The sequence below is a fragment of the Stomoxys calcitrans genome, chromosome 2, assembly GCF_963082655.1.
Source record: "Stomoxys calcitrans chromosome 2, idStoCalc2.1, whole genome shotgun sequence".
In the NCBI taxonomy this organism is placed as follows: Eukaryota; Metazoa; Arthropoda; class Insecta; order Diptera; family Muscidae; genus Stomoxys; species Stomoxys calcitrans.
Window position 1 is genome coordinate 193,314,448 of NC_081553.1, and position 61,537 is coordinate 193,375,984.

At 36.8% G+C, this 61,537-nt stretch overlaps 3 protein-coding genes and 1 long non-coding RNA gene across 4 annotated transcripts; 2 read left to right on the forward strand and 2 right to left on the reverse strand.

Moving 5' to 3' along the window:
- Nucleotides 1–21,196: 21,196 nt before the first annotated feature.
- LOC106088980 (protein tramtrack, alpha isoform) lies at nucleotides 21,197–46,362 on the forward strand. Its single transcript, XM_059361727.1, has 8 exons — nucleotides 21,197–22,059; nucleotides 32,595–32,939; nucleotides 33,006–33,725; nucleotides 34,599–34,680; nucleotides 35,841–36,241; nucleotides 37,407–38,080; nucleotides 38,208–38,326; nucleotides 43,314–46,362. The coding sequence occupies exons 2-8, from the start codon at nucleotides 32,796–32,798 to the stop codon at nucleotides 45,140–45,142; spliced, it is 3,969 nt and encodes a 1,322-aa protein (XP_059217710.1). The 5' UTR covers nucleotides 21,197–22,059; nucleotides 32,595–32,795; the 3' UTR covers nucleotides 45,143–46,362.
- Nucleotides 46,363–49,130: 2,768 nt separating this feature from the next.
- Nucleotides 49,131–49,900, reverse strand: LOC106088981 (uncharacterized). Its single transcript, XR_001221535.2, has 2 exons — nucleotides 49,465–49,900; nucleotides 49,131–49,382 (listed from the first exon to the last, which is right to left on the reverse strand). It is a non-coding gene; the product is annotated as an uncharacterized LOC106088981 (long non-coding RNA).
- A 6,465-nt stretch (nucleotides 49,901–56,365) lies between these two features.
- LOC106088971 (cleavage stimulation factor subunit 1) lies at nucleotides 56,366–57,924 on the reverse strand. Its single transcript, XM_013254690.2, has 3 exons — nucleotides 57,800–57,924; nucleotides 56,862–57,726; nucleotides 56,366–56,795 (listed from the first exon to the last, which is right to left on the reverse strand). Exons 1-3 carry the CDS (start codon nucleotides 57,871–57,873, stop codon nucleotides 56,457–56,459), a joined length of 1,278 nt encoding a protein of 425 aa, XP_013110144.1. The 5' UTR covers nucleotides 57,874–57,924; the 3' UTR covers nucleotides 56,366–56,456.
- A 357-nt stretch (nucleotides 57,925–58,281) lies between these two features.
- LOC106088972 (nucleolar protein 16) lies at nucleotides 58,282–59,214 on the forward strand. The gene is made up of 3 exons (XM_013254691.2): nucleotides 58,282–58,492; nucleotides 58,546–58,800; nucleotides 58,873–59,214. The coding sequence occupies exons 1-3, from the start codon at nucleotides 58,395–58,397 to the stop codon at nucleotides 59,111–59,113; spliced, it is 594 nt and encodes a 197-aa protein (XP_013110145.1). The 5' UTR covers nucleotides 58,282–58,394; the 3' UTR covers nucleotides 59,114–59,214.
- The last annotated feature ends 2,323 nt before the right edge of the window (nucleotides 59,215–61,537 follow it).

The following is a 61,537-nucleotide window of genomic DNA, read 5'->3' on the forward strand; positions in this document are numbered from 1 at the left end:
CTAACATTGGAGCGGATTCTTGGGCTCTACTAAAGAAGTATTTCCAACATTTGAGCGAATTTTTTGGCTTTGAAAATAATTACTCAACTATATGGTATCAAATGCAGTATGCCCCTGTTCCTTAATGGAATGTTCATGGGAAAATTTGCATTCGCATATAGTATCAAATGTTTACTCAAGAGTTGCCTATTACGCTCTAAAAACATTTATCCAGTTTTGGAGTTAATTATTCTACTTCGAAAATGATTTTCGAAAGATTGCGTCAAACATGAAGTTTACATTTGGGGTGTTCTCTCTCGAATACCGTGAGCATTCGACTGTCCAAACCACCAGAGATTCTAACAATCTCGACCAATTTGCATACCTACCCAAATGGCTTAATTCAGAGAATTCGACACTTACAGGCAAGAGCGCTTCACCGACTGACACTAACCAACACCTACCAATTGAGAGCTTAGAGCAACATCTTGAATTGTAGTAACGAAAGTACATTGACAATAAAACTAGACTGCTTACACTGGGAAGGGCGCGTTTGTATTTCTTTTAAGTTAAATCCTAGGCGACTACTGGTCTCAACCAACTATTAAAAGATCAAGTTACAAGTGGCGCCCGAGCAGGGACCCCATATTTAAATGTCATCTTTGTATTCCACTCCCAAATATAGTTCTATTTAGTTCTAGCTAGCGAATCCGACACTTACAGGCAAGGGTGTCTCACTAACTGACACTAACCAACACCTAACAACTGAGAGCTTAGAGCAACGCCTTGAATTGTAGTAACGAAAGTACATTGACAATAAAACTAGACTGTTTACACTTGGAAGGGTGTGTTTGTGGGTTCTTGAAGTTAAATCCTAGGCGACTACTGGTCTCAACCAACTATTTAAAGATCAACTTACAAGTGGCGCCCGAGCAGGGACCCCATATTTAAATATCATCTTTGTATTACACTTCCAAATATAGTTGTATTTAGTTCTAGCTATCGAATCCGACACTTACAGGCAAGGGTGTCTCACTAACTGACACTAACCAACACCTAACAACTGAGAGCTTAGAGCAACGCCTTGAATTGTAGTAACAAAAGTACATTGACAATTAAACTAGACTGCTAACACTGGGAAGGGTGCGTTTGTGGGTTATTGAAGTTAAATCCTAGGCGACTACTGGTCTCAACCAACTATAAAAAGATCAAGTTACAAGTGGCGCCCGATCAGGGACCCATATTTAAATATCATCTTAATATTCCATTCCCAAATATAGTTCTATTTAGTTCTAGCTAGCCAATCCGACCCATACAGGTAAGGGTGTCTCACTGACTGACACTAACCAACACCTACCAATTGAGAGCTTAGAGCAACATCTTGAATTTTAGTAACGAAAGTACATTGGCAATAAAACTTGACTGCTTACACTGGGAAGGGTGCGTTTGTGTTTCTTTTAAGTTAAATCCTAGGCGACTACTGGTCTCAACCAACTATTAAAAGATCAAGTTACAAGTGGCGCCGAGCAGGGACATATTTAAATGTCATCTTTGTATTCCACTCCCAAAAATAGTTCTATTTAGTTCCAGCTAGCGAATCCGACCCATACAGGTAAGGGTGTCTCACTGACTGACACTAACCAACACCAACCACTGAGAGCTTAGGCCAACACCTTGAATTTTAGTAACGAAAGATCATTGACAATAAAACTTGACTGCTTACATTGGGAAGGGCGCGTTTGTGTTTCTTTGAAGTTAAATCCTAGACGACTGCTGGTCTCAACCAACTATAAAAAATCAAGTTACAAGTGGCGCCCGAGCACGGACCCCATATTTAAATATCATCTTTGTATTACACTTCCAAATATAGTTGTATTTAGTTCTAGCTAGCGAATCCGACACTTACTGGCAAGGGTGTCTCACCAACTGACACTAACCAGCACCTAACAACTGAGAGCTTAAAGCGAAACCTTAAATTTTAGTCACGAAAGTACATTAACAATAAAACTAGACTGCTAACACTGGGAAGGGTGCGTTTGTGGGTATTTTAAGTTAAATCTTAGACGACTGCTGGTCTCAACCAACGATAAAAAAACCATCGTTACATGTGGCGCCCGAGCAGGGACCCTATATTTAAATATCATCTTTGTGTTGCACTCCCTAATATATTTCTAATATGTTCGTTCTGTTGTCCTGTCGAAAGCACGATAGGAGTCGAATGTATAAAGCTATCCACTTGAAATTTTGCACAGATACTTCGTATTAATGTAGATCGGGACGATTGCAAACAAGCCATACAGGTTCAGATTTGGATATAGCTCTCATATAAAGTGGTTCTTCAACCCGTAAAAGCCTCAACTTGTATCCAAAAATGAAAACAGGCTCCCGATCCCCCCGATATGACAACTGACCGGTCCCGAACGTGATATAAAATGTTCACCGAACTCGTCTTTCAATAAGTCAATTGTTACGCGTGCTGTGTGGCACCGTCTTGTTAAAACCACATGCCAGGCAAGTCAAGCTATTTTATTTTGGGCAAAAAAAGTTAGATATCATCTCACGGTAACGGTCACCACTCACAGTGGCGTTTCAATAAGCTTCATCTTTGAAGAAGTACGGTCCCATGATGCCTACAGCTCATAAACCGCAGCAAACTGTGACTTTTTCTTGATGCATTGGTAGCTCTTGCAATTATTCTGTCTTATCTTCACTCCAAAATCGACAATTCTGCTTATTTACGTACTCATTGAGCCAAAAATGAGCCTCGACTTTTATCAATTTTGCTGGCATTGAGTTTGGATTGCTGACTGCGCCCGAATACTCTCTGCTAATACGGACCTCGTTCAGAGGTCCGTATAGGACTACGAGCTCACTTTTGAAAAATCGGTGCGGCAAGTGATGACATGTGTAGGGCATGTGGGGAAGATGATGAGACGTTGGAGCATTTCCTATGTCATTGCACGGCTAACAGACACCGGCTCTTAGACTTGGGGACTCCGGTTAGGTTGAGTGGGATGCCCACCATAGGTGAGTTCACTTGGAGGCCACTTTGGCCCATTGAGGTAATGTAAGGGAAGAAGATGTGAGATCTCAAACCAGAGGTTAAACACGAGTAAAAGAACAAAAGAAGGAATGGAGAACCCGAGCGGTGGGGTGAAGAACGCCTATCCTCACTCAAACACTGATGTACCTACGCCAGAGCTTATGGGACCCCCCGTCGGAACCATTCTGTTCCGTCGACACATCTCAGGAGGCCTACCAGAGGTACGTTGCCACCCAAATCGCAGAAGAAATGGGTCCCCAGAACGGAGAACTTATGTCCCTGCAGACCCGAACATGAATATAGCAGGGCTCGTTGGTCTCCTCCTCATCGATGCAATTCCTGCAGAAGACATTATGCGGTATTCCCATGCACTCCGCCTTACGGCCAATGGCACATTGCCCGGTTAGACCCCTGTTAATTTACTGATCGACTTCTTATCGAACGCCAGCAACTCCCTCGTCCTCCTCTGGTCAATGTCTGACCAGAGCGCCTTTGCTGACCCACAACCATTCACCGAGTCCCATCTTTCCACCGACGCCGTAGGTGGAGAGATGGGACCGGTAGCTGATCAGCCCGACGAAGACGAAGCCCTCCAGGCGCACTCGTCCGCCCTCTCATTTCCTGGAATCCCCTCATATCCAGACACCCATGTCAGCGTCACATCGTGGGCCGGGAGCATATCTAGGGATTCCAAACAATCCGCCATTTCGACATCACGAATCTCAACCTCACCATCCTCGACCGCAAGGCCTTGAGCGCCGCCGTAAAGTCCACATACATCCTGAGTTTTGAGGGCGGTTTCGACCTCACCATCCTAGACCCCAAGGCCTTGAACGCCGACATAATGTCCACATAAATCCTGGGTTATGAGAGTGGTACATCCCTTACCAGAATTTCTCTTGCGGCTACTGTAATGGCACAGATCTCTGCCTGAAACACCGTCCACTCGTCCGGCAGTCTTAGAGACATACCTTTATTTAGTGCGTCAGAGTGGACCCCCAATCCAGTACCTGACTTCATCTTGGAACCATCTGTATAGATCAAGGTCTCATTCTCCTCAAGTATAGCATTCGCTCTCCATTAATCCCCCGCAGGAAAACGAATCGCTAATGCCCTCACCCCAGTCGATACTGGTGCCATATAGTCGGAGATCCTCCTCGGTCCACCCTCTCCGTCCATAACACCCAGAATCGAACTGTGGCCGTAACCGTCCTCCTTTGGAATGCCGAGCTCCCTCAGCCTAAGCGGGTCCTTGGCGACGCAGATCCAAATATAGGCCTCAATGGGCATAGCTTACAGTCCTGCCTGCGGTGCAGATTTCAGTGCCCTATGACCCCGACGCAGGCCAGTCTCTGGATCGTCTCGAACTCTCTCGTATGTGTTGTCTAGTCCACGGCCTTCCACCATACCAGTGCTCCATAGGGTAGTACTGTTCTCACGATGGCCGTATACATCCAATAAGTCATCTTGTGGATTACCCCCACATCCTGTGTGGAGACACATGAACCAATTGAGAGGCGTGGTATGGCAAACAATTAGGTTTGGGAAAACGGGAAATCGGTATACCTTGGGAGATTAGTATACATGGCAGCATTATAGGATGTATGTCGAAGGGCCAAACACAGCTCACTGCACCAAATTTTAGCGAAATCTGGCAATAATTGTGCCATTTATAGAGCCAAGAACATAAATCGGAAGATTTGTAGCTAGATCCAAATGTAGACCAATCTGGACCACATTGAGCACGGATGTCGTAGAGCCAAGCACAGTACAATGTGGCAACCCGAAATCGGGTAATAAATTTTGCACATAGTGTTTTTTTATGACTTTCAGCAACTGTGCCAAGTACGGTTCAAATCGGTCTTTAACCTGATATAGCTCCCAAATAAAGCGATCTCCCGATTCGACTTCTTGAACCCTTACAAGCCGCAATTTTTGTCCGATTTGGCTGAAATTTTGCATGTGGCAACCCGAAATCGGGTAATAAATTTTGCACATAGTGTTCTGTTATGATTTCCAACAATTGTGCCAAGTACGGTTCAAATCGGTCTTTAACCTGATATAGCTCCCATATAAAGCGATCTCCCGATTCGACTTCTTGAACCCTTGCAAGCCGCAATTTTTGTCCGATTTGGCTGAAATTTTGCATGATGTGTTCTAGTATGACTTCCAACAACTGTGCCGAGTATGGTCCAAATCGGTCTTTAAGCTTATATAGCTCCCATGTAAACCGATCTCCCGGTTTGACTTCTTGAGTCCTTACAAGCCCCAATTTTTGTCCAATTCGGCTGAAAATTTGCATGCGGTGTTCTGTTACGACGTGCAACAACTGTGTCAAGTATGGTCCAAATCGGTCTTTAAGCTGATATAGCTCCCATGTAAACCGATCTCCCGGTTTGACTTCTTGAGTCCTTACAAGGTGCAATTTTTGTCCGATTTGGCTGAAAATTTGCATGCGGTGTTCTGTTACGACTTGCAACAAACATGCCAAATACGGTCCAAATCAGTCTATAACCTGATATAGTAAAATGCAAATTTTGCCCATGAACATTCCACTAAGGAACAGGGGCAAACTTCTCACATATCAACGAGTGCAGTCCGATTCAAGTTTAAACTCAATGATAAGGGGCCTCCTTTTTATAGCCGAGTCCGAATGGCGTACCGCAGTGCGACACCTCTTTGGAGAGAATTTTTACATGGCATAGTACCTCACAAATGTTGCCAGCATTAGGAGGGGAAAAACACCGCTGAAAAATTTTTTCTGATGGTCCCGCCAGGATTCGAACCCAGGCGTTTAGCGTCATAGGCGGAAATATACCCGCCGTGACAATCTCCCCCCCTTTAATATAGCATTCATGTTATGCCCTGCTCCATACATTATTGTCAAACTTTTTATGATGTTGGCTTCACATATTTGTCATGGTTCAGTGATTCCTCAATGACTATGCAATTTTAGTTAGTTACTCATATTGTCAGCGCTGCAAGCCACACCACCTTAGACTAAACGGACATTGTGCCCCTTTACTGAATGCTGCCTATGATGTGGTACTCGTGCATAGGCCATCCATCCATGGATGAATGAATGCTTAGATAGATGGATGGATGTGTATGATGACGACCATGGTGATGATGGTGATGATGATGATGATATTTCACTTACATTTGGTACGTTTCGGTTCGTTCGTTGCTGTGGCAGATTTGTAAGGGTGCCTAAAGTCTCTGGGCTGCCGCTACACTTTGGAAGCCTGCATGCATACAATGCTCTCAGTGCATTGTCAGCTAGTCCCTTATATATTTAGTGTCCCCATTGTCCACTAGGCTTTTCTGCTGATAAAGCCTTTTTTAGCTTTCGCCTTGGTGTATAAGGCATAAGGGGCCTAAGTGAGTGGTGCCATTGCATTACATGGACTTGTAGTTGGCTGTATGTGTGTGTGTGCGTGTCGCTGCTGCTGCTGCTGTTGCTGCCTGTAGTGCTTTACCCTGATTCCATTTTAAATAGGAAATGTATCATCCATCCATTGGTTTGAATGTATGCATGCATGCTTGTGTGTGTTGGTGAGTATTTGGTTGTTGCCTTTAACTGTATGCCTGCCTGCCTGCCTGCCTGCTGTTCACTTTTTAGGGGACATTGAGCTTTGACTTTTGCTCGATTTGCATGCCTGTCTGCCTGGCTGTCGTTGTATGTTGAGCCGTCGAGCCTCGCATAGGTTTCCCTTTTGCCTTGTTGTGGCAGAGGTGTTGTGTGTTGATGCCTGCCTCCATGTCTGTCCTAGTGGTCAGTCGGTCGCTAATTCAATTAACGGATGTAGTATGTTGGTTGTGGAAAAAGGCTTAAGTGGCAAAAAAAAAAATATAACACAAAAATTATATGTTGGCATGTACGTACATACATACACACATCTTCTATTATGGTCCCCGTAATGCCTGTCGCCTTCTCGCTGAGAGCAACCTTTTCCGGTCGATGCCATATTTTTGTAGGCACCTCGACACAAGTGGGCTTGTTCATTTAAATCCTGTTAGTGACAAGGGTGTTTGAAATTCTCATGCTTAGCAGCATGTTCTTCAATAATTCTTCTGATGGGATTTTGTTATGGTTTTTTGTTTTTCGTTAGCCTTCTAGCAAGCAAGGAGAATGCCTAAGGAAGGACGGAATGCGAAGCAAAGTCAGATGGTGTAATCAAAAATTCTAGAAGGACGTCTTTTGTATCTATCATTGAAGACTGAATATGGAGATTTGTATCCTTGTCTAGGGACATCCCTACATGCCTGTCTGTCCGTCTGTCTTTCTGGTTTGTTTGGTTTAAGTTAAAGTGAAAGAAGGGACCCTCCCCTTATGAAGCCTGACTATTTGTATTGTTTCAGTGTCTCGACATCTAGCACCTCGGTAGCGTGCCGCTTTGAGGTCTAAACAGAAAGAGCTCGTTGGGGAGCGTCGCGTTAAAAAATGTAACTTAGCGCATGGAGTGCACCTATGTTTGCGGATAAGGAAGCACCGCTTACGCTAGATACTTGAGAAAGACCAAATTTCAGCACTAAAATGTTTATACCCTACGTGGTGTAGGGTGGTACAGGGAATTATAACTTAGTGAATTAGTTTGTAAAAAGGAAGAGGGATAGACCCATTGATAAGTATACCGATCGACTCAGAATCACTTTCTGATTCGATTTAGCTATGTCCGTCTGTCTGTCCATGTTAATTTGTGTACAAACTACAGGTCGCAATTATCAACCGATCGTCTTAAAATTTGGTATGGGCATGTTTTTCGGCCTAGAGACGAAGTCTATTGAAATTGGAAAAAATCGGTTCAGATTTGGACATAGCCCCCTATATATGTTCGTCCGATTTGCAGTAATACTGCAATAAAATGGTCATTTATAAACCAATTCTCTCGAAATTTGGCAGGCAGAATTTTTTCATGACTCCCGACATTACGAGTGAATTTCATCCAAATCGGTTCAGATTTGGATATAGCTCCCATATATATGTACGTCCGATTTGCAGTAACAATGCAATAAAATGGTCATTTGTTAACCGATGCTCTTGAAATTTGTTAGGAAGGATTTTCTCTTGACTCTCGACATTACTGGTGAATTTCATGGAAATCGGTTCATATTTAGATATAGCTCTCATATGTATATATCGCCCGATTTTCACTCCTAGAGCCACTGTAAGCGCAATTATTGACCAATCCCCTGAAAATTTAGTTAGAAGCCGCATTTGTTGCCCGATTTCGCTGAAATGTGCCACAATAAGTTGTCTATGAACTCTCGATATGCGCATCGATATGGTTTAGATCCGACAATATCTTGATATAACCCCCATATAGACCGATCTCCCGATTTAAGGTCTAAGGCCTATAGAAGCCGCATTTGTTGCCCGATTTCGCTGAAATGTGCCACAATAAGTTGTCTACGAACTCTCGATATGCGCATCGATATGGTTTAGATCCGACAATATCTTGATATAACCCCCATATAGACCGATCTCCCGATTTAAGGTCTAAGGCCTATAGAAGCCGCATTTGTTGCCCGATTTCGCTGAAATTAGGCAGAAGGAGTTGTCTTCGAGTTCTCGACATCCGCATCGAATATGGTTTAGATCGGACAATATCTTGATATAGCCCCCATATAGGCCGATCTCCCGATTTAAGGTCTTAGGCCCATAGAAGCCTCATATATTGCCCGATTGCCCTAAAATTTGCCACAGTGAATTGTCTTAAAACTGTTCATATTCACATCCAATAATGATTAAGATCAGATAATATCTTGATATAGCCCTCATAAAGACCGATCTCCCGATTTAAGGTCGGAGGCTCATAGAAGCCTCATTTTTTGTCTATCGGTTTGCATTCTAATCGGATTTTGTGGAAATGTGGTTAATAGATATACCTGAGGTGGAGGGTATACAAAGTAAAGCCCAGGCTTACTTAATGCCTTTAAAATTGTGTGTTTTTTTTTAAGAAATACTCCGATTTACAGACTACCGCTTAGTTTGAGCACATGTAGAGTGTAAGAAATACAAAATGGTATTTCTTATAGTTTTGTTCAAAAAAATCCCTTGTAATAAGGCCTCTTAAGGATTTCTAAAATCAAATGCTGCGCATAGGAAACTGCCTACATTTAATTGTAAAAGTTTTTGAAATACCCCGATATGAGGCACACCGCTTAGTTTGGGGACATGCATGCATAGTAAAGAAATTTTAAAATGTTGTTGGCACTTTTTCGTTGAAAAAATCTCTCATAACTAGGGCTCCTTAAAGGATCTGCAGATCATGGATGTGGGTAGATAACTGAGTTTTATTTGTAAAATACTCCAATATATGGCATACCGCTTACTTTGGGGACATGCATAGTTTAGGGAAAAAAATTATAATGACAGCTCCGCAATTCAGGTTTGTTCAAGATGTTTCCCTACATGCAGGGCTTGAATATGCACATGGAGGCCATCGAAAGCAGAGAAAACCTTTTTTAGTTATAAAATATTCTTGTATAAAGAAAACCGCTTACTTTGAGGACATGCATAGTGTAAGGAATCGAAAATGATAACAAATTTTTCAGGTTTATTAAAAAAAAAAACGACTTCTAAAAATAAACGCCTTAATATTTTTTATTTACAAAATATTCCCCTCTCTGGTGTACTGCTTATTTTGGGGACATGTGTGATTTGGGGATCTTGTCCTCGAATCGCATCATTTAAACAGTTGTTCCTACAGTTTTTTTTTTCTTCTTGATACCACCTAGCCCAGTCCAACTAACTCTACTTTTCCTTTTTTCTCTAATTTCAGGTAAATATTAAATCTCCCATTGAAGAAAATAAGCGTAACCCCAAACCCCCTATCATACAAGTAAGTCTATCACAATTTCGTTTATTAGACACCATCTGACGGCAGACGAAACAGGCGACACTTAGTGTAGACGAATAATAAGAAGGAAGCTTGTTAGGCGTTTCACTATGAACGTTTTAAAGTTTCATGTGTTTTCGCTAGAGGCACTAAAAAGGGAGGAAGAAGAAGAAAACCTTGCGTGTCATCATCATTATCATCATCATCATGATCATCAGCAAAGCACAAACGCATTTTCCAAATTGAGGCCAACGATTGATTAGTGGCTGTAGATTAGCGGACAAGGGAATTGATCTCGCCCCCATCATTATTATTGTCCGTGATAGCAATGGCAGGCTTATTATTTCCCCCTATATAAGCAAAGGCCTCAAAATGACCACCATGTATTTACAATGTTGACTTTTTCAACTCCTCCGCTTTGACAATGATGATGACCTAGCTATGACAACATTCGTTGACTTTCCCCTACCGTTTGAGACCAAAACAGATCACTCTAACAGCTCCAAACCACACTTGCCGCTGGGCTATTTGTATGGACAGTACAAAGCCAGCAATCAAACGGTTGTTGTAAATGCACACCAGCCAGTGTTGGGGTTTTGATATCTGGTCTCTGCTGGTATTTATTGTTCAGTTGATTTAAGATCTTCGCCAGCTTTGACGTCGGGGGTAATAGATACCCTATTTTACCAAGAACGCATAAAATTGAAAACAGGCTGTTTGTGGTGCGTCTGATTAGACGAATAGATGGCTATGGCTGTGGCCAATGGTGTTTGGTAACTGGTACTCATGGCTCGCGCGATACGCTGCTTGAGTTTATCGTATGAAGAACAACAAACTACCTTAACGTGTCTATAAAAAACAAAACAAACAGAATCTAAGTAACAATCAACCAACCAAGCAGTCAACCATTCTTAGCAATCTCCCCTTACAACTCTCCTTCGTTCACGTTTCAAGCTTTCATTGACTTCTCCAGTCTCACTGGCAGTCAGTCCAATGTCCACAGTTAGTTTAAGCAGCAAAGAAGGAGACGATTATTAAATAGAACCATGCCATGAGGGTCTTTAATTCTACCCATCAACAAAACATACCCATAGCCATGGCCAAATCATTTCACTTCTCCTCGCCAACCTACCCCATTACCACCTGCTTGACGATCTATAACTTTCTAATGCCTTTTCAAATGCCAAGATAGGAATCTTCCACTAAGACTTATGGCTTTGTAAAAGAATATAAGAATAAAAGAAGAAGAAACGAAGAACATTTTAAAGTGATTTCAATATTGCTTTTCTGCCAAGGGAAAAATGCTTTAATCATTCTAAGCTTTCTCTTAAGCAATTTGTTTGTTGCAAACCAAAACGTATAGACAAGTGCCAAAAACAAAACTCCTGTAAACAGTAGAAACCAAAACGAAAGTCTGGAAAGTTCCGAACTCTTTCAGCATTAAACACATTTCAAGCAAATAACCAAAAGAACTATGAAAACATATAAAAAAAACCTTATTCAGCCAGGCTGAATTGAAGATTTTCTATAGAAAACCTTATTCAGCCAGGCTGAATTGAAGATTTTCTATAGAAAACCTTATTCAGCCAGGCTGAATTGAAGATTTTCTATAGAAAACCTTATTCAGCCAGGCTGAATTGAAGATTTTCTATAGAAAACCTTATTCAGCCAGGCTGAATTGAAGATTTTCTATAGAAAACCTTATTCAGCCAGGCTGAATTGAAGATTTTCTATAGAAAACCTTATTCAGCCAGGCTGAATTGAAGATTTTCTATAGAAAACCTTATTCAGCCAGGCTGAATTGAAAATTTTCTATAGAAAACCTTATTCAGCCAGGCTGAATTGAAGATTTTCTATAGAAAACCTTATTCAGCCAGGCTGAATTGAAGATTTTCTATAGAAAACCTTATTCAGCCAGGCTGAATTGAAGATTTTCTATAGAAAACCTTATTCAGCCAGGCTGAATTGCAGATTTTCTATAGAAAACCAGGCTGAATTGAAGATTTTCTATAGAAAACCTTATTCAGCCAGGCTGAATTGAAGATTTTCTATAGAAAACCTTATTCAGTCAGGCTGAATTGAAGATTTTCTATAGAAAACCTTATTCAGCCAGGCTGAATTGAAGATTTTCTATAGAAAACCTTATTCAGCCAGGCTGAATTGAAGATTTTCTATAGAAAACTCTATTCAGCCAGGCTGAATTGAAGATTTTCTATAGAAAACCTTATTCAGCCAGGCTGAATTGAAGATTTTCTATAGAAAACCTTATTCAGCCAGGCTGAATTGAAGATTTTCTATAGAAAACCTTATTCAGCCAGGCTGAATTGAAGATTTTCTATAGAAAACCTTATTCAGCCAGGCTGAATTGAAGATTTTCTATAGAAAACCTTATTCAGCCAGGCTGAATTGAAGATTTTCTATAGAAAACCTTATTCAGCCAGGCTGAATTGAAGATTTTCTATAGAAAACCTTATTCAGCCAGGCTGAATTGAAGATTTTCTATAGAAAACCTTATTCAGCCAGGCTGAATTGAAGATTTTCTATAGAAAACCTTATTCAGCCAGGCTGAATTGAAGATTTTCTATAGAAAACCTTATTCAGCCAGGCTGAATTGAAGATTTTCTATAGAAAACCTTATTCAGCCAGGCTGAATTGAAGATTTTCTATAGAAAACCTTATTCAGCCAGGCTGAATTGAAGATTTTCTATAGAAAACCTTATTCAGCCAGGCTGAATTGAAGATTTTCTATAGAAAACCTTATTCAGCCAGGCTGAATTGAAAATTTTCTATAGAAAACCTTATTCAGCCAGGCTGAATTGAAGATTTTCTATAGAAAACCTTATTCAGCCAGGCTGAATTGAAGATTTTCTATAGAAAACCTTATTCAGCCAGGCTGAATTGAAGATTTTCTATAGAAAACCTTATTCAGCCAGGCTGAATTGCAGATTTTCTATAGAAAACCAGGCTGAATTGAAGATTTTCTATAGAAAACCTTATTCAGCCAGGCTGAATTGAAGATTTTCTATAGAAAACCTTATTCAGTCAGGCTGAATTGAAGATTTTCTATAGAAAACCTTATTCAGCCAGGCTGAATTGAAGATTTTCTATAGAAAACCTTATTCAGCCAGGCTGAATTGAAGATTTTCTATAGAAAACTCTATTCAGCCAGGCTGAATTGAAGATTTTCTATAGAAAACCTTATTCAGCCAGGCTGAATTGAAGATTTTCTATAGAAAACCTTATTCAGCCAGGCTGAATTGAAGATTTTCTATAGAAAACCTTATTCAGCCAGGCTGAATTGAAGATTTTCTATAGAAAACCTTATTCAGCCAGGCTGAATTGAAGATTTTCTATAGAAAACCTTATTCAGCCAGGCTGAATTGAAGATTTTCTATAGAAAACCTTATTCAGCCAGGCTGAATTGAAGATTTTCTATAGAAAACCTTATTCAGCCAGGCTGAATTGAAGATTTTCTATAGAAAACCTTATTCAGCCAGGCTGAATTGAAGATTTTCTATAGAAAACCTTATTCAGCCAGGCTGAATTGAAGATTTTCTATAGAAAACCTTATTCAGCCAGGCTGAATTGAAGATTTTCTATAGAAAACCTTATTCAGCCAGGCTGAATTGAAGATTTTCTATAGAAAACCTTATTCAGCCAGGCTGAATTGAAGATTTTCTATAGAAAACCTTATTCAGCCAGGCTGAATTGAAGATTTTCTATAGAAAACCTTATTCAGCCAGGCTGAATTGAAGATTTTCTATAGAAAACCTTATTCAGCCAGGCTGAATTGAAGATTTTCTATAGAAAACCTTATTCAGCCAGGCTGAATTGAAGATTTTCTATAGAAAACCTTATTCAGCCAGGCTGAATTGAAGATTTTCTATAGAAAACCTTATTCAGCCAGGCTGAATTGAAGATTTTCTATAGAAAACCTTATTCAGCCAGGCTGAATTGAAGATTTTCTATAGAAAACCTTATTCAGCCAGGCTGAATTGAACATTTTCTATAGAAAACCTTATTCAGCCAGGCTGAATTGAAGATTTTCTATAGAAAACCTTATTCAGCCAGGCTGAATTGAAGATTTTCTATAGAAAACCTTATTCAGCCAGGCTGAATTGAAGATTTTCTATAGAAAACCTTATTCAGCCAGGCTGAATTGAAGTTTTCCAAATATTCATATATTTTATGCGGAGCATGGCTTGATCTTTAGATCTCTCATTCTCCTTGCATGCCGTAATTCGTTTGGAAGAAAGTTAAGGGACTTTACTTGAAATTCCTTCATTCTCCTTGCTTCCGTATTTGTTCAACCACATACACCAATTGGATATTACAGCGTCATATCATGATGAACATACCATCATCATCGTTCATATTTACAAAATTACATACAAATGAACATACATATTTTCATTTACATATCTATATCTCCATGTGTAGGTACATATTTATGAAAAATGAAAATGATGTAATTTCTTCCAACAATCTATCCATTCCGGCTGGCAGGCGGGCGGACGGACAACAAAGCTACCATCAGCAACCAATAACAACAACGCCATACATACGTACATACACTTGGTCGACATAGAAACCACCAACTCAAATCAACAACATCAGAAAAAGAAGATCTGTTGTAATGGAAGATGATCATCAGCAACGGCAGCTATAAAGTCTATGATGATCATAATGAGATTCCCTCCTTTGGCACGTAGGCTGTTTTTAAGTAGGTTTCTTTCAAGGCGCACACACAACAGCTTTAGCTTTCCCTCCTCTCGCCCCCTTGCCGGCCCGCTCCTTCCATTGTACGCTCCCCAGTCTAACACACTGGCATACGTTGTTTGGGTGTACGTACACATGGCTAACTTCTGTTGTTGAAGTAAATGATTTGTTGTTGTCGTTGTTGCTGTTGTTGGTAGATTTCTAAATAATTCTAACGACAACAACAAGATCTCCACCAACAACAACAATAACGAACGACCGAATCCAGTATTTACAACCTCAACTAAGGCATCCAACGATCTATGGTGGTGACTAAAGTTAAAACCTTAAACAGAAAAAAAGTTAAAATGTCATTGGAAATGATTTGCCTTCTTCTGTCTCTCACATCTCACCCCTTCTCTAATATGCCGACAAACAAACGGTTCTCCTTTGAGAATGAGAACTTTTCACGTAAATGAAATTGCCAGAGTTGGGAAGTATGAATTTTACAATAAATGAGTCAAATGAAAGCAAACAGATTTCGAAGATTTTTTTCTTAGATAAATAAAATTAAAAAAATAAATTTAACGTAATTTATCAAGAAAATATTTTGTTAAGAATTTTACTTTTATTTGACAAAATGTGTAAAATAAATTGACGATTTTGTTAAGAAAAAAACAAAAACAAAAAAAAACACCAATTCTTGTAAAAAAATAAATAAATTCTCAACAATTAAGTTGTTTGTCGAAGTTAATTTTTTTGGGTTTATAAACCCAAGAAGTGCTTGCCTCCAGTAGCCGAGTTTGAAGCAAGTTCGAATTGTCAGTGCGGGAACCTTGGGTTCGATTTCCGCTAGTGGCCTGGCCTGTCGCTACTGTGGTATCAGAATGCAAGAATGCACTAAAATAGACTAATTGAGTCAATATAGAAAATCGAGGTTGATCCAGCTTTATAAGAATACTATTAGAAAGATCATAACATTTTAGATATTCAAAGTTGAACATAATTTAAAAAGAAAATACATTCTATGAATATGAAATTATTAAAAAGACTCGAACACAGAGATTTACCCAAAAACATTAGTTTGCTTAAATTGTATGGGGTTATATCTAGTGTGGCTACTAAACGTCATTAGTCTACTTTGCATCCCTGCATTCAGCCCTGTCGGCCAAACACTAAAACTTTCAGTTGCTTAAGACTTAAAATCGGGGAATTGGTTTAAATATCAGCCTAATCAGGTCAAAATTAAAAGTTATAGAGTCTCAATAAGTTATATCGGAGTATCTGTTTGTATGGAAGCTATATAGCCCCAACGCTCTACGAAAAGTAGACGGACGTATAGACATGGCTAATCGACTTGAAATTTCAAGACGTTCAAGAATATATGATTTATAGAAGTACAGATTGAGATTAAAATCAAATTGTGTTTGTTCATAAAAATCTGTTCCATGGAGGTTAGGTAGCAATTTGGCTCATTAGGACTTTATAGCCCTTTGTGAGTGATACCACAATAACAACCGAATAAAGATCCTTCTATTATCCACCGTTGACCCATCTAAATAGCTTCAAAAAGCCTAATAACTTGCAAATTTCTACAAACTTTAATTCAGACAAATCTTAAAAAAATTACAACCTAAAGTAGAATCTTTTCTGCTTGTCAGTGCGGATCAAACATACAGTTGATATTACTTGCTACCTTGAATTTATCAGCATGTTTTCTATTCTGTTCTGGTCAACGTCTCGTAAGCGGTTAACTTCTTCAAGTTTAGATTGGGCGACATACTGCTGGAGCTTTCACAGATCCCAAGCTGTGACCATCTTTTGGCTTTTGGGCCTATTCTCGAAGAATTTTAACAGTTTCCCTGGAATCTTTAAGGTTCTAGTATGGCAATTCCTTGGTATATATCTGGACACAGAACGGGTGGCAGAACAGTTTGCCATCTCATTGAGAAATCTGTGACAGTTAAAAACGCCTTTTAAATTCAGTAATACGTTCTCGAAAGATTAGATGGCTGCCTAACAATCAACATATAGTTGTATATCCTTTATAATAAAAAAACAAAGTGTAAACAATAGGTAAAGTTACTTGGAGGACCTAGCCTAAGCCTCAAAACAAACCCGATTGGGACAATACAGCTTTTAAGTGAAAAATATAAAGTGTCTGGGGGAGATGACAATGCCCCCATTTTCAAAGAAGACACATCTCGTTTTTGTAGTAAACCAAAATACCGGTTTCTTTTGTTAAAGTTTTAAGACAAGTGTCTGGAGAAATTATTCCAACTTGTAAACTGCCAGCACTTAGGCTGGGACTCAAAAGAAATGAATAGGGTAGTAGAGTGCAAGTCTTATATAAATATATGGAGTCTTTTTTCTGAGCAGACCTCTAATGGGTGTTTATGGAAAACAACAGAATGCTAAAATCCACATTCATTTATCCCTTCTTTTCCATCCAATTTTTTACCATATTTACTTGTTTGAGCCTATAGATATTCTGATGATGATTCATACGTCCAAGGCAAATACCAAAAGGCAATCCCCCATTATGACATCAGCTCGTCTATTTACAGCAATTAACACTTTCCCATCTCTGGCAGTTATAAAGCTATGAGAATACTCTCAGGCTTTTTGCAATCTCCCACTTTGCCTCTCTCTCTCTCACATTCACAAAGTCTCTGCAATACAAATTGTGGGGCTATTTTGCTGAATCTCTCTCGATCGCTGTCATCATTCATTCAGTGTGGTGTGAACACATGTGTGCAGGTGTGCGTGTGTATTTGTGTTAGTTGAAAATGAACAAGAATCACGCAATAGGGCAAGGCAAACAACAAGGCACAAACGGAATTTTTTTGTCTTCGTTTTGTTGTTGTCGTCGTCGTTGGCTAGTTCCATTCGTTGTTTTCATCCATCCATCTATCTATCCACATTATGTGATCGTAGACGGACTCACTCTCCTCGCATCCATTTGAAATCACTTGAAATACCCATACAAATTCATACATATGGTATGTACGTAAATATGTGTAGGACGTCTTTGCAGTAACAACATTGTTACGACTGCGCTGCAACAGCCAGCCTTCTGTTAATGTACAAAGTTGACTCCACATCCGCGCGTTTACGTTACGTTTCAGTGACTGTGACAGCAAGCGGCGGGTCTATTATGATTATTTTATGGTGGATGGATGTTTGTCTGTCCGTCGGTCTGTTTTTCTGAGCACACGGATATGTATAGCAGCATTCTATGCCGCATGATTTTAGAGTGGGGATGTATGCGTGTGTAATTTTGTTGTTGTCTACTAGTTTGCCTGGGTGTTGTTTGTCTATTCATCCATCCATCCGTGCCGCCGCCAATGACGATGATGATGACGATCCCTCGCAACTCCTCTCTGCTGCTCTGTTGGCCACCACCAGTTGTTGTGGTCTATCCATGTTAGTATCTACGCCTTACAAAACCAAAAAAAGCACTGAAAAAAAGGTACGCCACAGCTCAAGTCTATGGACGGACTCCACAGTGAGCATGCTTGTGTGTGGGGGTATTAGAAAAAATAGTAATGAGTTTTGTTGGTTGTGTGTGTGCGAGCGATCTTTGCTCGTGCAAAGGAAAGGCAAACAACAAACAACCAACGACACATATTTCAATGACAAAAGCTCTTTTCAACATTTTTTGAGAGTGTGTGTACTTTGCTAGAGGATCGTTTTAAGCTTCCCGACTGACTGACTGTTTGGCTGATGGTTTATTTTGACTCTACAAGGCGCGGAGAGAAAGAAAGCATTAGAAACGATGTCGTTGTCGCTGCCTGCCATAAGGGAGCGTGAATGAACAACAACAGTTATTGTTGTTGTTTCAGGTTTTTTTTGTGCTTTTCAATAAATTCTAAGGTGGGGATATAATGGATAATAATAGACAAACAAGGCAATATGAGTAGGAAAAAAACGATAGAATTTGTGAAACAAGCACAGGCAGGCAGCCAGGCAAAGCAAAAAACTGAAACAACACCAACGACAAAAATCCCACAACCAAGGCAATAAAGTGGTTGATGTTGTTGTTGTTAGTTAGTTGGTTGGGTGGTGGTTGGATACCATGGAAAATTGTTAGATTTCAAATTTAAGGTGGGTTTTTATGTGGTTCTGCCAAAAGTTTTTAGGCCGGCACGGTTGGTTAGTTGTGTTGGCAGGCAAGCATATTTTTATGTATGCAAGTAAATACCTACATATAAAGTAAGGAGTGGTTTGTGGTGGATGACTTAGAATAAAATTCCCAACCATCAGCTATAAGCCTGGGCCATAAAACTCCTCCTTTAATGAAAATCACCACCATTTCGAGAAATCCCCTCCATGAAAATCCAAAATACAACGCCCTTTTTTCAAAACCCTTAACATGTTCTCCTTTATGCCTTTTTTGAAAATACCTTTCCCACCCTTTTCCCCTTATGACGTACGAATAGCTATACAATAATTATGGCATCCATTGAATACTACTCTCCCTGACAAAGCTTTGCCTTCGTTCGTGTTTGTTTCTCTTGTCTTTCCCCTCCATTCGCCTATTACCCCTGTACCAAAGCCACATTCAATAGGCTTAATGATTTCTACTCTTGGCGCTTTCTAAACGATGTAAAGGAAATAGGAAACTTAAACAGGTCATTAAACAAAAGTGTGTGTTAGAGAGAGAGAGCGTGAGAGAGGTAAAGAATGGAAGCTAGTATTTTGAAGAGCCAACTTTAAAATCATTTAACTAAGAGTTGTTTTTAGGGATCATTCATGAAATACAAAAATTTGGTGTCTCCACTTTTGAGCTATGAACGTTATCGATACTGGGTGTGAAAAACGGCATTGGCAGGTTGTTATATTTCATATATATATATATATATATATATATATATATATATATATACTTCGAATGTATAGGTGCCAAGGTATGTATATCTATATATATATATATATATATATATATATATATATATATATATATATATATATATATATATATATATATATATATATATATATATATATATATATATATATATATATTTGAACTATAAAAGTACATACCTTGGCACCTATACATTCGAAGTACACATTTGGAAAAAAGGTCTGTCTTAAAAATTCTGTAATTTTCCTTAAAATTGTTTAAAAATTTTAGATTAGGTTACTTCTTCTTTTCTTCTGCCTCTAGCACACATAAGTAGACCCCTTTTTTGCTACTCACCTTTAACGCCTTTAATGGTCTGAGAACTTTGAAAAAGGCTTCACTCAATTTCATATAGGCATTTCCTTAATGTTCAAGCATACCAATCTAATCTTAAATTCGTTTACAACCGTTTTTTTATTGCTTGGCCTTAGCACCCTGTTTTCTCGTTTTCATAAAACCCTATTTAGATTTCCCTTTGAGACTAACTGTGAGAATAACTAAAAAAAGAGAGTAAGAGCAACAAAAAAACTTTACAACTTTTCCCCTCTCACTTTTGCTGAAAGAGACAAACCAATAAGATCTTTTTGGCGGACACCGACAAACACAGAGAGCAAAAGCATTTATCCCGAAGAGTTTGTTACTTCTCTTTATTTTTTCTCTCACTCTCCTCAAGTACTCATGTCAAACAGCCACGAAGTCCACTTAATTGTTGCTGAATGTGTATATGTGTGTTGTGTGCTTTTTACGTAAAAGGAAAAGGAGACCACATGATATTAAAATACCAGAAAAAACCAACAACAACAATTCAATTCTACTACCACCACCAATACAACTACATTGACATTTGTGTAGAAAACAAATTATGTGAAATTGGAATTGGTATGGTGAGGTGCTGACTTGACTAACTGACTTTTGGATGATGATGATGAGGTTCAACTTTTTTTTCAGACAATAGCAGTGGTGGTGGCAGTTGTCTATGTGTTTGCGCTGAGCGTATTGTTGTTGCTTCTAAGAGGATTTACTTTTTACTTGAGGAATGTTAGTAGAGGATGGCGGGGCCATAATAACCAACAACAACAATAAAGGCTACTAAAACGGAGCAACAAATGAACGTTAGTTATAAGGTGGTTGGTTTGTGATGGGGCTGCCTGGCTGCTGCCGTTCATTGTCGTCGACGTCGCCGTTGGCGTACATACACACATCAGTGCCATAACAACACACAACACGACAATAATAGCAGCAAGGCATTATGAAAATACGACTTCGTGTTGTCTGGCTGCCGATGACGAGACGAACGCGACACGAAGAACCACTCACTACAGCTCAGCGGACACCACAGTATTTGGCCTACGCGATCAATGAGGAGCAAATAGGACTGTCAGTCATGGTAGTGGTGTCGTAAAGGAGAGTTCGTCAGAATTAAAAACCCCAAAACCCAACCCCCCGAAAAGTTTCAACGGGCAAAACGGCAAATAATATCACGGAATAATATAATAATTATAGAAAACAAGCAAAGTAATTAAATACACAAATTTGTCTCTACGTATATATGGAGAAAACCAACAAGTGTTTTAAGGAATTAAGCGAAAAAATAATGTGTTAAAACAAAACAAGGAGTGTTGATTGAAGAACAAAAGTAAGAAAAAAAAATAAAAATTGACATATCCATCAACTAAATGAAAAATTACTACAGGTGTTTTTGAAAAAAGTGCGATATATATTTTTCGATAGTTTTAAGTGGTTTAAAACACAATACCAGCAAGAACAAACCATTAAAAAAAGAAAATTGACTATAAATGTTTGTGTAATAACAAAAGCCAGCCAGCACAAAGGCTGGCCTAGTTCAAATCGAGCCTTGCTAGAAAAACTCAAGCAACGTCATTTCAAAGTAGTGATCTAAAAACCCCCCCACCAACCAACCAACCAATAAATAAACCACGACAACACAACACACACAAAACAGTAAACCCATAGAGCTGAATTGAACAAAAACAAAAATCAAATGCGCTTCTCTTGCTGAGAGCTAAACAATTAAAAAAGCAACAGTACTTAAGGTTACTGAGCATATGTGTGGGGAGTAAGCTCACTTGATTGCTTTCATTCAAAACAAAAGTCTCCCCTTTTGGTCTCTTTTTTTTCTTGCGTGTTTCTCTGAGAGCAAATGTCAATAAGAGTGAGTGAGTAGTGCATGGCGTGCACTCCCCTTAATATTTCTGCTGACGTTGACGTTCACGAAAGCCTTCGTTGCCTAGCGACGACGCTATTGTACTGGGGTCGTTGTAAGCCAGCCGCGACTCCTCAGGACTTGATTATTATTTTATATTCTACTACCCATACAAACTAGAAAATCTACCACCACTCACTCACACTGAGTTTAAAATAATTTTTTCTTTACGCATTACGTACATTCGCTGTTGTTACTCGTGACTGTAAGGACGTGTCGTCGTGTTGTTGTCATCTCGTCTCGCTGTGTGGGCCCCCTTCCCCGTCGTGTCTCATGGTGTCCACATTACAAAGGCAAGCAACAACAACCAACAATAATAAAATAAAAAACTATCAAGAAGCAACAAATAAAACGAAATTGAAAAGTAAGAAGAAATAACAATTATGATAGAGAAAACTTAAAAAAAAATAATAATACATACCCCTCCGTTAAATAAGGGGAATTATATGGAACGCGTATTTCCGTATTTCAATGTTGTGACGCATTATAAAAAAATAACTAACAAACTGTTAAAACTCAATAACTATTGAAGTGCATAAAAAATTAAAAATATGGTGGAAAAAATGATAAACAGACCAACAAAAAAATGTTTTAAAATGGAAAAGAAACCATTGACTTTACCTGAAAAAGTATATTTTTTTTAAACAAAAAACAAATTATAAAAATTTTCTTAAGATAATTTAACAGAGTTTTGTTAGATAAAATCACAGACTGTGTTTGCTTGCTAATAAAAAATATATATTTTTGACAATAATTAACAGATTTTGCATATGTCCAAAATTTTGAAAGTAAAAAAATCACTCTGCCAAACTTATTTTTAACTTTAATGTTTTTTTTTTCAAAATTCACTGCTGATTGTTTGTATTGAGATTCATTACTAATTTTTATTATTCCATACAGAACTCTGTTATAATATTAAGAAAAAAAAATGAACTGTATGACAATTTTAAAAATCAAAATCGATGCCGGTTTTTATGTGTGTAAATTTAATGTCAAACCAAAAAAAAAAAGTGACAGTATAAAAAAAACTTAAAAATTAAAAAGATTATATAAAAAAAAACAAAATTGAAAATGTGACAAATTAAAATATAGACAGACCGTCAATCCCAATAATCCTCATGTGTGTATTCCAAGAGCAAAGAAAACCTATGGAAAGAAAAACATAAATACGTGACGAACATGTCTTGGATAAATACTAAAATACAATAAAAATAATAATTCACAATTGTTATGCTTGTTGGTATTTTTATATTCCTTATTGTTATAGTTTTTTTGTGGATTAATAACGCTTTCTATGTGAGTATGGCCTCAAAATCATCATTAACAACAACAGCTAGAAAATAGTGTGAACAAATTCTTATTTTGTTGAAAAAAAAATATGCAGGGAATCAACAGGTGTAGCGATATACTCTTATATATTTGCTTATATGCAGCAGCATTTCTTCTCTCTCTCACTCTTTTTTTAAGTCTGACATCTCTTGGGGTTGTGATGTGACTTAGTTAATAAGCAACGTGTATTTGCTCCCTTCCAACGATTACATCAAGATTACCATATCAATGTAAAATGTCAATGTCAAATCATTTAATCCAACTTTTTAATGCTATTGGAGTTCCATCGTCAAATATTTCTGCAGCTGATCTGGTTTGTTCAAGTTTTACCTGGGAAATTCCTAATGGAATTTGATGTAAACAGCATTAACTTATAGATGGTTAAATCACTTGCGAAAACATAAAGTGAATAGGTCCCATGAACATAATCTGCCTATTGTGAATGTTAACAAATATCAGCAAATAATTTTTTCTCTGACAAAATGCGTCAAATTACACATCCATGCAATATTTTTTCGGCTTGAAATATTTCTACTGTATATTTTTGTAGTATATGCAATTTGAATTGGAATATGGAAATATGCACATTGTAAACAAGTAAGAAAAACGTAAATAATAACAAGTTTGACAAGTTTAATGACAACATTTGAAAAAATGTTATGTCGGCTGATCGCTTTTCGTTACCTTATAAAGTGAATCCTGGGGTAATTAGTTCATTTGTAGGTTTTTCAGAACCCAAGTATACCAATAGGAGTTAGAATCGGCTTAAAATAATTGGAGTTTTGTTAAGATTTTGCCAAAAATATAAATGTGAATAGTTTACAGCAGTGGTTATCACTTAAAAGTGGGTACCTAGGACAGGTTTTATATTATAGTTAAAATCAAAGAAAACAATGCAAAAATCTTAAAGATAACATAATATTGAGTTGCCCAAAAAGTAATTGCGGATTTTTCATATAGTCGGCGTTGACAAAATTTTTCACAGCTTGTGACTCTGTAATTGCATTCTTTCTTCTGTCAGTTATCAGCTGTTACTTTTAGCGTGCTTTAGAAAAAAAGTGTAAAAAAAGTATATTTGATTAAAGTTCATTCTAAGTTTTATTAAAAATGCATTTACTTTCTTTTAAAAAATCCGCAATTACTTTTTGGGCAACCCAATACATACAATATTCTAAAATTACAACAACAATGAGGAGGGATTGTACGTTAAAATCGCATGCAAGAAGATTTTTTTCACAAACCGTTATTTCATTGCCAAGGTACATCTATAAGAGGTAAAGTCATGCAGCAAGCTATGTTAAATTGCTGTCCAAAAGTTTAAGAATTTCCCCTCATATTTAAAGTAAACTTTTTGTTACATCGATGGCACAATTTTCACAAAATATTGGATTTCCAAGGTAGATCAGTAAGATGTATGGTCAAACGACCAGCTGAGTATAATCTTTACAAATTATTTACACTATTAGGATTCCCAATGTTCATTTTCTAAAAGCTTTTTAATATTTCCCGAAAATGTAAGCAAAAGTTTCAAAAGAAAATTCTATATATTGATGGAAAAACAACATAAACCATTTTTCAAACAATGGACACTCAAGTTGAACTAAAGTAAAACGCAAAAGTTGTTTACAATTAAAGCCTTTTTATTTAACACGTGGTGATAACCGCGATGTTCTACATATCAAAACGAATTGAGATAAAATGAAAAAAATATTCATAAAATTTTAAAATAAGGATATGTGACATTGCAATAGATAAAATTGTTTAAGATTTGTGACATCATTTTATTATTTTTTTAAGGAGGCCACAGTAGCTCCAAGGTAGGCATATCTGCCTGTGACGCTATAGGCCTGGGTTCGAATCTTGGCGAGAATGTCAGAAACAATTTTCAGCGGTGGGTATTCCCTCCTAATGCTGGCTACATTTGTGAGGTACTTTGCCATGTAAAAACTTTTCCCCAAAGAGGTGACGCACTCTTAAGCCTCATTTAAACTGCTCTTTAAATCCGGATTAAAGGCTCTCGTCAGCTGATTTCATAAAGGGAAAAAGATGATCGAGTCATTTAATCAGGATTTTTCCCATTTCACTCCTTCAGCATAAGAAGAATCCAATTTGTATCAGAATTTACTGTAAATTTTTATGTCAAGTTCCGTTATGTTTTACACAAATAAGTATGCTCAATTGAAGAAATACATGTGAATGACAGAGTAACATAACAATAACTAACAATAATCCAATCTTTGCCTTCTTAAGCACCTGAACGTGCATTTATTTTGCAATTAGATAGACATTTGTGAAATTCGTCTATTATTCGATAAATTTGCAATATTATTTTTCCAATTTGGGTCGATTAATTCCTATCCGATTGTATATACTTTTTTCAAGGGGAGTTCCGTTATGACTTTCAAGTGCAGGCTTATTTTGCGATTCTGGCTCCAGGATTGCCATAGTATATATGTTATACAAAAAAGCGTGGCCAACTGAATAAATACATCTACTGTGAATGGCAAGTGAAGTATTAGCTTATTTATGAAAATGTGTGGACAAATTATAATACATTTTGTTGAATTGCAATGTTGTAAATGTTATGCTCATTGTTTTGTTCAATTTTGTCGCTACTAGGGTAACGGCGTAGTATTGGATACATTACCGCTGTTTAATTTTTTACTTCAATATGTTTTTATTTTCTTAGAAGCTACATCATTTTATTCTCGTGTACACTAAATCAAAGAGTGCCAGTTTTAAATTTCTTATTGAATATACATTTTAAGAGAAGTCAATAAAATTATATGTAGTACTCTTCCATTCTTGGCAAAGAGATTTACAATTTGCTGCTCTTAAAAATACACATATAAATACAAAGAGAAATTATGTGAAAAACACAGACATACGCACACACATTGCATTATTTGCTGTGTTTTATTTAAGTACTGCATACACAAGACTTGAAGGACAAAAATAAAACGTGAAAAATTTATCCAAAGCAAGTAAATTTTTTTATTTATAAAAAAAGTCTAGAACATGTGTATGCATAGAAGTCCAATAAAATTTATTAAGATTTGTGTACGTAATTTTCTAAATAACTGCTTTAGGTTAGGCTGTAAAGAGGGTTTAAATTTAATATTACCATTCACAATAGTGGCATGTCTGCAGCTGGCCACGCGTATTTGTGAAAAAAATATCATGGCAATCCTGAAAACCGATGTTCTGGTTTTCAATACAACTCTGTTTGTTTGCCATGAGGTGGTAATGCCATTTGCCAACCTGTCAAGACAATACGAGGAAAAAAGTGTAAATAATTGCAAAATTTATAAATAAAATTTGCAAAACACATTTGGGCATAGAAGTCAAACATTATTTATTAAGATTTGTTTTTAATTTTATTTTGCAATTCACAATAGAGGATTTCTGCGGGTGGCCACACTAATTTGTAAAAAAACATAGCATGGAAAACCTGACGATATATATTGTCATTTTAATACAAATTTCATTGCACTGCACTATATAGTACTTAAATAAAACACAGCTTAAATAAGCCTGCATTGATAATTTAATAATTTATCCAGAATTTGGTTTTACTGGATAGATGCCATTTCCATGCATTTTTTTGCACTTCACTGTATAGTACTAAAATTAAACAGGGCTATTTTCTTATGATTTGTTGTTCTTATTTTATATTTTCTGTTTTGTTTTGCTCATACTTATTCTCAAATTGTTTTTGTTTTTTCTCTATTTTTACATCTCTATAAAATTAGATTTCGTTCATAAGGTTGCTTGTAGCTTTCTACTATGCTTGTTGTGAGTGCTATTTTCTCATAAAGGTTTCCTAATTAAGAGAGAGCAAAACCGCGTTTTTGTTTTTGCTTTGGGAATTTTTTTTATTGCAACTTTGTTTTCATTTCTTCGTTTCAGTTTTTCCATGGCTGGTGGTATAGAATGCTATACAGGGTATATATTTATATGTATATGATTGAGTATGTGCATGGACAACGTTGCACCAAACCCCACTTTTAAAACTCTTCTTGATACTTGAATAGAATAGTTGTTGTAATTAACCTAAGCTCTCTTGTTGCATTATATAGCTAGCTAGCTAGCTCTTTATCTACCCTTCTGTGTGTTTTTTTTTATTACTTTTTGGCCTCCTTCTCAGTAACATCCATTTCCATTTCTGTCTGTTGATATTTTAAAGCTAACTCTAAACTAGACTGTGTTAAAGTTGGCAACAATGTTTATAGTACCTGTATGAGTGTGTTTAGATCACATTTGCTGTGTTTTATCTTAATACTGGATAGAAAAGCCACAAAAAATTTTTCCAGTGTAAATCTGATTGTTTGCCATGAGGTGGTAACGCCATTTGCTAAACTGTCAAAACGATACGAGGAGGAAGTGAAAATAATTGCAAAATTTATAAATAAAATTTGCACAATGTGTGCGCATAGATGTCAAATAAAATGTATTAATATTTGTGCACGTAATTTTATAAATAATTGGTTTTAATGTTATTTTGCCATTCACAATAGAGACATATAATGGCAATCCTGACGACAGATGTTCTACATAAAGCTGCCAATACACGATCAGACATGTCATATGTTATTTCAAAAATAGCATCTCTGAAAGTTGTACATATCGTGTGATACGTACGCAAAATTTAATATGACAAATGGATATTGGAATAAATATGTAATTTTTTCGATTAAATCGAGCTTTTATTTCATCGAATAAACATGTAGACAAATGTCTGTAAAAAAGTACAATGCATATGAATACATGCCGATTAGAGCGCGCGCTCTATTCGTATATGATGTACATAATACAAGTCTTACCAATAAAAATGACATGCCTGATCGTGTAATTGGAGCTTAAGCCTGCACTGGTAGTTTATCCACAACTTCGTTGTCCTGGATAGATGTCATTTTCATACAAATTTCATTGCACTGCACTTCATAGTACTAAAATAAAGCACATCTATTGTTTTTTACCCCCATGATATTTTGATTACTCATGTTTACATAGGGCCATAACACCAGTTGAAACTAGGTACATATGTCCCCTTTTAAAAAGTTTAGTTGGATTAGTCTAAGAGCATGTTGTTACAAATTCAGGCTTTGCTAATGCTTTGTTTTTCAGTTGTTGATTTCGTTTTGAGGATAATATAGCCATTAAATTGTTTTTTCTTTCCGTTTTTAGGCACCTATCTAACAGTAACATTTTCTTTGTGTGTCTGTCTGTTGTTTGTTGCTCGGCTGCAGTCATCTGTGACGTGATCTGTTTAAAATGTTTTTTTTTCGGTTTAGGATGGGTGTGTTGTTTGTGTTATGTTTTGCATGTGCCTGTGTGATTATATATATATATATGTTTGAGTGTTGTTTTCCCCCACCCGAGTTTGGGTATTCCTCAATAGTATGGATGTTGATGATGATCATCATTGCCGTAATGATTTGCTTCAACTGTTGCTGTTTTTGTTTAAAGTATGTTGTATTTGGTCATTATCTCGTTGTTTTTATCTATTTCCGTTTTAAAATTATTTTTTTGTTTGTGGTTTCACTCATTCACTGTTGCCGCCTTTGGTGTTGTTGTTGTTGTATTTGTGTATTCATCTAAAATAGGAATAATAACAACAAAACGCGCTTATTCTCTCTCAATAATTTCCTGTTGTAACCCTTATGAATAACTAATATTCGGTTAAAATAAAACCGGTTAGTTGTTGTTGGAATGGTCAGTAGAAAAAAACAAAACAGAACACTTGTTACATTGATGTGATTTTTTTCTTTCAAAGGAATTTGGTATACGTTATTTTATTTTTTTTTTTTTTTTCAATTACTTTTGAAAGTTGTTACCCTTTTGGTTTTGCTGTTTGTTTGATGATCATGTGGGGAGAGTTTCGAGATTTTTTTATGGGTGTTTTCAATCACAATCTTAATTTGTAGGGTTGTCATGTATCAATTTTTTTATGGGGGGGTTTCAATCACAATCTGAATTTGTATTGTCATGTATCAAATCAACTGTTCTTATTGTATAACTGATGCATAGCTTAAAAAAAGCAAAGGAGACGAAAACAATTTTACTGGCAGAACTGTGTACCGTTATTGAAAATTAGGAAAATATTAGATATTAGTACGATTTTTTACAAATTCATGCAGTTTTTGGTTTTTAAACTTAAACATTAGCCCTGTTTGTGCCAAGAAAATTGTGTGGAAAATGATTTTTCTACAGTCCAGCCACAGGCGTTAAATACATAATTTTTTAGATACAAGATGGTCTAAATGCTTTGTCTTCTTTTTTAGTAAGTCGCACAGCTAAGGTTAATACGTGTGTGAAACTGCTGTTTTTTACTTGCGATATGATGTTTACACTTTGCAATTTGTCCATTAAATAAAAAATAGTCCTTTAGTCTTGCTATAAATAGTGCCAAAAGGTAAAGAAAAATTTTGTTTATATTGGGTTGCCCAAAAAGTAATTGCGGATTTTTTAAATTAGAACTTAGAATGAACTTTAATCAAATATACTTTTTACACTTTTTTTCTAAAGCAAACTAAAAGTAACAGCTGATAACTGACAGAAGTAAGAATGCAATTACAGAGTCACAAGCTAAGAAAAAATTTGTCAACGCCGACTATATGAAAAATCCGCAATTACTTTTTGGGCAACCCAATATATTTCACAAACTTTTTCAACACAATTGAGCATAATTTCGTAATAATTTGCAAATTCATTTTTTATTTACGAAGGAATAAAAAGAGGAATGGGTTAAAATGCTGCATTCGAAATGCCAACTTGCATGAATCTAATCTGTGCCACTTTTACGGTTTTAGGAAGACCAATCAGTAAGTTTTTACCGTATACGGTCTTTTGTTCGACCCAAAATTTTTTCCTTTTCTGGTAGTGGCAGTTGCCCAAAAACAAAATGTTGAGTGTACTATCTTTTAAAATCAATGATAAGCGTATGTTACTAGTTCGCACTTAATACTCAGCTGTTTACGGTACACTACCTGGTAATTATGTCATGGTCGAATCCTTTAAAAAGATTTTCTATCCAAAGGCTGGTACTATGTTCGCTTATCGCGAAATTTTTTTATAATTACTTTTTTTTGATAATAGATTTTGAAGCAACAAATTTGATAATTTCATTTAGTGGGGCTTCCCCCACAACTTGTGAAACAATTTTAATAAAATTATTGTTATCCTTAAAATTTTGTTCGTGCTTGAAAAAAGTAATCACATGTCTTTTCAACTGTTAAAAACAAACTTCATGCCAGCTAAAACAAAGAAAATAAGGAGAATAGAGAATTTTCTGCATATTGTGAATGAACAAAAAAGATGAAAATGAAGAATAAGAGCTATTTAGCTAGATATCACCGATCACGATGGCAATTGAAAAAAAATCCGTATTAATAAAATATTTTGGATTCAATTAACTTTTTAATTGAAAACATTTCTCTTTTCAATTAAATTTGTAATTGAAAAATTTGCTTGCTATTTTTCTGAAACCATCTATTGTGAATGGCATAGTTTAAATTCATAAAACAGTGTCACTACAAGCTATCCCTGGGGCCGAATTAACGCATACTTGATCGAGTGCTCTTTTGTATCGAATGGAATTTCATATAGTATTTAAGTGGTGTAACATACCACAACTTGTATGCATATATAATTTTATGTCAAAGTTTTTATAAATAAAAAAAATCATAAATTCCCGTTTAATTAAGAGATACATAATTCACAATAGAGATTTCGAACGATTTTACTCATTCACATATGCGTTAATTCGGTCCCTGTTTTAATTTATTATATACAGTGCATTGTAATTAATATTTGAATGAAAACTACATCTATCTCTATATAGCGTATAAATTACCAGTGCAGGCTTGTGCAGAATATCTGTCCTCAGGACTGCCATCGGTCTTCACGATTAAGTGTGGCCACTTGCAGGAATATCTATTGTGAATGGCAGAACAAAATTTAAACCAACAAACTAATAAAATTAAATCCACAAATATTAATAGATTTATTTGACTACTATGCCTGAATATGGAGGCGAAGCCTTTCGAGGCGTTACATTCCCGTGTTTTTTATGTTTGGCCTTCACGGCTTGTGTACGGCGAAAAGAATGGTTATCAGTGGCCATAGTTTCAGTTTGTTCTAAAATTTTCTCTTTTGGTGGACCAAAATTTCCATACCTTGGCAGATCAATTTCCATACTTGAATTGGAAATTGCTTAATGTTCTGCCTATATTCAAGTTTAATTAAAATCAATTTTGCAAATTGGTGTGTTTCACTCTTATTTCAATTCTCACTTGATACAAATCTCTCCTCATTTCTTAACATTTTCTCCACTTATGTTCTCTATTCAGTTGTTTATGTCAAATGTATAGGTATCTGCTTTTACTCAAATTTGCTTGCTCCCATGTGCTAATGCTATTATGGTATTGTCCTGTGGTTTAATTTTTTTTTGCCATCCCCTCTACCTCCCGACTCAGTCCCCTCAAGTTTATACTGGTGGTGGCTGTAGTTTCAGCCCACAACCTTTTTTTGAGCTAATTTTATAGTAGCACCACCATCACTTCCTTCTTGTCAACCCAACCAGTGCAAATATGTATGCTGTGGTTGGACGTCATTTTTATTCCTTCTTCCATTCTGTGGTTTTGTGGTACTTTCCAACTTGGAGAATTAATGTGTTTTGTTGTGTGATGTGGTGTGGTGTAGTGGTAGTGGTGCATGGTTCTCCTTTTTATATGCACTTATGTTATTTCTTTGTATGCCTGGCAATTGTATTTTCTTGAATTTTACAACAGACTTCTCAGCTCCTCATCGGGACAACGATGTAGCAAAAGCGATCGTTAAGTCGGGTGTCGGTCGGGTGTATATGCAGACATGTTGGGGATGTGAGAAATCAAATGTGCGGTTTTATGTTGTTTCTGCTTTCATCATTTTTTCATCGTTGGCATTAGCACAGGCTATGGCCGCCATAGTCACTCACTCACTGCAAAGTTTATTTGTTTCGTATTTGGGTAATCGTTTGGGGTGTATGGAGAGAAGGGTGTAGGGGGGTGGTGGTGATTGTAGCAGCTACTACCACCACCTCAACATCATGAGATCCTTTGTCTATTTTTAGTTTGGGGGAAAACGAAAAATTAAAACATTTCTTGTTATCTTCTTTATATATGCGCGACGGACAGTACCTTGTATTCGAAATTTTTTATATTGTTTATCCGAGGAACATTTTCTTTGAATAAGACATCAAGAGAAAAGTGTATCCGTGAAAGTCGAGTGTAAGAAGAATTTTCACATTATTCTTGCTGTTGTTGTTTCTGAGATTTTTGTTTTCGTTTTATTTTTATCCGCGCCAGAGGAAAGGTGAACGAAGATGATGAGAGGCTATACATACTACGATGGCTACTGCCAAGCGATTTTATTAGGCAACAGGCTAAATTTAGCCACGCATCAAGGAAGGAATTTCTTGTAGTTGAAATACATACGTGTCAATTTCCTAAGAATTCTCTTTAGTGTATTTTTTCAAACACTCAAAAATTCCTCTTTAACACAATTCCTTTTTTGTATTTTCTCTTGCAGGAATTTTTAAAAGTCATGTTTTAAAAGGCTGCAGTGCCGGCACAAAACTTCTAAAATAGCAGCAGCATCATCATATTGTTATCTTCCCATATTGAAATAAACTCAAAAAAGAAAAGACAATAAAAAAGGATTTTAAATCCTTTAGCCTCCTGCAACCAATTCTCCCTCCCGAACCTTTTGAAACTATAAAACGGCTTCCAAATGAAGATGGCTTCGCAGAGATTTTGTTTGCGATGGAATAACCACCAAAGTAATTTACTGTCCGTCTTTGATCAGCTGTTACATGCAGAAACATTTACGGACGTCACCTTGGCCGTGGACGGTCAATATCTTAAAGCACACAAAGTAAGTATTGTAAAGGCAAAAATCCAATTTTCCTTTCATCATCATAACGTTCTCATTTCTTTTCAGATGGTCCTTTCAGCCTGCAGTCCGTATTTCAATGCTTTATTTATCAATCATCCCGAAAAACATCCTATAGTCATCTTAAAAGATGTACCCTATGCGGATATGAAATCGCTATTGGATTTCATGTATCGTGGTGAGGTGTCCGTAGATCAAGAGCGTCTAACGGCTTTCCTCAGAGTGGCGGAAAGTTTGCGCATTAAAGGTCTCACTGAAGTCAATGACGATAAGCCCTCAAATAATGAGCCAACGCCTCAACCACCACAGCTGCAACGCATTCAACCATATGTGGTGCAACAGCAGCAACAACAACAGCGTCATAAAACCCACCAATCATCAGCAACCGGCGTTGGCAATAGTAATACTAGCAATACGAATGCCTCCCAAATTGCCTCCGGTCAACAAAAGTCCCAACAAGAATCTTTACTCACATTGGCTTTGGCTTCAATGCCCAAGCGTAAACGCGACAATGTCAACAATAACAATGATCCTCAAATGTCATCCGGCCAACAAAAACCCCGACAAGAATCTTTACTCACGCTGGCGTTAGCTTCAATGCCAAAACGCAAACGTGGCAGGCCACGTAAGCTATCTGGCAGTGATGATGGTGAATATGACGACTATGATGAAATGGGTGATGGTAAAATGTGCAATGACTCTTTTTCCGGCAATGAAGATGGCTCAGATGACAATCAAAGGGATTCAGGCAATAATGATGATATGAATGTAAGTAAAACATGATAATAGTTATTGAATATTTTAACAAGTTGTGGACCGACTCTCTGTCATTGAGCTTAATATAAATCGGACCGTATTGCGGAACTTGGAAATGTGTTTCCCTTCAAAGATTTTCATACAAAATTTGTTTCAATTAAAACTTTAGCGAAAAGCGATATTTTCTCGGCGGGATGTCGACTCAGGCATTCTTTTTAGCTAGGCGGTAATGTCAATCATATGTTTATTATTATTTTCTCGTAAGGAAAACGTATTCAGTTAGGAGTAAATTTATTTGGAGCAATAGAACAATATTTTGTTTGTATGTTTTTGGATTATATCTGTCCAAAGCTATCAAAATAAGGGTGTGGTGAATTTTTACCAAAACTCACCACACCGTGTTTTGCTGTCGAATATTGGAAAGAATAATCTTGACTTCATATTCACTCTTATTTTGTCGTTTACTCAGCCCAATACTTATCTTTTAATACATTAGTCTGAGAACTACAACGATAAGCATTCTGTTTCTGCTAATGCCAAGTGAGCTCGATGTTCGCTTACTCTGTATTACCAAAACGGTTAAAATTAAACTGAATGCTGCTGAAAATAGTGTATATGTTATTTTGTATTTGCAAAATGCATTCAGTTTTGCCCAAAAACAACTTGAACTAGTAAAAAAAAATACTTATAAGTATGCCTATAGGTTGTATCTTTGCAAAGCAATTAAAATTGGGGTGTGGTGAGTTTGTAACTGAACTCACCACACCGTGGTAAATTTGTGGAAATGTCTTAATTTTAACTCTGATCTTCCTCACTTCTATATTAGACACTCAAACAATACATGTAACCTAAATTAAGCCAAAACATATTCTTAAATTCCTGCAGGAAAGTCGCGACTCACACTCACCTACCAAGAAATCACAAAATCAGGACCGCAATCAACAAAACGACGACAACAGCACTTCCGGTAAGTCTTACTTTACTTATTTATACCACTATCTTGGCATTATTGTGATCACGAATAAATTTTTTTCAAAAACATATTTTCATACCATTCTCCAAGAAACAAAAAAAAAACAAAGTTTTTCAATATTTCAAACAAAATCACCTGCATTTTAACATAAAACCCAATGAAAAATTATGTATATATGTCTGTCTCTTTCCTCATAACAAGAAAACAAGTTCATTAGAAACATAAATTTTTATATTCAAAAATCAAAAAAAAAAATGCACCATATACAATTAAAAATTTTACGGGCATTAGAAGAATAGACGAAGAAGGTAGATTAAATAAAACGTCTTAAATCTGTATCGGAAAAGCTAAAAAAGGGATTTTCGCACAAAAGACAAACCTCGCCCACTCGCAATGAGCGACAGGTTTCTTTGGTTTTTGTTTATTACGTATTGTAGTGAAAGAATTGGAACTAGTGTTGAAAATAAATCTTGAGTGTTTAGTGATTTTCGAATTTCGGTAGAACATACGTTTAACGTCGGCAGGTGAGTTTTAAATGGATTTTTCGAAACGTATGATGCCGTTTAAAAATATTGAAGCAATGATTAACGAAAAATTGAAAGCTTTCTAAAAAATAATACAGTAAACTTATCAAAAATTTAATTTTGAAAATATCCACCTTGATTGAAATAATCGGTATGAGCTTTTAGGGATTTATGGCCGACGTGTGAAAATCGTTTAAACGTTTCTCTAACTCAAATACCACTTTCGAAAATCTATAAACCAAAATTTCGTTTAAAACAACTCTAAAAAAACAAAAACAAAATTTTTACACAAAAACACCTTTTTAGTTGTTAAGATTTATTTATGTAAAGAAAATCACCATATGTAAACATATATATTTATATGTACAAAAAAAAATGGCTTGAAATCCCTAGAGCTTTTCCGATCCAAATTTTGAAGCTGGTTTTATTTTATGTTCTGTTTTGTAAGATTGTAAATGGACATTCAATTCCAAATCATAGCACATACAAGAAGAACAAATGACTTTCTCTTTTTCGTCTAATTTTGTGATTAGTTTTTTAAACGCATTGTACATTTTCACCACACACATTTAATTTTATGAAACACGATTTTTTTTCATTCGAGCGAATCTCCTAAATGTATTCTTTTAGATGGCAATGATAGTGACAATGATGAGCCAATGGATTCATCGTATATGGAGCCTCAATTAATGTTGGATGAATATGATGAACCTGTGGAATTTAAATTCGATCCTAATGCAACGGACTCAGCTTCGCAGGACAATATGTCTAATATGTCGCAACAGGCCCGCCAGCAAGCATTTCTATTAGCCGCTCAACAAAAACACCATCAACAACAAATGGCAGACGCTGCAGCCGCAGTAGCTAGCGGTATGCAAATGTCGGCTGTTGTTGGTGCGGGCGCCATGCCTGGTACGGTGACGTTGTTGAACTCAATGGTCAGCATACCAAAATTGGCCCCCATTGTCAAGCCCGTTAAGCCAAAGATAAATAAACGTGTGAAGTTGAAGCAAAACGGTGTGGATGTTAAGGTAAGCTAAAAATAAAATCGCATACAGTTTAGGCGTTAACAGAGGTATCCACTTGATATGTATTTTAAGAGCTTTATTTAACTGTGTGGTCAAACCAAGTATGACCTATTGCCTAAATACTATACTACAGAAGGAAAAAATAATTATAAGGTTTCCTGGTTTTCAGAAAAATTGGTTTTCTATCGACGTGCAATTAAAATTTCATGTAAACAGTTGTTTAACTTCCAAAAAATGTTTCCAATGTATTTAGTTCGAGTTGGACTTTTCATTTCGTGAAAAATTTCGGTGTGGTGAATTTTTTATAAAACTCACCACGGTATGGTGAATTCAAAAACTGACTTTAAAAATCCTCCTAATACGAATCTTTTGCTTTAATTATGCTAATATCTAACATTTTCGTATTTTTTGCAACTATTAATAAGTTTCAGTACATGAATTAGAGACAATGCGTAGGTTTTGCCAACAAATCGTGAATGAGAAAGTAGCTTTAATTCAATACTTTCTTTTTTATGTTCTTAAATTGAGCTGATTTGCCAATTTCCTTAGATTTTCGTTGTGTGTGCCACAATTTAAATAAAGCTTATCACCGTGTGATGTGTGATTAGTTGCAATTTCTAAGATTTCTTTCTTAATAGTCTCCTTTCAGTATATCAAATATAAAACATGTAGAATTCCAGAATATCGATACACTTTAAAGTTATTTCATCTTGAAATATGTATTTATATTGTGTAGGACTGTTTATTTCACCACACCAAATTTCATATTTTGGGTTAGTTTGTTGTTGTTGCAATGTGTTGTACACTAAAGCGGCAGTCCTTGCCGCTGAAGGACTTTATCGGGTCAATCCGGTACTCACCACCATCAGCAATGGGATTGGGGATAGTTTGTGTAGAACTCTCCTTTTTACCTCATATTTTGCTATGGTGACTATTTTTATGGAGCTTACCACAGTATGGTACTATTAAGGTGTAGTGAAATGTTCGGTAAAATGTAAAAAAAAATTGGAAAAAATTAAACTTAATTTCTTATACGGATATATTTGTCTTAGAGTAAAATTTGTCATCAATTCCTAGGATTACTTCAGGTGTACATATCAAGTTACCACTGACTCAAGTTTATGCCAAAACTTTTCAATATTACTAAACTCGTTTTTTTCACTTTTAGCCTTTTGCAAGCACCGACTACATGGACATCTTAGCCGGCAACTACATGAACTCCGCCCAAGCTGCTAAAATGAAATCTCTAAGTGCCAGCACGGGCAGCTTAAACGTCAACTCACCACCACCCAAAACCAAATTAAATACATCATGTAATTCCATCATCGAAGGTGAAGGCGAAGGTTCGGTGCGTGACTATTGTACCAAAGAAGGTGAACATACGTACCGCTGCAAAGTCTGCTCTCGTGTCTATACACATATAAGTAATTTCTGCCGCCACTATGTCACCTCCCACAAACGTAATGTCAAAGTGTACCCCTGTCCATTCTGTTTCAAAGAGTTTACGCGAAAAGACAATATGACTGCCCACGTTAAGATAATACATAAAATTGAGAATCCCTCGTCGGCTTTGGCAGCGGCGGCCGCCGGTAATGCCGTGCAGCTGCCCGGACAAATGTCGGCGTCCGGTTCGCAAAATGTTAGTGCATCTTCCACACCCACACCGCCCGATTTGAATGCGCAAACCTCAAATCAATCGGGCAGCGGTTTGACAGGCCTTACATTAAATACATCAACACCGGCGGGAGGTTCATCGTCGGCGTCCTCGTCATCTGTGAGTTCACCGCCTGCTGGTTCATTAACAACAACACCCACCACAACGACTGCGGCGGCGGTGGCGCAGTGAAACAAGGCGATTGTTTAAATCGTTTATAGGTCATGGTTTAAGTGTAAATTATTAAGCAAAGGTTTTGGCTTTTTATGAAAATAGTAAAACCCCTCCTACCCCTTCAACACATATGTTTTTAAGAAAATTAGACAAATGCATAACCACTACTGAGCTAAAGAAGTTTTGTAACAAAAAAAAAAAACAAACAAAACAAACAAACCTAGGTCTACTATTAGGGTTTGTGGTTATAACACCCATATGTATGTTGTAACAGCAACAAATGCTTTTTCTTGGAAAACTTATAAGCAAACCAGAAAAAAGGCTTCCAAAATATTCCAAAATTTAAAAACAAACAAAAAAAAATAAAAATAAAAACAACAGTTAACTTTTTTCGCATAATGTTTCTTGCATAAATGTATTTTTTTATTATTTATATTTATATATGAGTATATAATTCTCATTTTCCACTAAATATAATTAATATTATGTTGCTAACATTAGCTTTTTATGAAATAACAAAAATCCGATGCAAAAAAAGAAAAACAACCCCTCTCACAACCCCCGGTCGAAAGTTTTCTTTGTAAAAGAAACTTAAAAAACAAGTAATTTTTCTGGGAAAAATTTTAAACATTTATTTTTATTTTTGTTATCATTTTTTTTTTTTTTTTTGATTTAAACTGTTATAGTGTGTCTTTTTTTTTTCTTTGTATACTACCAAGAGACTTTTGCATTTTTGTTTTCATTAGAAACATTTGTTTTTTCCACTTTTGGTTTAATTTTTTTTTCAATTTTCAAAAATTGTAAGGCTTTTAAAAGCCCATAACCATTTTTTTTTTCTTCATTTTGCTTTCATTTAACGATGGAAATACTTTGTTTTGGAAAAGCTCTAGAAACTTCATGATCTAGCAAGATACTGTAAGCTTGTCTTGCTTTGCCTAAAGTTATAGGGTTAGACCTGCTACGCTACTTTCCCTTTCTCTTTATAAGTTTGTGTGCAATTTATTCTGTTTTTTTAGACATTTAGTTAATAATTTTTAATTTTAGTAAGCACCCCCAACCTCCCCCTTTTTAATGATAAATATTTATAATTTATATAAAGTTAGTTTTCATAACATCTATTATTTCGCTTTTCGAATTGTTTCGATTCGAAACACTTGTAAACATGCCTTACACTCTGGGGCCTTAGAAAAGAGAACACATTCACCATAGAGTGCCTTAAGACCAACACCACCACCACCACCACCACCAACAACACCTCCTCCCCCACCACCAAAATACCATAAAATGAACTTTTCGTTCAGTTGAAAACTCAAAAAACAAAAACTAGTACTTTATATAACAAAAAGAAACGTATCAAAAACCACAAGAACTTAGTTAAATTTTTCACCATTTATTGTAAATTAAGTTTAACCCATACATATATATATATATACTAAATATATATATATTTTTTATATACATAATACCTATGTAAACACACACGACAACTACAAAAACAAATAAAAAATTATGGCTTAGTTAAAATCGCATATTGAAAATATCTACCTTGTTGCCTTCGAATGAAGCTAATTCTTGTTTAACTTTAAAAACTAAAAGAAAAATACCATACCATATGTATAAATACATACATAATTTTTTTCTTTTTTTTATAAATTAATTGAATTGCTGGTTATTTTCACTAAGAACTGAAAAGAAAATTGAAAAGTCGCATCTTTTAGAACTTTATACCGCATGTGGATGGAAGCAAATCTGAAATTGCTTCAGTTATCTCAGAGTCACTCCCTCCACCAACACCAACACCTACACTACATTCTGTTCTTTCTTTCTTTTTTTTTTGTCTATATAACGTTACATTTGTTTTTCTTTTGTAATATAATAACATTTGTTTTTTTTTATTATATTTATATAATTTTTTTTGAAAAAAGAAAATATATAAATCGGAGGCTTAATAAAATCGCCAAAGAACTTTTTTTAAATTACCCCATAATTAATTATTAAAAAAAAAGATACGAAAGAAAGAAAATATATTTAAAAGAAATTAAATCAAAAAAATTTATTTAAAAAAAAAAGCAACAACCGCCACTAAAACAACCACACAATCAACAAATAACATGAAAAATAACCCCCAGCAATATGGTTAATGTTTTATTATAATTATAGTAATGTTAATTAATTATTATTTTTTTATTATTATTATTATTTGTATAATTTTTTAAATTAATTTTTATGTACAGCATTAAAACAACAACAAAAACTCTATTATATATATAAAAAAAATCATAATTTAAATAAATCAATTAATTATTATTAAAAAGAGAAATACAACAAAAATTAAACAATCAACACACACAAAAAACAAACATTTTTTTCGTTTTATTTATTTGATTTGTTTTTAGGGGTGGATTACATCTTGACATCGTTTATGTTTTGTTATAGACTTATAAAAATATACACTTTCATTATGTCTCACAGTTGTGAAAAAATATATATGTATGTATGTATATACATACATTTTTGTATCTCAATTTTGCAGAAAAAAATTTACATTCAAAAAAATGTTCGCTCAATTAAAAATATACATAATTCACAATAGAGATTTTGAGCAATTTTGCTCGTTCACGTGTGCGTTACTGTACCTTGTAAACTAATTAACATGGATAGATAGACAGATGGACATAGCTAAATCGTAACAGTAAGTGATTCTGGAGTCGAATTACTGCATACGTGATCGAGTAAAAGTAATTCACTCTATTGTGAATTATGTATTTCTGTCAAATGTTTAAATTGAACATAATTTATAAAAAATGTTTTATTAAAATGTGTATTAAAGTGGTATAATCAGCCTTATTCCCATGTCGAAGGCGAAAATCGACAGCAGTCGTAGTCGAAGGCGAATTTGACATTTCATGGTATTCTATAAATTGACAGTTTGGTAATAGAAAAATATTGTGGTAAATGATATGACCAACAAGCGCGATTTACTTTAGAATGCAATTAACTTATAAATCGATCGTTTTCGTCTGTCGAATTCGACTTTTCGATACCAAAAATTTATATACCTTTTTTTATTATTGTACTAGCCGAATCGGGACCGGGTGGGGACACTTCGCCCTGAATGTGGATATCGAATTCGTGACATTGTAGCCTAGGACGCTGAACGCGTTCGAATCCTTGCGAGAACATGTGACAAGGCGGTGTTTATCCCCTCTTAATGTTGGCGACATTTGCAAGATGCAATGCCATGTATGGTCATTTAAAAAATTTTTCCCTAAATAGGTGTCGCACTGCGGGACGCCGTTCGGACTTTAAAAAAAGGTCCCTTATCATTGAGTTTGAACTTGAATCGGAAAGCACTCATTGATGTGTGAGAATTTGCCCCTTCTCGGTTGCAGGTGGTAATGTTCTTCCTTAGGGTAATGTACTCATTAGGGGAGTCATCCTCCCTCAGACATTTCGACTTAAATATGGATATCAAATTCGTACTGCACTTCCAAATCCCATTAATTTGAGCCCCGTATTGCCATGGCCGGTAAACATGAACCGTTTGGAGGGTATTTTGAGGCTGGGGCGGCCATCGGCACTTCGCACTGAAAATAGATATGAAATTCGTTCTTTATTCCCAACGGAAACGAAGTTCAGTTTAGGGGATGGTTTATGGCGTACCCCAAAACACTTGGCTCCAAAATTGGATATCAAATTCGTTTTCTACTCTCAAATACCTTTCATTTGAGTCCCATATTGTCATAGTAGGTCAAATAACCCATTTGACGTATCTTTAGAAGGAAAAGCGCCACCTAGGCTTGAACGCAAATTGTAATGTCATATTCGTTATTTACTCCCCAGTACCTTTCATTTGAGTCCCATATACCCATGGTCGGCTAATATGCTAATTTGGGGGTGGACGACCTCCCATTACTTGCACCTAATGTTTTATGCCATATTTGTAATCTACTGCCTAATACTTTCATTTGAGTCCCATATTGACATGAACTTGGAATATATCTGTTTAGAGCAGTTTTGGGGTTGGGGCGGGGGTACTTGGACCCAAATTTTAATACCATTTCGTTCTCTGGTCTTCGAGTAGTGGTGTAAGTGTACACTAGTGGTGTAGGTTTAATAAGTTTTTTTGTGACAACTGCTTCTACTCGAGTGAAATGAAGAAACCCTTCATCGGGCAGGGTCTGCAGTCTTAGTGGTATGCATACTAATGTGCCAGTATTGTGATTTATTTTAAGGCCGTAGAATCCAAAAAAAGCATCATCCCGAAATTGATTGAGCAAAAGAGACAGGCATTTGTCGCAAACGTGGTCTCTAAGTTGATGATCCACTGCAATTTAGTACAAGGCGCTGGCCTAAAATCCCATTTTGGTATGAACGTTTTCGCCGCTAGACGAGTTCCTGACAAGCTTCTAAATTTAATTTTGAGCTCTCATATTGTTCGTTATGCCTGGAATATGTCCATTCCTCTACTAATGGCAAATGATTTTGCTCATCCAAACAGGCATGTCCCTCAGACACAAAGGAATACATTTTTACGTCAGATTTGTACTCTACTTTTAAATACCTTTCATTTGATACCCATAATGCTCAAAGCGGTAAGTGTTCTGTTGAGTGGTGTTTTTGGCGGTGGGGGACCCCACTACACTTACGGTGACATATTAATGTCAAGATCGTACTCTACTCTGAAATACCTTTCATTTGATACCCATATTGTCTCTATCGGTAAACATGTCCATTCGGGTGGGTTTTGGATGGGGGACGCCCCATCCAGGTTATTCAACCCCAAAGAGATTGGTGCACCGATCTCCGAGATCTAACGTTTTTGAAAATGGCGGTATGTGGGAGGGTCCGCTCCCCTTCAGATATCAAAAATTGTAGTACCCTATTTTCAGATATAGCAACCAATGGTAGACATTCTTATCAAACTGTCCCCTTAGCGGTTGTCTCCCGGCTTTGTTTTATATGAAAAATGACATAAGGAATGAATACAATCACACAAACAAACCTCCCCGTTGACTTACTGCTCAACATCTCATGCATCAAACTTCGTCAAACGTTTCCTTTATAACATTATATAGTTTTTTGACTTTTACTACGTCCCATGTGTGTAAAGTAATCAAATACAAGACCGGCCGTTAGAGGAAAATATAAAAAATTAAAAAAAATATTTATTTTAAGTATTCTGCAAAGAACATTTTTTGAAGAAAAAAATAATCAATTTTGTTCCCTCTTTTTTACCCACTACAGTCCACCTTATCAACAGCAGTCCCGAGCTATCACAAAGACTTTTTGGTGTAAGCACAACAACCAGTAGTTGCAATGTCACCAACAATTCGGCCACCAATAACACAGCTATGATTTCCTTAGTGCCACAGCATACAGCTACTGCTCCTAATGCACAGCCAACACCACAGCAACAACATCAACACCAACAAACTAACAAACCAACACAGTCCATAGAGTTCAATGATAATCTAAATGTCCACTTGCCCACGGTGCTGGGACTAAAATACAAAAATGCCATGCAAGGTACTACTGCAAAATTGCAAGAAACTCAGCAAGGTCAACATCAAACACCAACTTCTCAGCACCAACAGCAGCAGACAACTATGGTCTCTCTAACGCATCAGCCTACAACAAATGCCAATTCTTTATTGAAACAACAATTGAGTGCAGGCCTCAAGGATCTCATGGATGCTACTTTGGCTAGCAGTGGAAATACAACAACAACCAACATTAATACCAACACCGTCAATTTAACATCACAAACCGTCCCACCAAATATGGTATCCAGTGTGATGTCTGCAACTGCCATGGATACCCAGGAAGCTTGCTCAGCTCTGCAGTCATTGGCCACAGCGGCCGAAAGGCAAGCAGCTCAACAGAATAACAGCATACAACCACCATCGGCCAATAATCTGCATCATCAATTCCTATTGCATATGGCTGCCAATCCCATTATGAAACCGGGAGATTTTTTCCAGCAGCATCAAAATGCTTTGTTGCTAACAGAGGATGACAACAATCTGGATTTGCTTATGGATCAAAGTGATAAATCCGATCCGGAAATGTTAACATTAGCCGATGAAAATGCAGGCCTTGATTACAGCACCGGCAATGAAACGGGCGGTCCTCAGGGAGAAAATAACGAAAATCTAGACAATTGCGCCAATAACAGTGTATCCTCATCCAATGCTGGAGGCCATAATAGTAGTAGTAACACACCACGCAGCAGGAATACCACTAACAAGCCCATACAGCGTCGTCGTGTTCGTCGCAAAGCCCAGTCTTCCATAGATGATCAGGCTGAGCAACTAACGGAAATGTCCGTGCGCGGCTTGGATCTTTTCCGTTATGCCTCGGTTACCGAGGGTGTCTATCAGTGTACCGAGTGTGCCAAGGAGAACATGCAAAAGACTTTCAAGAATAAATACAGCTTCCAGCGACATGCCTTTCTCTACCATGAGGGCAAACATCGCAAGGTATTTCCCTGTCCGCTGTGCGGCAAAGAATTCTCCCGGCCAGATAAAATGAAGAATCACATGAAAATGACCCATGAGTCGTTTGTGGCCAAGGAGATACAGAATTTCAATCCCTTGAATTATCTCATAAGTGCTGCGGCAGCTGGCGAAATACAGGCAACATTTCCCAACAATGCCAATGCCAATGCTGGAGACAATAACGACAATAGCACAACATCACAGCCACTGATAAGTCAGTTGCAATCTTCAAATCCGGCTCTAAGTATAATGATCAACAATAATGGTGAGAATGCCGGCGAAGAGGGACTTAATCTAACGCATGCCCAAGTTGTCAAGGAGGAGCAGCTGAAATTTCCCTCGGATATAGAAATTAAAAGTGAAATAGTAATCTCACCTTCACCTTCGCCGCCACCACCCCCACCCGCACAAACCTCGCTCAGCCATCAATTGCCTTTGGGCACTTCGGTTTCTTTGGCTGAATCCTCGCTGTCCCTATTGAGATCTGTGGCCCACAACTCAACGGCCGCATCAGCTGTCACCCAGACAACAAACGCTGCTCAACTCAACGCTCAAAGACTGGAGGAGGTGAAATAAATGTTTGGCCATGTTTGCTCTTAGGGCATTAGGGATTTTGGTTTTTCCGTTTTTTCTTGCCTTGCTTGCTCTCGCCACACAGGTAAGGTAACTAAAAAAAACAAAAAGAAAATCAACTCAGTTTGTCATCATGAAATCAAAAGACTTGGTATTTCACAATGAAAGTAAAGCTTTGAAAAAGCATGCTTTCGAACTCACCACCACACGCATAACATGTTTTTGCACAATAACTACTTAAACTTAATAATAATGTTTTAATTAAAAACAAAAGAAAAACCTTAAGGCCTAGATATAAATAATGTTAGTCTTGTAATTAAATAAGTTTATATATAGATGATATTTCAAATCCGTCCAATTTTCCTAAAATTAATTGAATTATATATAAATTTACACTATATTCTCACTTATGTAGGTATATGAATGGAAGTTATGAGTTACTAATGTTTTTTTTTAAGTGTATGTATAACAAGTGAAGACAAATAGTGTACATTAGGGTGGGTAATCTACATCAAATTCTAAGAAATTTTGCCCAAAAACCATGGCTCTGAAACTAAAATTAGGCTTCCTGTTTTTAAACTACAAACTCGGAAGATCTGGGTACTTTTTTGTCCAAAAAGAAAAGTTTGTCTGTCGTTAAAAACCAGCAGCTCGGTTTAGATTTTAGACCAGTCCACGCACACTATTGCATATGTTTGTGTAAACTTCTCACTCAGAGTGAAAACACTATCAGTCTCACACACAAGGAAAAAGTAAAAGCCACACACACATCAAGAAATTGCATGCTCTCAGACAACAACAACAAATATATCTATACTTAACCAATATGAGAGATTTGTTTAAGTAAAGCCACACACATCAAGAAATTGCTTGCTCTCAGACAACAACAACAAATAAAGCTAAACTTAACCAATAAAAGAGAGTGGTTTGTTAACAAAACCGACATCAGCATACGGGCTTGAAAATATTGTGCACATTAGCACATGTACCTTATACTGTTTTAGGCCCATGGGTTTTTGGGCAAAATTTTTTAAAACTTGTCGTTGATTACGGTTTTAACAACCACCTCGGGTGTGCATTTTTTGGTCCTTACAAAATAATACACCCTAAATTCTGCGTATAACTTTAGTTTTCACCAATAAAAGCTAAAGTCATTGATTATGATCGCTAAGCTCAGCTCTATGACATCATATCTTAAATTTTCATTGAGTTATTTTTATAGATTTTTAATTAAAAATATTTATATAATCACCACATTTTGGACCCAATTTCCGATATGGTCTCGATATTCCTATCTGACTCTTTCAGAATATGCATGGTATGTTATACCCACTACCATAGAATATGGGGGGTATAATCTTATCATCTGCTATCGCCATGCCTTTCTAAAACTATCCAGACCTTTCTGTCCCTCGCTGCTTCAGTGAGCTGACACACCCCCAAATGATGTAGTTGTTAAACCGATGTTGTTGTCGAGCTCTTATAATTGATCAAGCTCGTTTCGGTCTATACGACCGATCGCCACGGGAACATATTGGCCATTGGTTATTTAAAGGCACCAATATATCGCCTTGTCGTATCGAGCATCTTAGGCACTCAGTATTGAAGCAAGAGCCGGTGGCACACCCGGTCTCTCACTCAGACTCTTCACTCGATACCGCTGATTGTCCTCGACCTCAGTTGCAGCTACTCCGTATGGAGCATTCCACCATCCACAACCTGCGGACGCACCCAGTAGCTCCCAGCTAAGCTTCTCGTGATAACGAAGAACACCACACAGATTGGAGCTCAAAGTTCCAGCCTGTGTGATGCTCATAGTTATCCCGTGCCGTGTTAAACCGTCCATTTATGGACCATTCCGAGAGTGGCAAGGCTAAGGACGAGAGCCAATCGTTCTGTCCGTACTCCCCGATCCGATGGACAAACACAATGTGCAGTTGATAAAGTTACGTGCCTTCAAGTCAAAGTCATCCAAGCTGTTAGATCCCGACGGAAACTCTATACTGGCGCTGAAGTTATACCTGGAGTCGACTGTCCTCAATCTATCTTTAAACACTCTTATGATACCCGATGTCTGGAAGATGGGCAGAGTGATCCCGCTACAGAAACCTGGAAAGGGTCCGAGGAAAGAGAAGTGGTATAGTCCGATTTCCCTTCTCTCACCGGTAGTCGTAAAGCTGGAAGGACTACTCCCCCCAAGCCTCGTTGGAGAATTTCCATTCACCGAGCATCAGCATGGATTTCGAAGATGCCAAAGCACGACAACTGATTTGGCAAGCTGTGGTCTATTTTTTGTGACTGACTCGAGGAGATGCGTCAGGTTGTTGTCAATGACAAGGCTATGAGGAGAGCCATTCCTTGTACCCGTGGTCTCCAAGGTACCCAAAGCGTTGAGACTCGACGGAATCTCTACGTGGATGCTGTAGAGCTAACAAATATCCCGTGCCGGGATAGTTGTGAGCACCACATAGGACGTAACATTGAGGTCCGATCTGTGTGGTGTGCATTGTTGTCACGAGATGCTTACCTGCGAAATACGGGACACGTCCGCAGGTTGCGGATAGTGGAATGCTCCATACAAAATATCAGCAACGGCAGTCGCGGACAGTCAGCGATATCGAGCTGAGTCTTTGTGAGATTTCAGGTGCCCATGATGCTCGATATGACAAGGCGAGTTAATGGCGCTTTTGAATAATCAATGGCCCCCCTGTTCCCGCGGCGATCTTAGTATAAGCCAGTGCTATGAATTTTAACTCCATCTCCAATTTACACCACCTTAAGCTGGAATTACATACCAAGCGAAGCACTTATGTTTCTTAAAGTCAGCTTATTTATGTCATTCCCAAAGTTAATTTCAATGGAAATTGACAATGATGTGGTTAAAAATAGATTTTCATAAAATAATTTCTCTTTTGCGCACTGAAACGCGTTCCAAGTGCGTTTTCAGGTGCGTGCGTGCTTTTGTTGTGTAACTCACACAATACAAACCAAGATATATTCATTTACAGGTAGTGGCAGTTGCCCAACAACAAAATATTGAGTACACTATCTGTCAATATCAGTGATTAGTGCAACTTTGATGTTGAGTATGTTACTAGTTCGCGCCATTTTTCGTTGTTTGTGTGTGTTATGGTTCAAAACTAGAATGCACACACACAACCAAAACTCGTTGACAGATAATGAACTTCGCGAGAAAAAATTGTACTCAGCTGCTTACGGTGTACTACCTGGGAATTGTGTCATGATACAAATCAACTTATGCGTTAGCACGTATATGTGCTGCGCGAGGTATGCAACTCCACCTTTAGTAGTTTCTTACATAATTTTTCCAAAGAGTGCACTCACTTATTTCAAGTTTATAGTTTCCAACATTCAGTATTTGCTTGAGTTTGTCTGTCAGTGTTTGTTTGCATTTTATCCTTCAGCGTTCGCTTCAATTCAGTTAGTGCCTTGACCTTTAACCCTAATAATTTGGCTTCATCTCCATTTACTAAGTGGATCTGAACGCTTTCGCAAATTCCTTCTCAATTTGTCCAAGCAAGAGCCGGTGCTGCCCGGCCTCGCACTGAGACCCTCCACTTGATAACGCTGATTGTCCGCAACGTCATTTGCAACTACTCCATATGGAGCATTTCACTATCCGCAACCTTTAGACGCACGACAGCTCCCAACTAAGCTTCTAGGGTTAACACCACATAGATCGGGTCTCAAAGCTCCAGCCTGTGTGGTGCTATCCCATGCTAGGTTGTATCATGTTATACACCGATTTGGACCATACGTGTCAGGATTTATAGTCGGATTACATCTAGGGGTTCAAAAAGTCGAATCGATGGACCACTTTATATTGGTGCTATATGTAATCCTCAAACTAAAACAAAAACTAAATCAAAATTCGATTTAGATACTTTAAGTTAAACCATTCTGTATTCTTTTCGCTAAAATCAATACTTTGGCTTTTATTGGTAAAAACCATGGATATACGCCAGCTATATATTTTTTGTAATCTTTATTTAATAATTTTTTTATTTATCCACTATTACAATTTTACATGAAAATAGCCAATACAGTATTTTTTAGAAACGTTTCTTCCAAAATATCTTTAAATTAATATAAAAATATAATCCTTCATCTGTAGAAGAAAGGAAATTCTGATTCAAACTTCAAGATTTCGATTATGGATTACTGTGGACCAGTGAACTATGGAGATATTTTCAACCACTATGGTTTTTGTTGTAAGTTATGCCTAGAGCGTTCAACGAAAAAGTTCATTTTTGTAAATTATCGACTGCCATTAGCGTCACAAACTTTGGTCGAACAGCACTCACTGATATTAAAGAATACCTCTATTCGGCAATGTTTTTTTTTTTGTGGCATGTGCGTGGAAAAATTTCCTTCACCCTGATTTAACTCGAACCAAGAGTGAAGTGTCTCTGTTTGCCTTGACAATGTTTCTCTCTCACTTTCGTTTGCATGACGGTCATTCCACTTCAGCTGCAACAGAATGAATTTCATTCAAAACTGCCTGATATGCCTGGCGGTCTAGGTTATATTTTTTCTTAGGATATAACGCTCTAGATCGTTAAAATTCTTCCTTCCGAACTAAATTTTTTTTAATTTTTGTTAGTACTTGGCATTTTCGTCTATTTGATGACATTTTCAATTGACAGATTTGACATCCTTAATAATGTTCATGGGGCCTATCCGCTTTATGTTTTCGCAACTAACCTAACCTTCTATTAGTAAATTCTGCTGTCACATGACATTTACAACTCTACATGTGGTAAATTTGACATGTCATAAGACATCTACATGCCGTGTAATAGAGCCTTAAGCAAATTTATACAAGGTAGAGTCCCTAGCACAGCTGATACAATTTCAGTCTTGTATCCAAAATATCAAAACAATAAGAGGTGGTCTCATTTGTACAACAACCTCAAATCATATGGTGCAATCCGCCATCTTGCCATCAAACTGATCGACGTTTTGCCAAACACACAAATAAATTTGCGCACGTGTGCGTACATGAGTAGAGAATATGCGAGAAAGAAGATAAGAGAATGCAAACAAAAACCTCAAATCTTAATACCGTCAAACCTGGCCGGCTGGTAACAGCTTTTTAAATCCGTCTTGCCAAAATATATTCATTTACCGGTAGTAGCAGTTGCCCAACAACAAAATAACAACTCTGATTTTGTACTAGTTGCCGCCGTTTTTCAGGATTTTTTTATTATTTTTGTTTTGATTCTGCAATAAATCTAAATGTCAAATGCTTGATATCACAGCTGTGATATTTTTCTAACATCTTAAGTGATGTTCTATTTGATCCGATATCCCACACATATAAGCAACAAAACAGAGTTATTATGATGAAAATACAAATATAAACACATTTGAAAAAGATAATTTCTAAAACAAAGTTCATTTCTAAAGCCACATTGACATTACTATTTACTTTATTTGCCACTCAAAGTAGTTTCCTTGGAGGTAGATTTTTGGTGTTGTGCTATTGACCCTACCTCTTAATTGTACCATGGTGTGTATTATGGTTCTTAACCATGGTACAATTAAGAGGTAGCGTCATTAGCACAACAACAAAAATCTACCCCCAACGGAACTACCTTGAGTGCCAAATGCCTTAAATTGAAATGTCAAAGTGGTTTTAGAAATAATCATTGCTTTACAACTATTCTTCTACAAATGTGTTTTATAATAGTATTTTTATTCTTGTAACACTGTTTTGTTGCTAATGTACATTTAGATGTACAGGAAAATCAGAACAAAAATAAAAAAAATTTTACTCTGCTGTTCGCATGATTTCACCTTATAAGTGCATCCTGGTTCTTAACCATAATGCACACACACATCCAAAACTCGTCGACAAATAGTGCACTTCACTAGAAAAAATTTTACTCTGCTGTTTGCTGTACACTACCTGGGTAAATATGACTTGCTTGTATCCAAATCCCACTAGAACGTCAAATGCTCTGTCTGGAATTTAAATGTTTTTCATATTTTGTTTTTGTTTTTTACACTTTTTTGTTTTAATTTATAATTTACACGTTTATAATGATATATTTTTTAATCTTTTGGCTACTGCATATCAAAATGCAAATAAAAACTAGAATGTTAGTTTGACAGTGTGCAGACATTTGATAGCTAAAGACATGGCGTAATTACCAGGTAATGTACCGTAAACAGCTGAGTACAATTTTTTACTCGCCAAGTGTATGTGTATTATAGTTAAGAATCTTACACACACAAACAACAAGAAATTTTGTGTATATATAGTAGGTGTTGACAAATTTTTTCACAGCTTGTGACTCTGTAATTACATTCTTTCTTCTGTCAGTTATCAGCTGTTACCTTTAGCTTTAGAAAAAAGTGTAAAAGAAGTATATTTGATTAAAGTTCATTCAAAGTTTTATTAAAAATGCATTTACTTTCTTTTAAAAAATCCGCAATTACTTTTTGGGCAACCCAATAGTTACATACATAAAATCAGAGTTGCACTAATCGCTGATTTTGACAGATATTGTACTCAATATTTTGTTGTTGGGCAATCCCCACTACCTGTAAATGAATATATTTTGGATGGATGCCACCGTGGCGCAGAGGTTAGCATGTCCGCCTATGACACCGAACGGTTGGGTTCATGTTAAAACTTCTCCAGCAAATGGTGTCGCTATGCGGCACGCCGTTCGGACTCGGTATAAAATGGATGTGCCTTGAGCTTAAACTTAAATCGGCCTGCACTCGTTGATATCAGAGAAGCATCCCCTGTTCCTTAATGAAATGTTCATGGGAAATTTAGTTAGAAATGTGATAGCCTAGTGGGTGGGAGTTTGCACCACCATGCCCACAAAGTTAATTTCTTCGTTTTTGGGCTGACCTTGTGTAAATTTGCCTAGAATAAAATGTTCGTAAACAAATTTAGACAATTTTTTTAAACCGTCCCAATGTTGGTTCACTTTTTTGCAACAAATTTTCTTAAACTGTTCTTATTTCTTTTAGCAACAAAACTTTAAAAAATTTCAAGATGAATGAAAAAATTTCCCCATTTTTGATTTTTTTAAATTAATTCCTTTTTTTTGTTGTTGCAAAATTTGTCTCAGTTTTAAACTTAAAATTATAATTTATAGATATGATGTCGAAATTGTATAATTTTTTTTTATTGTGTGATTTTATGTTTAAAAAAAAATATGTATTATTTTTGAAGTTTTCCTCCTTATTATTTGTATATAATTGCTAATAGAAAACCAATACTCACAGTGTATTTAAATAATGTTTAAGAAGTAAAACATTTAAAATGTGTGCAATTATATTTAAAAACAAAATGCCTTTAAATATTTACTAAACCCTAGCGTTAAGTTTAAAAATTTAAATGGGATATTGAAAACTTCCCTAAATTCTTCCCACAAGATGTGTAACCATTTACAAGACTTTTTTGTTTTTATTTTTTTTTTTTCATAAATTATGTTCCAAGAAACGCACTCATATATAGCTTAGTATCACTAAGTTGAAATAATGTATATGGATATTAAATATTTTTTATTTAGTTTAGGAATATTTACTAGAAAGATTATGTGCAAGCTGATTAGTTTTTTTCTTTATGTTTTTGTACATGGTGAGACATAAAATTTAAGTCTTAATGAATTCTTACCACATTTTATGAAAATAAATTTAATTCAATATGAAAACAACAAAACACATTGATGAACTTCCAGTGTATGACATCCATAAGCAATATTCTTGTTTTATATATATATGAAAAAAAAATATACAAAAAATTATAACAAATATTATATGGCCTTGGGCGAATTGCAAATTGAAATTCAATTTTTGTTTATCTAACATTTAAAAATCCTCAATTTGCCTTTCGACTTATGCCTTAACTTAAAATTACAAACAAAAGAAAATATTTTTTATTATTTTTTTGTTTGAGAAGATCTACTCTTCAAAAGCACAACTTAAGCAATAAATGAAACACTCATAATGAAATATCTAAGCAATCATTTTATTTAAATTAATTCATATATACACAATTTCATAGTTCTATATATTCTATGATTAAAAGAAACAAAACTACTTAATGCAATTATACGCTCAACTGTATTGTTTATAAGAACAACAAATCCACAATATATATATTAAAAAAAATATTAAACATAAATGTAACAATATTTGCCTTGTCTTTCAATAGGCAAAATTTAATACATGAATTAAATAAAAATTATTTTTTAAGAAAAGAAAAAATATTTAATAACGAATATCTTAGAAATTTTATTGGGATGGGAAAGTCAAAGTGAAATGTCATTGAAAACGTCAGCGTTTTTACACCCACCACCATAGGATGGGGGTATACTAATCTAGTCATTCCGTTTGTAACACCTCGAAATATTTGTCTAAGATCCCATAAAGTACATATATACTTTATCGTCTTGCCATTCTGAGTCGATCTAGCCATGTCCGTCCGTCAGTCGAAATCACGACAGCGGTCGAATGCGTAAAGCACAGGTACTTACTATTGATATAGGTCATTGGGCATTGCAAATGGGCCATATCGGTTCAGATTTAGATATAGCTCCCATATCAACCAATCTCCAGATTTGATTGCGTGAGTCTTTACCAGGATGCACTAATAAGGTGCTCGACATTCGAGCAGCTGAGTACAATTTTAGTTATTTATTATGATTTTGCAGTAAATCTAAATGTCAAAAGATTGATAACACAGCTGTGATTTTTTTTTAAATCTTTAAAACCTGTTCTATTTGATCCGATATGCCACACATAGCAACAGAACTGTGTTATAATGAGGCAAATACAAATATAAAACACATTTGAAGAAAATAAGTTTTAAAACAAAGTTTATCCCTAAAACTACTTTGACATTTCAATTTGCGGCATTTACCACACAAGGTAGTTTTGTTGGGGGTGGATTTTTGTTGTTGTGCTAGTGACACTACCTCTTATTTGTACCATGAGTCCTTACAAACCGCAATTTTTGTCCGATTTGGCTGAATTTATGCATGTCGTGTACTGTGCCAAGCACGGTTTAAATCGGTCTATAACATGATATAGCTCCCAAATAAACCGATCTTCTGATTTGACTTCTTGAGCCCCTGGAAGCCGTAATTTTTATCCGATTTGGCTAAAACTTTGCAGATGGTGTTCTGTTATGACTTCCAACAACTGTGCCAAGTACGATCCAATTCGGTCCATAACTTGATATAACTCCTATATAAACCGATGGAGGCCACCGTGGCAGAGGTTAGCATGTCCGTCTATGACGCTGAACGCCTAGGTTCGAATCCTGTCGAGAAAATCAGAAAAAATTTTTTCAGCGGTTGTTGTTGTAGCCTCATTTTTATGTGGAGGAGGCGATCCTCGTCAGGCTCTTATAAGCGAGCAAGTTCGTTCAGGTCTATACGACCGATTGCTTGATTGATGCGCTGTCATATCGAGCATCATAGGCACTCAGTATTTAAGTAAGAGCCTGTGCCATTCGGCCTCTTACTGCGACTCTCCACTCGATACCGCTGATTGTCCGCAACAGCAGTTGCAGCTAATCCGTATGGAACATTCCACTATCCACAACCTGTGGACGCGCCCGGTAGCTCCCAGCTAAGCTTCTAGATTGGAGCTCAAAGATCCCGCATGTGTGATGCTCATAGTTATCCCGTACCGGGATAACGCGGTGGTTATCCCCTCCTAATGCTAGCGACATTTGTGAGGTACTATGCCATGCCATGTAAAATCTTCTCCTCAAAAGAGATGTCGCACTGGAGCACGCCGTTCGAACTCGGCTATTAAAAGGAGGCCCCTTGTCATTGAGCTTAAACTTGAAGCGAAATGCACTCATAGATATGTGAGAAGTTTGCCCCTGTTCTTTAATGGCATGTTCATGGGAAAATTTAGCATATAAACCGATTTCCCGATTTGACTTGAGCCGCTGGAAACCGCAAATTTTGTCCGATTTGGCTAAAATTTTGCAGATGGTGTTCTGTAATGACTTTCAACAACTACGTCAAGTACTGTCCAAATCAGTCTATAACCTCATATAGCTTCAATATAAACCGGTCTATCGACTATCCTTGTTCGGTTCCTAAATTTAGTTTGTAAAAATTTTTAGCAGAATCCATGGTGGTGGGTTCCCAAGGACTAACGATATTGACTTTGAAAAAAATCGACCCAGATTTAGATATAGCGCCCATATATATATGTATCGCCCGAATTGTACTTTAATGGCCGTAGTAACTAAAATTTTCAACCGAGCTGTGCAAAATTTGTCAATTGTTGGATTGTTTTGTTACTGATCTTAAAATATATGCAAGATTTCATCTAAATCGGTTCAGATTGGGATATAGATCCCATATATATTTATCGCCAGATTTGCACTTATGTGGCCGTAGTAACAACAATTTTCAAAGGATCTGTCCGAAAAAAAGCCGGTTGAGATTTAGATATAGCTGCTATAAACATATATCTATTGCTCGAATATATAATTGTAGGGTAGGTGTAGGTTATTATATAGTCAGCTCAGCCTGACTTCAGCCTTTCCTTAATGGTTTTAATTTTGTTTCTAACCGGCTTCGTACATACTTAAAGATTTGAGAAGCATATCTGCCCTTTCTTAAAGCACAATTTTTTTTATTAGTTTTATCGAATGTATCGTACACGTACTGACTGCCAGTGTTGAACACACACACGGCAGATTTTCTCTAGTTTACTCTTCCTCGACTAACTCACAGCTTCTGCGGAAGTCGTTACTGGCACCCTTCAGTCGTCTCTAAGCATTTTGAACCTATAGCCAAAACTTTATGCCAATATTTATTTCATGCTTTTATCTCATAGCAACGCAACTGAAGCTAACATAGTTGTGAGCACCACACAGGCAGGAATTGAGGTCCAATCTGTGTGGTGTTCATTGCTGTCACGAGAAGCTTAGCTGCGAGCTACCGGACGCGTCCACAGGTTGCGGATAGTGGAATGCTCCATACGGAATAGTTGCAATGGCAATCGCGGACAATCAGCGGTATCGAGCGGAGAGCCTGAGTAAGAGGCCGGGCGGCACCGGCTCTTGCACAATTACTGAGTGATTGTGATGCTCGATACAAGTCGAGTTATTGGCGCCTTTAAATAACGAATGGGAAACCTGTTCCCGCGGCGATCGTTCCGGAACGAGCTCGCCACCTCCACATGAAAATGTGGCTACAACAACAACATTAATTAAAGTCATTATTTAATTTTATATTTGAAGTCTTAAACTAAACACATACATAGCATTGTTCCATAAAGATTATTCAATTCGCTTTACAGTCTACTGGTTAGTTGTACGTCTATACCAAAATCTTGCACGGAAATCATCGGAACATGTAAGGAATGCTGGTGAATTAGGTGAATGTGTTATGAAACGTACAGGACCATTGTGGCCCAAAGACATTAGATTCAAACGGCTACCATTGCGAGAATTCCAAGAGCACAAAGATGTCGTGGCTTCATCGGGAAAGAGCACATAATCTTCTGTATGATTAAATACGGCTTGGGTGTTATGCTCCTGTTTGCCAGTTGTGCCAGCGCCAGTATATGTTTGAATGGGACGACTAGTACATAATTCCCAAAGATAAACCAACGAGTCTTTGCCGGAAGATAGCAAATACTAAGAAAAAAAAAAACAAAAGCATGTTAGCATAAAGATATTTTCAATATAAAATTTGTTTTATACCTTTCCATTCCGGGTAAATTGTACCGAAAATATTTCAGCACCACCATGCGCATCCGGTATGGTATTGATACAGCGACCACTTACCCCATCCCAAATTTTAATACAACCATCAATACTTCCACTGGCATACAATTTTGCAGTAGGAGCAAAGCGTACACAAGTTATGGAACCATTATGATGCTGCGATGCTATTGCACTAACAAAACATTGAGCTGTTTGGACATCATAAACTCTTAGTAAAGAATGTTCCGTTCCAATTGCCATATAATCACCCGTCGGATGAAAGGCCAAACATGTTACTGGTTCACAATCCGTAAATACCTTATGAGCCTTTTTCACAGAGGGCTTGGCAATGTCAAATAACTTTACCGTTCCATCTCGAGAACCTGAGGCTAGTATGTGCTCCTTTGGATGAAACTCCAAAAATGCTACCTCATCCGTGTGATCGTAAAGCGTGCGTATAACCGGATGACCTTGTTGCTCTCGCCCTGTATCGATTTCCTCGGGTGCTGATTTGGCCAACATACGTTCCACATCCAAAATCTTAATGCTAGCATCTTGACTACCAGTTGCAACCAAAGAACCATCATGGCTGAAAGCTCCCGCCCTGCATGAAGCTTTGTGTGATGTCACATAAGCGGTTTCATACGAAGCCGGTTCCGGAGCCATAGCGGCAGCATCAGGTTCAAACTCCAAGTCTATGCATGGCAGCACATCATCTTTAGGTGCTGGTTCCTTGTCGGACAAAGTCTGCATGCCTGCTATCATTACATGTAAAAGACGTTCGCTGGGTGTACACTCATCTGCCTTAACCAACATGGACAATTCCATGGCAAATTTTTCCAAACCATCATACATAAGTTGGCTAGAAAATTTACGTTTTTTGAGAAGGTAATCGGTATTAAATAGTTCAAGCAAATAAAATTATAATTTCTTACCTTATGATCAATCTATATAGTATTTCCCGGTTTTTAACCAGATTTCTGGGATCCAATATCTGTATATCACGCATTTTTAGGCAGTTCCAATTCAATCTCTTGCTCACAATGCCTAACAAAAATAAAGCAATGTTTACAATGATAGGCATTCACAATAGTTGTTTAGTTGGCCATTATAAACTTATTAAATTAGTTTGACGTATCAACGTAATGAAGATTTGAGTCTATTTAAGGATATGATATAGATGGATTGCATCGCAATGACAAATAACGTTCTCTTGTATGCTCATAAATCTCCATTTATACGACTCATTAATTCCAGATTTACGACTCACGTTAGCTAATTTTATAAGGAGAAACAGAAACATGTTTGGTCTATCAGTTAGCGGAGCCGCCTGCGTGCCAAATAAAATGCGCTTTGATCAATCACAATAACAATCTATTTTGACACATAAAATTCGCTGCTTCGGATGTCATTGAAGTTCTCTCTGCTCTCTTCCGTAACACGTGCGGTAAACATTGTTGATTGTCCGTGTATTTTTTATATTATTTAAGCGTTATTTTACTATATCGTATAGTTAACTAATAAAACAACATGAAAATTCGTAGAAATCATCGTCAAAAGCGTTATCGCTATAATGTGAACAGGAAAACCCTCAATAAAACCCGGTCATCTACAGGAAAAATTAAGGAGTAAGTAGTCATTTTTGTTTGTTGTATATGAACTTACTGAAATTCTTCTTTAGTCCCGCTTTTAAGAAGCTATGGGAAGAAACTAAAAAGCCCGGCACCAACTTTCGTGAAATGGGATTATCCTCAAATCCAAATAAAACGGTACCCATACCAAATTTTAAATCAGATCGTCTGAAGATGACAAAAATTGTTAATGGTTTTGTGGAAGAGGAAATTTCCGATCAAGATACTAAACCAACACCAAAGAGAGGTCATATTGTAAATGAGATGGAGGAAATGGCCAAGCAGAGGGGAGATTCCAAACTTAGGTTAGTATCATATCCTGTATATAACCATTTTCACATGAATTCATAGTGAACATTGTTTTCTTTTCACTCTAGATTACCAAAAGGCATAGTTAACCATCTTACCTATTTCTTGGACAAATATCAATTTAACTACAAAGCTATGGTTACCGATAGACGTAATCATGATCAATGGACATGGAAACAATTTCGTATGAAAATCAAACAATTTATGAATATTCCAGAACAGTTCAACACATACTTGGAAAAGAAGAATCTACCGGTAAATAAAAAGCTGGATTGGCCAGAATACGATTCGGATAGTGAATGGAAATAGAATGCTAAGGGGTGGTGAGAAGGCTTTGATAGTATGTAAGTTAAAGTTTTTTTTTTTTATAATAATTGTAAATTAAAAATAAAAAAAGTATACAAACGTAATGTTGGAACATATTAAAACATGAATCCCATGGCAGCCGGTTATACGTACCGGATTGACCCGATGGAGTTCTCCATCGGCAAGGGCTGCCGCCTCAGTGTACAACACACTGCTACAAAAACTACAACAACAAAATATTAAAACATGGAAAATAATAATGGGAATAACATGGATTTCCAACAACACAAGTTATAATTCTGATACCTTGGAACAATGCCATAAATATGATTACTTTGGCTTGGAAATGAAATGCGATGGAATTAGCAGCGTCGCAGAATCGGGTCTACGAAGATATTTTAAAAATCAGTGTAGAAATTTTTATTTTTTAGATATTATTTACCCCATACTTCTAACTAAGTAACAATATTCTATCTAACAATATTAAACATATTCAAATTCACTTCTGATATGAACCTCGGGTATTATGTATTACTTTAGTTTGGACCAAGACCAATGCAAGATGCCTTCTATTTCCTATCGCTTCAAAAATCTTAATATCGTGTACGCTTATTTCAGTAAGTCTTCAAAGAAATATAAATATAAAGTGGAACTTTTTCTTACTAGTGCGGGGCACTTATAGAACACATTTTCTGTAGTTTCCTCTTCCTCGACGTCTTCACAGCTTTTGCATAAATCGTTACTTGCAAATCTTAGTCTTTCAGCATGTTTTCCAATCAGGCCTCTGTTATAACGGATGCAATAAGTAAGGCTTCTGTTCTAGCCAAAAGCAGAAAAATGGTCGAACAGGCGGCCCGACATACGGAACAGGTTGATTTTGAACTGTTTAGCAGTCTTGCTGAGAGCTCTGCGGCATTTAAGAGCCTGACTGGCTGTATGAGAGGATTTTTATGCCAACATTCGTTAATATATTATATATTAACCATTCTAACATTTCTTTTATTGGAAAGATGTCCACTTGATACACTGTACAGTGTACGGGTAAACTTCTAGATGTGCCCCTCTTTCTAGATATTAGGAGTATATTCCAAAGTACATTCCTACATGGTCGACTAGTCTGGAACCGTCCTACCATTCAATTGACAGGGATTTTGTAGTACTAATCGGCTCTATCAGTTATAATGGTACAGAACTCTATCAAATAACGGGTCACTGTCTGCCGTGTGTGTGACCCGCACTGGCAGTCAAAAGGAGGGTCTCATTTCTTTAAGAAAATGTCTGATTTAGCGGATGTGAGGATTCGCAAATTGTTGGGGTTTTTAAAGCGATCTGGAAAGAGTGCATCTTCTCCGTTCCTTTGGTATCACAATGAACGACAACGTCTAAGTGAATCTGATGGAAGACTGCCACTTAAACCTAACCTAATACTATAGTTTTACTAACAACCCTCTGTCAGGCGTTCTATTTGCTGTCGAACATTAAATGAAACATTCTCTCCTCCTCTCTTCTTGTATTTCCTGCTGAAAGAACAACTTAACCGGATTGAAGTCGCTATCACTTTTGGTTGTTGTCGTTGTTGTTCCCACATTCTCATGTGGAGGTGACGATCTTCGTCAAGCTCCTTTAGGTGAGCAAGCTCGTTCCGGCCCAAAGGAATGATCACCGCGGGAACAAGGTGGCCATTGGTTATTTAAAGGCGCCAATAACTCGGCTTGTCATATCGAGCATCATAGGCACTCAGTATTTATGTAAGAGCCGGTGCCGCCGGTGTCGCCTGATGGAGGTGGTCCACGTGAGAACTGGCGAGAAGGCCCGTCGCAGTTCAAAGAGCTGCATTTTGATAGATCTGAATATTATTCCACTGCGTTTCACATAGCACGAGGAGACCACACTGGCGTTGTGGTCTTCTCCCCCTTACCCTAATTTTCAAAAACGTCAGATCTTGGAGATTGTTGGTGCGATTTAAGCGAAATTTTATGGGGGGCCGCCCATCCCCAACAACATTCGGGACTAACTGTCTAGGGTACGTCCCACCCCCATAACAACCCCCAAATAGGACGTATTTGCTCGCCATGACAATTTGGGTCTTAAAGAGAATGAGCTTGATATTGGTAGTTTTCAGGGTCCATACCCCAAACCGGACATATTTGCTGACTTTTGCAATAAGGGGTTTAAATGATAGGTATTTGAGATTAAAAAACGAGTTTGATAACCAATTTTGGGGCTAAGTGTTGGGTTGACGCGTCATCCCATAAACTCCCCTTAAACCAATGGCAATATGGGGTTTAAATAAATGGTATGGTATATTAGAGTAGAGCACGATGCTGATATTTTTTTCCGGATCAAGTGCCTGGGGCACAACCTCACCTCGGTAAAAAACCGCTAAATCAGACATACGTATTTACCGATCATGGCAATATGGGACTG

Excerpts from the sequence above, each read along its gene's own strand:
- LOC106088980 (XM_059361727.1), top strand. The coding sequence starts at position 32,796 with ATGAAGATGGCTTCGCAGAGATTTTGTTTGCGATGGAATAACCACCAA. Across the intron at positions 32,940-33,005 it reads AATATCTTAAAGCACACAAA|ATGGTCCTTTCAGCCTGCAG; the intron begins GTAAGTATTGTA and ends ATTTCTTTTCAG. Across the intron at positions 33,726-34,598 it reads GCAATAATGATGATATGAAT|GAAAGTCGCGACTCACACTC; the intron begins GTAAGTAAAACA and ends AAATTCCTGCAG.
- LOC106088971 (XM_013254690.2), bottom strand. The coding sequence starts at position 57,873 with ATGCGTGATATACAGATATTGGATCCCAGAAATCTGGTTAAAAACCGG. Across the intron at positions 57,727-57,799 it reads CTATATAGATTGATCATAAG|CCAACTTATGTATGATGGTT; the intron begins GTAAGAAATTAT and ends TAAATTTTCTAG. Across the intron at positions 56,796-56,861 it reads AATTTACCCGGAATGGAAAG|TATTTGCTATCTTCCGGCAA; the intron begins GTATAAAACAAA and ends TTTTTTTCTTAG.
- LOC106088972 (XM_013254691.2), top strand. The coding sequence starts at position 58,395 with ATGAAAATTCGTAGAAATCATCGTCAAAAGCGTTATCGCTATAATGTG. Across the intron at positions 58,493-58,545 it reads TCTACAGGAAAAATTAAGGA|TCCCGCTTTTAAGAAGCTAT; the intron begins GTAAGTAGTCAT and ends ATTCTTCTTTAG. Across the intron at positions 58,801-58,872 it reads AGGGGAGATTCCAAACTTAG|ATTACCAAAAGGCATAGTTA; the intron begins GTTAGTATCATA and ends TTTTCACTCTAG.